The sequence below is a fragment of the Taurulus bubalis genome (genome assembly GCF_910589615.1).
Source record: "Taurulus bubalis genome assembly, chromosome: 19".
Classification (NCBI taxonomy): Eukaryota; Metazoa; Chordata; class Actinopteri; order Perciformes; family Cottidae; genus Taurulus; species Taurulus bubalis.
This window is the reverse complement of record NC_136607.1, coordinates 15,864,620-15,936,708: the sequence shown is the minus strand read 5'-3', so window position 1 is coordinate 15,936,708 and position 72,089 is coordinate 15,864,620. Positions and strand designations below refer to the sequence as shown.

The window sequence follows — 72,089 nt, the reverse complement described above, 5'->3', positions numbered from 1 at the left end:
AATTTAAAATGTTTTAACCTGTGCAACTTCGAGTGCAGAATATATTTCTGCAAACCAGGGATACGTTGAACGTGGACGTTTTTGCATTTGGTTCGAGCAAAAAAAGTCGTACAGCGAGAGGCGTCCATATATATAGAGAGAGAGGTAGAAAGTACCATATGTAGATATATAACGTACCATATATGTATATAGAGGTAGAAAGTACCATATTTAGATGTATAACGTACCATATATATAGAGGTAGAAAGTACCATATGTAGATATATAACGTACCATATATATGTATATAGAGGTAGAAAGTACCATATATATATATATAGAGGTAGAAAGTACCACATTTAGATGTATAACGTACCATATATATATATAGAGGTAGAAAGTACCATATATATAGAGGTAGAAAGTACCATATTTAGATGTATAACGTACCATATATATATAGAGGTAGAAAGTACCATATTTAGATGTATAACGTACCATATATATATAGAGGTAGAAAGTACCATATTTAGATGTATAACGTACCATATATATATAGAGGTAGAAAGTACCATATTTAGATGTATAACGTACCATGTATATATAGAGGTAGAAAGTACCATATTTAAAGGTATAATGTACTATGTATAAAGGGATAAAGAACAATATATAGAGATATAAAGTGCCATATATAGAAGTATAAAATATCATAAATGGAGGTAGTGACCGAATGTAAACACATTGAATTTGTGTTGTTGAAAAATATCAGACAATATTATCAATTAAAAATGAATATGAGCTTTCTAAAAGGAATGCATTCAAAATATTGTGAAGTGCGAAAATAAAGCGCATAGATCTTCAACACCAAATAATCCAGAACAGCGAGTCAATAATGCATTTATTGAACCCTGAGGTTAAATCCCTTTAGCCAGGCAACGTCAGGCTAATCTGCAGACTGCAGGGCCGGGCTTTGCTTTTCTCTGATATTTCAAATCACCACGTCGTCCATATCTGACAGGAAATTGATCCGAACACGAAAAGATTTCCTCCTCGCTGTGTGTCTTAAACTAAAAAAATATATATATATAGAGAGAGAGAGAGAAAGAGAGAGAGAGACAGCGATAAATAGGAACCGATTGAAAGACAACAAGAGAGGAAAGTAAGAGCGGATGTATTTTCAGTTTAACTAGATATGAGAGGTTTTCGTTTCTCTAAAGAAAGATTTGTCAGATTCTTGACTCTGACCTTTTGCTAACAACCTTGTCAGAGCTTTCAGACCTGTGTGTGTGTGTGTGTGTGTGTGTGTGTGTGTGTGTGTGTGTGTGTGTGTGTGTGTGCTTCCCCCGTGGATGATAATGGATAAGTGGTGTGTGTGAAATGTGTAAAGGGCAGGGCAGGCAGTTCTTCTGCAGTAATCCATCTTTACTTCAGGGCTGAGCCACGGAGCAACAGGCACCTCACAGGGGAGAGGAAGAAAATACACTGTAGGCATCATTCTCATTCATATAAAGCTACACAGAGGAAATGCTCAGCCAGCGGAAGCATACGATTTTCGCAGCAAGAAACCAAGTAAATAGAAATGAAGAGCAATATTTGTTCCATATAGTCTGTTTTTCCTCTCGCACCACTGACAACACCACATTTACAACAGAAAAACACCACAGTGGTGTGCGATGTGTTGCCAGTGCACGCATCTAAAAGCCATTCACTGGAGATGTGAAACCGTAACAATTCGTACATGTCCTACAAATGTGTATCCATCCACCCAGGAGTTTGCTTGTGTGAATAAATAAAGGGTAATAATAATAAACGGATAAAGGGCTGGGTGTGAAACAGAGGGAGAGAGAGACACACCAAGAGAAGAGGGAGAGCGACAACCCTCGTTCATGCTTTTTGGCAATAATCACAGAGCCGAACTTGTGCCAACAGTGAGTGCCAGATGGTGCCCATCACCATTGTGCCGTGTCTTTGAAACGGGGAGGAGAGAGGAAGATCAAGAGTGGCATGTGGAACAGGGTATCAGTGCCTAATGTGGATGATGTGTCATATAAATACTAATCACGTTAGAATCACACCCACAGCGAAATTAGATCCCTAAAGCTCTTCCACTAGCACCCACTCTCAATCTTCTCCCTGCTTTGGCACTGAGCTTATGTCATTATCAGAGATGATTGATAGAGGAGATATTAAATGCTAAATGCTAACGCGTTCATTAAAATCTTCTCCTTATGCTTCATATTTCGTTTTGGTTGCCAGGTTGTAAGACAATCCCTCTGCATGCAGATGGGGTGTGCACAAATTAGATTGTGCAACATTTCGGATCTAATCTAGTCGGCAAACATGTCAATAGTCAACACATTGTCACTCCCAACTCGTCAAATACCGACATTTGCTCAGGTTCTCCTCTAGCATCAGTTTTTGACGTGTCAGTTGACACAAAATAAACGTCTGTGTTCAAAGGAAATTGCAATTTTCTCTCATTACATGCATCTTTTTTTTTTTAAATAAAAGCTTTCCGCGGCAGACTGCTCTCTGCCTGCGGCCCCGCTGGAGTTTGAGGTGAAGGGAGTTTCTGGTGATTCTGCATGATTTCGTCAGATTTTGCTGTAATCAGACCCTGTGACACAGATGACAAGCATGAATAAAAATGACTATATAGAAATAGCCAATCTTCTCGCTGATGGTCTTAATAGTGGCATCAGTATTAAATGAAGATGGTTTCATTATCAGTGAAATATTTGTCACAGTTTTAAATACAGCTGCTTTTACAGATATGTTATCTCTGGACACAACGCCTACATGTCTGATCAGGAGCAACAAAACAAATTTAAACTAAACAAACCACTTTCATTTTCAGATAGATATGTCTGTGTAGTTTTGACCATGAAAAACACACGAAAATAAAAAGGAGATACACACTGGTGGTAATCTGCTCCTATGCACATCTTCAAACAATCCTCCCCACAGCTCACCTTAGCCCTAAACCTTCATTCCCCCTTGAGACAGTATCCATCCATCCCACCTCCAAAAGCTACAGAGAAAGCCTCCATATATTAGTGTGCGTGTTTATGAATGGATGCGACAGAGATAAAGATGGATCCGAACTGCTAGTTGTTGTTTTTTTCAGGTGGCAAACTGCCACCCTGCTGTCAGACCCCTCTCTCTCAGATCTCTTCAATAGCCACTCATCCATCAGAGCCTTCCGCTCCAGCAGCTATCACTCAATATCTCAGTGGTGCTGAGGACAAGCAGGTAATGCATGCAACCAGCCATCACCTTTTCCCTTTTAATTCACCTTCGCTGACTTACTGTTCAGTTCATCTCTCATGGTAAACATCCAGGAGAACAAATCACAATTTACACAAACTCTGCAGAATGATGATACCCATCACTGAGCACTGGAAACATATCAACTGTGGGCAGGTGGTGAGGAAAGATCCTGGCTTCAAGTGGGTGGAGGACCAAACAGAGCTAAAAGCAGGATGCATGTTTCAACAACTTTACCGTACTATATATTTTTGGGGTAATACGCTTGTTCACTTTCTAGTGGAGGAAGTTTACATCCAGCAACCAGTTAGCAAGACTGGAAACAGGAGGAAAGGGTTTGCCTGGCTCTGTCAACATGTAAATCAGCCTCCATCATCTCAAATTAACAAATGATAGCTTGTTTGTTTAATTCATACAAAAACCCAAAGTGCAATTATGTAACTGGCTATTCCTGGGCAAATAGAGTCTTGTTGTCACTGTGAGGTTGCTTCATATTTACCTTTTATATGAGAGTGGTATCTCTCCGTCAGAAAGACAATATTTCCCAAAATGTCGATAACATGGCAATGATGTGTTTACAAGTTATTTCCGCTGCCTGCAAGTGGCCAACATCTATTTTTGCAGGTTTTAGAAACCTGTTATTGTTTTAATTTCCTCTCTCAGATTTTTTCATTTTTGTCCGTCAATAAATAGCCATACATGACGTATTTGTGTTGTCACAGGTCTACATCTCAGCTACCACTCTCTCTGACATGTAATGATCAGGTTGCTAAAAGCAGCTACACTGGCAGACGCATAGGTGTTAGCAGCATGCTCACACAGTGAACTCCCAAAGTAAACTGGTAATGAGTGTGAATTCACAGTGAACAGCTTTTCCCCCCCACTGAGCAGATCCTGGATGCTCACGACTGCCAGCCTTGCATTTGGCTGCTGGTTCAGTGCAAACTTGTCTCATTTATACACTTTGTACAGCATCTTCCCACGATGCAATGAGCCATACTGAGTAAACAAAGCACTGAAAGTTGGTCCACAATAGCGGGTCAAGTCTTAAGCTGCTACAGGCTAACTCTGATGGGACTCTAAGCAACCGGTCTACACCTGCTTTTATTTGCTCATCCCTGGCTTATGCTTCCTCCGTAATCAATCTTAACCTCACTTGCTCTTTATTTACGAAGCTATTTGATGCAAAGGACTTTCTCTGATCTTAAATCTCCCAGGTTTCTTCGTCTGGTAGCATTTTATGTTATTTATGCACAGGGAGAGAAATAAAAACAAGGTGAGAGTCTGCACTCTCTCTAAGGGCTGTGCTGTGGATTTTTGAAAAACAAATCTCTGAGGGAAGTGCCAGAGGTCGCTAATAAGGTCACATTAGTAAAATATATGTGGGTAATTGCTATGAAAATGTAAATATTAGGCATTCAATATAACAAAATGGAAAAAGATGCAAGCGAGAGGACATAGATGGAGGGAGAGATGGTAACATTAACATTATACAAGGTTATTTAATATCATCCACAACAGGTTTCTCCTTGTTTATTCTGAATTGCTGCCAAGCACTTCAGCACTTAGTTACGACGCCAAATGTGTTGACCTTGAAAAAGGCCAAATTTGAATCCCAGCACATAGTTTCAATACAATATATTGTTCTGTCTTATGCTGAGAGGTGTTTTCTTGTAATGTGATCCGACTGCTGGTGATGTGCATTTAAGCTTTTAGCATTCTCTGATTAACATAAATTATATCGCATAGTCAAACCCTACGTGGATAGCATAAATCATCTAATGACGTGTCCCTGAGGTATTACTCATGTTTACAGGGTCGCTGTCTTTCTTTTCTTGCTCAGTCACCCAATCTCCTCCAAGCGATACACACTGAAATAATGCATTGCCTCGCTGTTCAGACATCACTTTTGATTGGTTCTTGCCTGAGTCTATCTTGTTAGCGAAGCCTTCTGTATATCTTTAGTTTTTTTTAAAGATGAAGGGAGGCGTGGATATGCAAGATTACTGATTTCAGCTCTGTGGACCGACCCTCTGTCAATCAGTTCAAGCCATCAGACATAAGAGGCCTCAGCTCGCTGTCAATAAAGAGAACCGACAACAACACAACGTGTAGACTAGCTGACTGGGTGTCTGGCTTAAAATGACATCTTAATTATCTCATTAACTTCAGATGGAAGACAATGTCTCATAATTACAACTTAATTATCTGGTGCTCATATTTCGTTTTTTTTAAGCCCGTCATCCTGAGATACTTATGTCATTATGTTATTTCCAGTCAGTCTGACGGTCAGTCTGTGGTCAAGACTGAAATATCTCAATCACTATTGAATAGATTGCCATGGAATTTTGGGGGAAAATGCATGCATGGCCCCAAGAGGATGAATCCTATTGAGTTTAGTGCAACTTTCCCTCTATTGCCACTGTGAGGTTGACATTTGTGGTTGAGTGAAATGTCTCAACTACGATTGGATGGGTTGTCATAACAGATATTAATGACCGCCTCAAGGTTAATCTAGATGGTGGTTAACGTGGTTACCTGCTAAACATCATGTCAGCATTGTCATTGTAAGCTAACACTTCGTAAAGCCTCACAGACATCATGGCTCCAGACTCTTAACATTGTTTTCTTTTGTGACTGTTACGAGTTTCATTGAGGTCGACTTGCTCGACCTAAAATACAATTGCCCTTACTGTTCAATATTTCTAAATGATGCCCACAGAGTTTCTACTTGACACAGACTTTGAATGACTTTGGTACTGATGCTGTGCACCGCCCTGTCACCTCTATACTTTTCCTTTAGTTTAAGGCATTATATACCTTGCCTTTTGCCTCAAGGGCAATAACAAATGAGGCTTGCACTGTAGGCTAAACCTACAGCTTATAATAGGAATCAATTTAGATCACACATATTGAAAATATAAACAGTACATAGACAAACTCATACAAGCTCAAACAACACTGAGGCAGTACATGAATAAGCATTTGAGGAAGAACTTTATTCTGAAGCGTTCAGCGTCATACTGCTGGGGAGTTTAGTGAAACTGATGACCTGAACGAAATAACACGGGAATGAATACATTACCATCTTGTGCAAGAATCAAATTCTAGATTCACGCATTAACACGGTTGTTTACGATCAAAATCATTTGAAATCAGATTGTCAATGCAGGTCTCGAAGAAGGATGTTCAAATGTAGTCTGGCACGTCCTGTGAAAGCCAAGCAGCTGGTGGGACCACTTCAAATAATAGTCAGAGGAGAGTCTAATACATTTGGGTACAGCCTGTCTTCTGAGTAGTAATTGTTTTGTGTGTGTGTGGGGATATTGCAGGGTTATAGTGGATGGAGTAGTGTTTTCGTACGTGTGCACACAAGCAAATCCACCTATTGTATTGTGTGTGTTGACGTGTGCGCTTGTGGGTGTGGTACCTCATAACAGATGAACGTTGCTCTCTACAGAGATTGACTGCTCATGTAATTCTTGCTGAAATGAAATGTTCTCTGGATATTTCTTTAAAGAATATTCAGCCTATAGGAGAGAAAATTGCAACGATATTTGGAGTTGATTGCCTTTCGACTGCTATATTTCTGCTGAAAGTCTCTCCACCACCACTCAGCAAAAGCACAGAGGAGAGGAGGAATGATGATCTCCTGCTGGTGCTGTGGTATGAATGTTTAATAGATGGAAGGATGAAAAAGAGATGAAGCCCTGCTCAACCTCTCTGGCTATATTATCTTTTTTAAACAGTGTTAGAATATTATTTTCAGCTTGTCAAATGTTCAGCCTTTATCTCACCTGACGGCAACTAACATCCTCATTTACAGAAAGTGCAAGTATCCTGCTCTTTCTTCTGGCCATCAGCACACTATACTATGTAATCTGACAGCAATATATACTTTGTAGTGGCAGTAATATAGTTAACAACACTTCAAACGCAACTGCTAGTTTTCTCATATTGTTTTAAATCAGCAGTTTTGAATAACCTTGAATTCCAGGTAAATTATTTGTTCGCTACAAATCTGCTGATTCAATCCCCTGTAGAGACGCACTGGGGTGGTGCTCTTGGGTAAGGTCGCTTTCTCCCAAATTAAAAAAAGAGTCGATTTATACCGTAAATCTCTAAGGAGGGAATAACGTGCACAAAGTAAGGTCACACAGTGGGAAAAGATGGTGTACTGACACATGCTTTACAGCAAGATATATTAACTTGTTCCATCTGATGTGTAGTTGACTTTGGAGTCACTTTGATCCGCCCACTGAAACGCTGAGGTTACAGTTGTTTCAACCACAAAGACTCAGAGGTGTAATACAGTTAGACACATGCAAGGGTACGAGAAAGATCCCACCCAGACACATTTTATAAAGAGAGATGTAAAAAAAAATCTTCCAAAATCATTCAAAACGAGTTTAATTAACGTTTAAAGCATTTTTTAAATTACATCCGCCTCATTTAAATATCTCTGATTATGCAAATATTTGTCAAACCAAGTTATTTGACCACAGTTTTGTTGCGCAATTTCTGCACTCCATTAACAGCAGCTATGTGACAAGCATACTTATTTTACATAACAAACATGTTTTACATCTTTTCTCAAAGATAGTAGTTTTGTTGCGTATGTAAAGCTCCTTGGAAGTAAAACAATTAACAAAGAGTCTGTGTGCATGTAACTCTACGTGTCCTGACAACACAGAGGCTTTTATTTTGAAAAGACACTAAGCCTGTCAGAGTGGGGAGTGCCTTAATGGCCAACAGGGGGCGACTCTTCTGGTTGTAAAAAGAAGTCAGATCATATGAGAAAATTATGTCTACTTATCACTCGATTTATTACCTCAGTAAACATTGTAATCCTTGCGTTTATGGTCTCAATCTCTATAGTTTCAAGTCTTCTTCTAGCCTTCTAGGGTCAAACAACAATCTGTAAAGTGAAAGTCAGTCATCCAAATGAAGTAACATTAAGCGAAACTACATTTTTGATGGGAGGGGACATTTTTTTTCAAGGCTATATGGATATAGATATATGGCTATATTTTATTACAGAGCATGAAGTAAACAAAGCAATCACCTTCGAAACTACTTTGAAAACACACAAGCGTGCTCATTCTCTCCCACACCTCTGTGCCTGGAACTGCATAAAGCACAGCTCTGACACTGCTTCTAAATTATGGCCTGCCTCATCTGTAAAGCACACCTACAGCAATCTGCCCACAGGCAGGACCTGAGGTGGGGCGCAGCCTGTAGCCGCCCCGAGATGCGAGGACAAAAGAGGGAGCGGCGCAAAGGACTGTGTTAAGTTCGCAGCTTCCTGCCTGCCACAGTTTGTGGGCTCAGCGTGCAGATAATTAAGGTTGAGGGTGGACAGCTCCCTGCAGGGCCGCTGTGGCAGAGCTGTGGACCGGGGCTGTTCATTTCCACGAAGAGGGAACACAGCGGAGGCAAGGTGGAAGCCACTGGGGAGCTCTATAGGGAGCTGAGCCGTACGCTGGCACAAATAGGGAGGCTGTGAAGATGGGAGTGGGAGAATGGAGTACTGTATTTACTTCATCCCTTTCAGGGCGGGAGAGCAGCAGGGACTCCATTGCGTACTTTCCTACTGACTAGCGCCTCATTTTACGCAGCTCCCGAGGTTTGTTTCAAGCTGTGAGCCGTCCGTGCTGCCACAAAGAGGTTTAGTTTAAGTGGCTTTTTTTTCTTCTTCTACCTGCTGTAAATAAATATTACAGAGGAAAGAAATCCTCTTCACCGCTCTTTGTACCCACTCCTTTTTCTTTCTTTTTTTTACTGTCCGTACCCGTTGCCTGCACTGTGCTCCTGTCTGGAGTTTGATGTTTCGTTTGTTTATTTTGTTCATTAGAATACCAGTGGGCATCCAGAGTGAAGTGGTTGAGGGACCGAGGGAGTGGGAGCTATAAAGTTAGATGGATATGAATGTGAGAGCCCTCGTTGTTCTTGCCGGAGAACTCTGCAGGCCCTGCTGCTGCTGCTGCCGCTGAGCTCAGTCCTCCTTGCTTCCTCTGCAGCACTTCTCAACTGAGGGAGTCCTCTTTATTCCAGCATCTGTGCTGTGATGAGAAACACCAGCTAACTAGGCCACTGCATAATAAGCAAGAATAGCAGCAAAGAAAAAGTGAATAAAAAAAGGAAAAGAGGAAACAAGAAGCAGTTCACGGGGGGAAAGCTTACCCCCCAACTGCTGACAAATGTATTTCTCCAAGCAAATATTGTCTTTATTCCTTTATTGCAGATGCAGTCATTTATTATTGCTTACATTTATCTATAGCTTCTGCAGAGGTGCATCAGAGTTCACAGCTCATTTCGGCACTAAGGCCCCTGAGCTACACTGTCATGTGACTGACAATGCACCTTGCTGACTTTTCGTTTGGTGCGCGTCTCAACTGCAGTCCTGGGATCACTCCTGGTGCTGCAACATTTCTGTTATACTCAGCGTTTTCGCTCTTGATTCACTTTGTCAACAGCTTCATTATTGTCTTCCAGGACGTGCCAGATGTGGGAGTCTTCACTGCTTCTCTTTCATGCTTTTCACACTAGTTCTTTCCTGCATTTTGCCTTGTGCACACTCTTGTTATTTGCATTATTTCTGCAATGTTTAAAGTGGCTTTAATTGATTTTTTTTTTCTGAATAACAATGTGGCCCAATGGGGCAATATGACATGGGCAGCTCATAGTGATGAGTCTACAGAGAATTATCACTTGAATCTGCAGCTCCCCTCAGCTTTAGGGGGCTCCATAATGAGTTTCAGCTCATGGTTTTTGGCCGCAGCAGGCAGATGTTTTTTAGCAAAAAAAGCTTGAAAAAAGCCACTGCACACCAGCTGCTCAGCACCAAACAGCAGACAGAAACATTTAGCAACTAATAGCTGGTGAACATAGTGGAGCATTTAGCAGCTAAAGAGCCATATATTTCTGTAAGAGACCAAAACCAGAGCTCAAGTCAGTCAATTCAAGTTAAAACACACATCCCTGACACTTTCCTGCTTTGTCTCTCTCTTTCTCTTTCTAGTGTAGAGCATGACTTTCGTCTGCAGGAAGGGCAGGTGGTCCGCACATGGAAGGTAGGCGACCCTCCCGAGGGCTCGCCACAGACCCCGACTCCCCAGCCCTGCACACCCCACCAACAAGACTCCCCTCAGCCGGTGCGACCCCCTGCCACCACCAGGAAGAACAGGAAGAAATGTTTCTGGTTCCTCTGAGTGCAAGCGGATTGGAGAGAAAAGACATTTTGATACCATGATGCACTGCGTACCCTTCTTTAAAAAACTGCAAATGATAAACTATGGAGACATGGAATGAACTGGAGGATGGAAATACATCAAATGGAAACATGAAACTGTGGGAGGAGAAAGGGTTACAAAGGTTATGACTATGTTACTGTTGGAGTTGGTGAGAATGGTTTGACTGGGACATGTTGTTACTGCTCTTGAAATGCCTCTTCAGCACTTACAGGTTTGGTACTGGTGCAGGGAAGTAAAAGTGCTGAAGTCAAATAAAAGCAAAAGTTCAGTCCACAATATGACTCACAGTGAGGAAGCAATTAGGAGACATGAAGAGAATATATAGCAGGCGGAACGGGGCAAGGGGCACCGTACAAGAGGCAATACAGCAGAGAGGATGGAGTATATTTATAAAAGATGAAATAAATAAAGTTTATAGGCAAAAAGAGAAGAAGACAGAGGAAGGATTCATCTTCATTAATGGACTAATGAGGGTCAGAACACCAGCTTTTATATCCAGAGACATTTAAAATGAATTATTATGACCTGTATTTAAAACTTTTAATATATTGTAATTGACGACAAATTACTACACATGTCTAAATGCACATACAGAACACACACAAACACATACATAAATTAAGTGACATATTTACATCAAAGGCATATATAAATTGAGACATTGAGTGAGTTGAGCTACTCTGTTTGGATGCTATATTTCAGATATGGATTACAGCTCTATAAAAGTATTTTACCACAGCTGGTTGTGTGTGTTTTCATTCTGGGTTCAACATGTGTAAGCAGCAACAAAATGACTCATTCTGTCTGTCAGAATATTCCTGTATTTAGCACCTGTCTCTTAAAGCCGAAAAAGCCCAGTCTGCTCTGGTTGGCTTTCACAAAAAGTGGTGCACCTTTGCAAAGGTAGTTCTCAAGCTGCAGGTGGAGATATACTCAGATGGGCCAGTGGTGTATTCTAATAAGCTTGCAATAAGCCAATGCTGAATGGCTTGTTGAATTACATGTTTTCTGATTTAGGATTCCCACAAAAGAAACTTACTGGGTGGTCTTATGCCACAGTTTGTGAGTTAGTAGGCACTCCAGATACCCAAATGTATGTGCACAAGCTCTGAAGTGAGCTTTTAATGCTAATTCCCTTTTAAATGAAACCATCAGACACTTTGTGACCTCTGAAATGTGACAAGATGCTCCAAGTAGAAATGGCCTTCAGTCAAAGAGGTTGGAAACCACAAGTTTAATCTTTAACAATGCATTACATTTTATAAGCACACCATAGGATTTAAATGTACAATTTTAATATGAAAAGTACTTGGTAGCTACAACTGTCAGTTGAATAAAGTGGAGTCAAAAGTAAAGAATAATTCACTTTGAAAGGTAGCGAAAGCGTAAATACTTAAGAACTAGTAAATGTCAGTTACTTTCCACTACTGCCTATTATTATTATTATTAGCCATTTCATGAGTCACTTTTAGGACACAAGGGGAGGTAAATTTCTGCGAAATAGAAAACATTTCCTCGACGCAAAGAGCAGACGCCTCTCAGTCCTCAGATGGCGGCTCAGACAGCCCACTTTCCTGGACACTTCAGGGCAAGTCTCAGGGAATTTAGCCTCAGCTGTTTGATGGCTGTGAGAAGCCCCAAATATTACTACTTAGTGATTCATGACACACATAAGCTGCTTCTATGAGGCTCTGAGGTTGTGTGAGATCCTGACCCAATTTATTCCCAACTTCGGAGAGGGTTAGCTCTCAGTTTGTTTGCCTGCTTGTTTGGCTTTGTGCAAGCAGTGCCAGCTTTCACTTTGCCTCAAACAAAGCGGTTAGAAACCGACTCTGTTTTGTTTCTGCTGGGGAGAGAGACTTATTGGAGGGAATATGCATCCGTGTCAGGCAGGAGTCCACAGTGCTTCATCTACTGGACTTGCAACTGCCACTTTCTCTCTGGGTTGTCAAAACATGAAACATGCATATGCACACATGTGCACACGCGCGCACACACACACACACACACACACACACACACACACACACACACACACACACACACACACACACACACACACACACACACCACCCTAAGCTTGTTAAACTGAGGCCCCCAACTCAGCTCTGTGTCCTGCTGTGCTGCACTGAGTTGCAGAAGTTGAAAAAGATGTTGCTGCACGTACCATCGCTTGAAAATAAAGCATTTAGACACAAACCCTGTCGTGCGCACAGTCTCGCAACCACACATTTCCACTTCACACACACACACACACACACACAGAATCACACAGCTAACATATTGTTCTCAGACCAACACAACGCATTATCTCCCCCGCAGTTGTTCCTCTCTCTCTCTCTCTCTCTCTCTATCTCTCTCTCTCTCTCTCTCTCTCTCTCTCTCTCTCACACAACCAGGCACATGCTCCCTCCTAGTAGCTCTGTGTGTGCCGCGCAATGCTGAGAGGAGTGTAGAGTTGTCAGTCATTAATCTGCTACAGCACAGCCTGTAATCCTGATGACAGAGCAGAGCGGGCTTACAGAGAGCAGAGAGGATCTGAGCCCAGCCTGGAGTGGGGAACAAAGGAGCCAGAGAAGACTGGCTTTGAATCCATAAAGAGAAAGGAAGTGTGTGTGTGTGTGTATGTGTGTGTGTGTGTGTGTGTGTGTGTGTGTGTGTGTGTGTGTGTGTGTGTGTGTGTGTGTGTGTGTGTGTGTGTGTGTGTGTGTGAGGTAGGTAACTATTTTGTCAGCAATGCTGCAGTGCTATTGAAGAATGCTGGCACACACAAAAGGGAGAAAAGCTTTACATGGAAAGCAACCCGGGCGTTGTGCCGGTGTGTCACGCTGACACATGAAGTAAACGGTCTCTGGTCATTATGGAGTGTGCCACACTGACACACGAGGTAAACCGGCTCTGGTCATTATGGAGCACCAGAGAGAGAGAGAGAGAGAGAGAGAGAGAGAGAGAGAGAGAGAGAGTGAACAAGCCTATTCAGAGGTCTCTTCAAAGAAACATCAAGGGTCAAAGTTGGCTCACGCAATTCGGTGCAACATCAGTCGAGGCTCGACTTAAAATGAAGGAGAGAGAAAAATAACCATGTCTTCAGGCATCAACAACCGTGCATAATGGGCATGTGAAAACAACTACAACTGCCTCTACATGCTGAGAGAGGAAGCAGCAAAGCTAATGCTGCATGAGTCATTGAGCTTAGGCTGCTATAGAGATATTATGTTTCACTTTACCACATTACAACTAAAGAGGTCATTTCACAGTCAATCAGACCGAGAAGTCAGAGGTGCTGGAGACGTAACCTGTCCAGCACAAACGTAATATCATTTGAAGGCTAGTGCGATGAATGATGCAACGTAAACTGTGTCTTATTTCTCAATGACTTAATCATGATTCCGATAAACAAGCCCCAAAGATGCAATGATACTTGAAAGAATTTTATTTTTCTTTGAACTGAGATAGGAGCCTCATTAGTGACCAAATAAAAGAAAAATATGGATTGAATGTGGACCAGGGGATCCAAATTAAAAATACACCCACATATACAATGCCTGGGCATATCCTCTGGCTTGGCTCTCTAGATTTCAGAGGAATTACACACACACACACACACACACACACACACACACACACACACACACACACACACACACACACACACACACACACACACACACACACACACACACACACACACAGTGTTCCCGGTCATATCTACACGTGTAGCACTGCAGCACTCTGTGTGTCTGTGTGTGTGTGTCTATGTGTGTGTGTGTTTCACTGGGACATGGTAAATAATGAATTAAAAAGTATCCATTTGAAGACGACCTGCCAAGTTTCTGAGTCAACTGCAATAGCTGCAGATTGCTTTAATAAATTATGAGCTAAATTCTCCCTTGCCACTGCTGTCACTGATGCAAAAATGGGCAATGAAATGTAAATACATGGAGGCTGGGCTGAGAAGGACACAGAAGCACTGCAGACCTGCGTCACCGCGGTTCTCCACACGAGGCGAGTTGTCTATCAAGGCTGACTTGGGAGAAAGAAAAAAAAAACAGTGTGCTGAATTTGTCAATAAGTTGCATAAGTTTTGATTAGTTTTGGACATTTTGCCTTCACGGAAAACTTCAGGGTAGACGCACACACACAGCAAACGAAAGAGTGGGATGATATTTGACAAGGACCCAGACTCTATTCAAACCACAGATGCTGGAGGAGGAACATCAACATGTAGGAGCTGAGCGGCTAGCAACGTTTCGACTGTGTGCTCACTCCTTCACTTTTAATGACTGCTGTTAAATGTCTATGTTATGATTTGTGGGCAGCTGTGTAGTGCACTCATACAAAAGTTCATGTTGAAACTAGGATCCTCCAAGCTGCATGTGGGCGAACGTTTTTAATACTTGGACATTCCAACTTGTATGGCGTTTACCTTTATTCTCCTACTCCGTTTCAAACCTGCCTCCCAACAGAAGTTGGATCAATCAGTCCGTTTGCTTGAAGCAGAAATCAGGCCATGTTCAGACTGAAGAAATGCAGGCCCTTAATTACTTTGATTGTGGCTGGATGTTGACACGGCGGGGGGGCAACACTCTTGCCAATCAAATACGTTGAGTTCATGTCGCAGCTCCTAATGCCGGGCTGTGTTTCAGTCGGACACACATGGTTTAAAACAGCGATCCCCGACATTTTTTTGGGACGGGAGACAATGACACCCGACGTGTGTCTACTCCGCAACTTAAACCCGCTTCACAAAGAGAGGAAGTTGGAAATGGAAGCAGGGTTTTCAAAGCTTTTTTGGCAATCTCAGGATTTTCTGCCTTGATTTGAATCCAGAACACAGTTGAAACGGACCTTTAAATTTCGTATCACGTGGCCTCTTGACATGTGTCAAGGCTCGGATGAATCCGGTCATTTTTCAAAATAAAATGTATTTTCGACCTTGATAATCAATCAAAATGTGTTTTCATTCATTCTTCGGCCCGGTGGTTGGGGACAACACTTGGTGATGAGATGTAGAGTTTCTTTAAGTCAACACACGAGTAACACATCGGACAGTTCATCAACAAAAGAAACACAACTGTTGAATCCAGATGACAGAGTTCACAGCTTCAAAATGTGAACTACTTACCACCATGTCATGCAGAAAAAAACTCATGTTGCAAACAATGACAGTTTATAAAACAGTACCAAAAAAAAAAGAATGTGAACAAAGAATAAAGAGTTCATGCCGGTGCTGCCTGCAGGGCAGTCAATGTGCTCAGGAACACGTTTGACAATTATTTTCAGGGGAATGTGTCACTGTTAGAGAAGAGTTTTCTGAACATCAAAGTCAGTCTCTCCGAAGACGCGTTAGATAACTTCAAAGTCCTGGGACTGCTTTGCCGAGAGGTGTTTTTCTTTTGTTTTGTTCAGCTAGTTTGTTTTCTTCTCCGTTGTGGAGCAGATGATAAAGACTGTGAGTGCACATTGCGTCATGGACCTGCTCTTTGTAATTGACGATTCAAGGTCACGGTGGACATTGGACACGAATTGAAGCACCAAAATATTCTGACAGGTTGGCTACCAAACGAGACGCTTGGAGAGACCATTTCCACGCCGACTTCTTCTTTGTCTTATTTAGAGCTTGTGTTAAGTGATGTGGTAAGTGACAATATAATAGACAGAATTATTATCGACGTTTTGATAATTAAACTTTTCTTTGGTTGCATTTTACATATATCCTTCAATTAGTGTCTGAGAGAAATGCTTCTTTTAGGCTCTTCTTTTTTCTGATCCACAACAGACGAGCTCGCCCAAGGATTGCTGATTTTCTTTCAGATCAATGGTAAATACAGAGATCTTGCTTTTTCAAACATTACCTAAGGAAAACCTCTCTAGAATGTCCTTGATGTAAACAAAATCTATAAGTAATATCACGGTCTGGATAAATCAATTTAAAAACCTTTTTGAACCATTGAAGACTGAAAGCAGGGTTAATTAGTGAAATTTAGAGGTTGAGTATAGATGTACTTAGCTTTGGACAGAACACGGCTGTTTCCCCCTTATTTCCAGTCTTTGTGCTAAGCTAACTGGCTGTATAGCTTTATATTTAACAAACAGCCATGAGAGTAGAGTGAATCATTGTTCTGCATCTTGATACAAAGTCTGGCACAAGACCATTTACTGCCTTTATTTCCCACAGCATCAAATCAGCAACAACAGGCGGATGCCTTCAACTCTTAATTAGGAGGGGATCCTTCAACAACATTAGGAGCTTTGTCTACCTGCCACACACATAGCAGGTCTCCAGTGGCATAATTATATGACTAATGCTGTGGTATTAATTGGAATTACGGCCCCGGAAGAATTTCATTAGTAAAATAAGTTATTCGTACTGATGACTTGACGATCATTTCCACCAGGCTTGGTCAAACAGTTCTTCTTCAATAACAAAGAATGATTCAACTAAAATGAACACACTGACATGTTGCCTCACATATTCTGGTTATACTCAAATTCCTATCAACTCCAAACATTTGCATTTCTTCTTCGTAGTTGTACTGTCTGAAACATGCAATAATAAACTAATTTGGCATTGCATGAGACGATAAGATTTGATTTTTCTGTAGTATTATACAATATAATGAGATTAACTATACTTCTCCAGCTGCGATGACCATATTATTGATTTATTTTAGTTCACTTCCTCATCCAGTTTTATTTTTTGCACCTTTTTTGCACTAGATCTTGAAAATGCATAATTCTCAGAAAAAAAAGCTTGAACCATCAATCAAAGATAATTCACAAAAATACAATGTTTTTATATTGAGTTTAAAGGTATACAACACAATTAGACTATATCAAGTACATTATCAGTGATTATTGGGTTAGTTGCTATAAAGTATTTTACAGTACCTTTTTTGGTATACTTTTATGAAAAGCATGATAACTAATTCAACCATGATATATTATTTGCTAGATGATATACATTTAAAAATAGCATAAATGAAGATTTGCATCGATACGGTCCAACACCTATATACTGTCGTCACTAACTGCAATTTCTCACCCCTCAAGTTTCAAGCCTTTCTTATCTGTGCTGAATTGCAACATTAATATTTAAGAATATCGTGATGGTCTTTTACACACCATGAAAGATTTTTTCTCATCGCTTCAGATTGACCCAGTTAAAGCAGTGGATTTTTAAATGCAGGGATATCACTTCACAATGCACAGACTGCTGTGGTGCCAAGGGTAAAGACATTTGGCCAAAAAAAAAGAGGAATAAAAAAAAAAAAGAAATCCATCGCTCTAAGGGAGATCTTATTTCTAAATATTATTTCCCCCCAAAACAAAACACATCCTCATGGGTATGAATACGGCTTTTCACTGAAAACACATGGGCCATATACAAATCAGTTTAGACAGTGACCACTACATCATTATGTTTGTGGTGCATGTGGTCACACGGAAAAACAAAAGCACTCCACAGAAGCTGCCATGCTGTTTTTATTAAATTCACAAGATGCTACGGGTTTGTTCAGGTGCAAGGAGGTGACTGAGAGAAAAAAAACATGAATGTGCAGGGTATTATAGCTCAAATACTGAGTACCCCGTTCTGTGATACAGAGCAGAGCATATTGATGTAAGACGATGATACAGAGGTCATTAACATCAGTCCATTTTAACTTGTCATGCTAATATCAGTGGTGGAAGACGTCCTCACTTCTCTTTTACAAAAGTCAAAGTTACAATACGTCAAAAATACTCCATTACAAAGTCCTGATTTCCAAATCCAGTAAAGAAGAATTATTACTGATTGTATAAAGTACAAAGTACTCATTAGGTCTAACACAGTCTTGCATGTATCTGAGAATGCATCTGAGAAGTAAGAAGTGTTGTCCTCTATGGTGTACAACATAAGCATAAAATGGAAAATGTTCTTCAAAACTGTACTTAGATGCAGTACTTGAAGTAAGTCAATGTATTTAGTTACTTTCCATTAGTTAAAAATATAGTGATGTTTTTTTCCAAATTTTAGAGGACAAATGATACTTTATCACAATACAATCATGTGATGGTCCTATAGAAGAAGAAAACATTATTTTCATCATTGCTTTTTTTATTAAGCCTATTAGTTTGTTGCTGCTTTGTCAATTTCAATGACGATTAGATTGAGTCCTTTTAAATAATTGATTGCATGTAATATAATGTCATATAATTTGCACTATCTATTAACCAGTTCTTACACATGTTTTCACGTGTTTTTACCAGCTAGCAACCGGGGCCATTATGAGGAAAAAGACGCTAATTTAATTCCAAGTGAAACATGCAGACGAAGCTGCAACACAAGGACACTGTGGGCTGCAGCCACAGATGGGCTCCTCGTAAAGAACACAATGCAGTTGATCCCTGGCTCCCATGTTGAAGCAGTAATTTGATAGTTGCATTATCCTGCTGAAGGAGAGCCTTGACAACTCCAGCCGACACACATCCTTCCGTCACCCGCAGAACATCTGATGAAACGTGTTTCTTTGCGACAGTAGACTTGAGTTTCGGCAATGAGAAACACTTTCCGTAAGAGGTCAGTGTGCGGGGGCGACGCGTGACACACCTGTGGTCTCACCTCAGTCTAATTAGCGGAAGCCTCGTTAACTCCGCCGCAATGATGCGTTTTTGGGCGCTGTGGATGGGAATTCTTCTCCAGTTTTGTCGCGCGACGATTTACACCAACGACTGGGCGATAAGAATAAGAGGGGACCGTGAGTCTGCCAACAGGATAGCAGAGAGATATGGATTTACTAATATGGGTCAGGTAGGTGTCATCCAACGTGACAAGGACACGCGCATTTGCAGCCTTGAACTCAATTGTAGTCTTTGTAGTTTAAAACAATTGTTCAAGCTTGTAATTCAGTCAGTGTTCATGTCGGACTGTTATATGGATGCTCAGAAAGGAGGCCCGTCAGTCGACAAGCTCCAGGCCTCATCTCATTGAATGACGTTGAGCTCAAGCAAAACTTAATGACAAACAAATCTAGACAAAATAATGTCCCACATCTTTAGAAACACTCCTCTCTAACTCAGCACTGTCAATTATATAGATGTAATCAGTAAAATCAATAAGTTACTAGTAATGGCCCATCTAATAACCAGACTGCTACATCTGTAATGTCATAAAACAAACTATTATTGTAAATATCCAACTGAAGTTGTAACATAAATTGTTTAAAATTTGAGATGAAGTGCAATAGAGGAATATAATCAAATGGAAAAATGCTTTTTGTCTACTATTTGTCTATTAGTCGTCTATTCTGCTATTAATAAGGGTATAACGCATATCTCACCTAGACAGGAAACAGTAAAACACAGTTACATAAAAACACAATGCACAATAGAAGCTATATTAAAAGGAGCATCAGGTACTCCACGGAGAAGACTGAATTGAGGTTAAATAAATATATATTGCTCCCTATTCTTGCCTTGAAGAATATTTTGCACAGATGTGAGTGTGCTTTTTTTAAAAATTAAATAAAAAATATATAAAATGCCGTGTGCTGAGGTAGCAAGCTGGCGTCAAAAAATGTCTATCCTTACTAATTAAGATATTTTATGGCAACAGGGACACATTATTTTCTATAGATGTATTGGAATTTTGTAAAGCAATTCACTGCCCGCCATCTGCTTGGCAGAAGCTCGAGTAATGTTTAATTAATTTCTGTACAAGATTTAAGAAAATCATGATCATTTATGACAGTCAAAAGTCATTTTTGGAGCAGCCGTAGATGATTATGTCTCAAAATGATTAAGAAGGTAATAAGCCTAACTGGTAGAGGGGGTGCTAAACTGCCCCTAAGCTACTGCAGAATGAAGTTTAGATATTAGCCTAAGTATGGGCACCAAAAGTTTTTACTTTGGAGGACTCTTGCAGAACTTTTTATATCAGAAGTCAGCGACTGCTCATCTACATTACAAGCCTGCTGGGATGGTCATCGGGGTGTGAGACGGATACCAAGCTGGCAACAAATTAAAAAAAAATCACATTTTGTTCTCTCACCTCTTGCCTTTATTTCATTATTCTAACCCCCCTGACCGTGATATTAATTATCCAAACAGTTAAACCTCAATTGCCATTCCAATCCAGGTCGCAAAGTGTTGCAATAACTCCTTTATTCTAAAGAAATTATTTTTAAAAACAATCAATCAGACCAGAGATGTCCGTACACCCACAGAATGACCAAATAAAAAATAAATCCATAAATAATAAAGCAAATAAATAAAATAGAGTGAGGTATTGAGGCCAGGCCCATAACATTCTACACATGTACTCTCTGGGGAGAGGCGCTGTAATGAAAGTTGCAGGGTCCATGTTTCACTATGGGGGATATGAGAACCTTTGATGCTTACCGTTATATTGCTGAGGTCAGAAGTCAAAAGCTAATTTCACTACGGAACCATTAGGGAATATATTAGGATAATCATTTATTCTCGTCAGTCACAGAAAATAAGCAACCTTACGACACCTTTTTATATTAAAAGAAAAATGACAAGCAGCTCCTTTTCTTATATATTAGAAAAATCTGTTTGCGTCATGGCATTATGCACACACACACACACACACACACACACACACACACACACACACACACACACACACACACACACACACACACACACACACTGAGCAGCAGTGTGGCTGCAGTCTTGTGGCTCAGGTTGCTGTTGCCTGAAAAACTATCAGAGGTGTAAGGTAGCGGCCTTAATGAAACATACCAAAGGCAGTTCAATAATTTAACAGCTGTTTATTACCGTGACAAGGCAGGACGAGCGACACGCCTATACCTGTAAACAAATTAATTTAGAGGATTTGATGTCTGTTTCACTAGATCGGAGACCTGAAGAGTTATTACAGTTTTCGCCACCACGAGACGCCGAAGAGGTCCACCGTGTCCAATAAAGAGGTGGCTGTCGGCGTCGCCAAGGAGATCAAGGTATAGTAATGGGATATGAGGAGACGCTGCTGGATTATTAATCAGCGGCGTGTCCCCTCCCTTGCTCCCTCCAAACACAAAAGCACACACATGTACATGTACTGGCCCCGTCGACACGCTTATCCCCTCACGCAACCTCAAGAGAAACAGCTCAGGGCCACACGTTGCATTTAGAGTGCGGTTTATTCTAAGTTGGATCTTGTTTTTTTTGTAGCTTTTGCCATCGTTTCTACCAGTTATAATAAAAACTGTACACGCTATGATAATTGCTGAGATCTGAAAAAATGATGACCTCTCCAAAAAAGAAGTCAGACGATTTACAAAAGGTAGAAACTTGCAAAGTTTTAAAACACCCAATTCACTTTACGGACTGACTTCCTGGTTAAACTTGGACTATTACTATAAATAAACACATAGTTTTCCTGTTCAATTGACCTTTTGCTAAACCCACTTATTTACTTATTACTTATTTCTAAGCAGCAGAACAGGGTTATGTAAAAACAACAAAACAGTGAGGTCATCAGACTGTTTAAGAAGTGGACTCATTCACCGTGACCCATTGATTTGTGGACTACTGTTTTGAAGCATTTTAACCATTGTGATCTCTTTATTTTGTTGGTAACGACCTGTCAATTACAAAGTAGCCACACCCCAGGGCATACCCTGCTTTATAGTCTATTTTACTCTAAATATAATCACAATTTATTAAATGAACATCATGCTGTATTGAAGAGGAGTTGAAACTAGCAATTGAGACCACATTCTCATGTTTACAATGTTTACTGAGGTAATACATCATGGGAAAAGTAGGGTCATTTTCTCATTGACTTCGATACAATTGGACTTTCTTTTGCAACCAGAGGAGGAGTCTCCCCCTGATGGCCATTAGAAAGAATGCACGTTTAAGACACTTTCACATTGGCTTCACTTTTCAGAGCCGCAAGTTTCCGCCTCCGTCAGATCGAGAGCAAGTCATCCTGAGGGTGTGGACCAGATTTGTGGCAATCCATCTAATAGTTGCTGAGATATTTTGGTCTGAACCAAAGTGATTTGACTGAGGCTGAGCCATGCAGCTATATATAGATATATATATATATATATATATATATATATATATATATATATATATATATATATATATATCTATATATATATGTGTGTATATATCCATGTCTGTACCTGTACCCTGTGTGTTCCTTTTAAGGTGGAATGGCTCCAGCAGCAAGTGGTCCAGAGAAGAGTAAAAAGGAACTCCAGATCCGGTCACATGTCCTCCTCTGACGAGACCAAACACCTTCCCACTGCTCATCCTCACTTTAACCGCACCCAGACGCTGCCCTATAACAATTCAATGTGGAACAGTGTGTGGTACATTGTGAGTCAGATTTCTTTCCCTTTACTAAGCTAAAGTCTAAAACTTAGATGCATTAACCCAGACAGACAGAGCCTAGAATATACCCTGATTTATTCTTTACTCCCAGGGGCGAAATTGAATGTCTCACTATTTGCTCCACAGCACTGCAATGATGAGTCCAAAGGATGCCAGTCTTGTATGAACATTGCGGGGGCCTGGAGGAGAGGGTACACTGGGAAGGGTGTGGTGGTGTCTGTCCTAGATGATGGCATTGAGAAGGAGCATCCGGATCTGAAGCCAAATTATGTAAGTGCCCTGGGATGGGACACTGTTCTCGGGAAGGGAACATTAATCATAAGCTATTTGGCAAAGCTCTTAGTGTAAGAGCGCAGAGCTGAGACAGATTTTGCAGGCAGAGCTTTTGGGCCAAAGGTTCGGAAAGGCCGGCCAACAGTATTGGAATGGACATTAAACGTCTGATCCACTTAACCGTGGAGTAGACTGGTGAATAATGCTCTTTGTGATTTGTCTGATGAAACAGAGACAGATAGCCACTGGCATCTCATAATGTGCTGCTACTTACTATCCATCTGATTCAGGATCCTCTGGCCAGTTATGATGTGAACGGACAAGACGAAGAGGACCCTTCTCCGCATAATTTCAACAATGCTTCCAACTAGTGAGTACTTCTTATTCCTAGATGTCTCTTTGCAACTGTTTTGCAGTTCCCTTTCCTTCGTCACGATTCTCACTTTAATTAATGCACGCTTTTCGTTCCACGTTTCAGTAATTGCATACACATATGGATGTGCAAATCCTCCAGTCTGATTCCTGTCTTCTCACTGGTTTGATGTAACGGAAATAGCCCATCTTCTCCTCATGCATATGCAGCTAACCTCATGTTCTGATGTTCTCCTCCTTTCTCTGAAGCCATGGGACACAGTGTGCAGGGATGGTTGCTGCGGGTGAAAATAACTCCCACTGCACGGTCGGAGTCTCTTTCCAGGCACGGATAGGTGGTGAGTCCAAGTGGTGGCAGGAAACTGGAATTGGGAAGTTTTGTATGTAATAGATTCAAATGTGTTCTCTACCTCTAGGCATCCGTATGCTGGATGGCGACGTGACAGACATTGTGGAGGCCCAATCACTGAGTTTCAGACCACAGCATATTGATATCTACTTGGCTAGCTGGGGGCCAGAAGATGACGGGGCCACTTTGGAGGGACCCGGGCCTCTTACTCGTCTTGCTTTGCAGAATGGCATCAAAACAGTGAGAGACAGAAAGAGTTTGTTTATGAAAAAGGCTCGTTGGGTTTCATGTGTTTGTTTATGTCTGTGTCCCACCTGAGGCAGTGTATTTACTTCAAGGGTGTATTTTTTCTTCTTCTTCCTTTTATCAATGTTTAAATATCATTAATAAATGAATCACCCCTGTCTGTTTCCCCAATTACTCTCAGGGCCGGCACGGGAGGGGCTCTGTTTTCGTCTGGGCGTCGGGGTCCGGAGGGGGAAGACGAGACCACTGCTCCTGTGACGGCTACAGCAGCAGCATCTACACCGTCTCCATCAGCAGCAGCACTCGGCGCGGAAGCCCTCCAGATTACCTGGAGCAGTGCGCCTCCACACTGGCGACAGCGTACACCGGAGGGGAGACGGAGGAAATGGTGAGGCACGTCTGTGTTGTGCTGTTCACTTCTTCTAAATCAATGTGTTTGTGATCCACAGAATAACACATTCTCCTTCTCAGTCGCCGGTTACAAGCACACTCTGCACATTGGTACGGGTAGCGCTATGGTATCTTCATGGCTTGAGACCATCACCCCCAAATCTATTTGATCTACCTCACTAGATTTCACTCAAGGTTTATATGTTTATTTTATGTTTTAAAATGTAACGGCACAATTTTCTAAATGTTCCCTGGTGAGAATCTTTTTTTTTTGGAGGAATTATAAGGTTCAACAACGGCATGTCCTACACATCCTGGAAGTATTTTAGTCTGCACAGCAAACATGGGAACAAGTAATAATGTGAAACTGTCAACAGGCAAGCACACAATGCAAACATATATAAAGAATAATGTTTCCAATAATGCATGAATAATGTATTTACTTGAGTTAAAATTGAGCTTTTCCCTCAAGGGCATTCTTGTTTTCATTATTATTGTTACATTGCACATCAAGGTACATTTCTGACATCACACCTGTAACTTGAATGATGAGGGTCACAGGTGTGATTTTACTGGAAAAGGAGAATGAAAAATAAAAGAATGTTGGGTCCAGTCTGTCCATCCAAGAACAACTGGAGCTGTGTGGCTCACATCAGTTCAACTCCCTTTTCTTTTTCTGCAGAGCAAAACACAGATTATGGAATACATGATGTTATGATATTCATGTTGTTGCTTCCAAGCTCGTGAGGGCATAGCAGCCACCGTCCCAGAGGCTTAGAGTCTAAGGGGGCATTTCTGGAAAAAACTAATCTGAAAATCAACTACATTATTTTTGATACAATATGTGTAACTATGGTTGGACAAACAATCCAGATGCTTAAAGCTGTTGAAAACACAAAATACACATTTTCTGTGGAGCAGTGTTTGGGGGCGAGCAAGCAACAACTTCGGTAGTTGAGTGTGATCGGCTGAGACACCTGTCAATCAAGCAAATAGGCCCCAGATGTTCCCTGTATGAACTTTCTTTCTGGTGGAACAATAATTTGAAGACACAAAAAGTTACATTTGCTTGTTAGACCCTATAATAAGGGGCTATATTCTATAATATAATAATACATTGAAAATTGGCATTTTCCTATTAATTTCACAAGAAGTATTTTACAGCTGCATTGTAAAGCACCTCGGTAGTTTCCGCGTGTCTAATTATACAGTAAGAAGCTTTGTAAACATCAGGAAAGCCAAAGACTCAAGAGGCCTTGCGTAGCATGTCGGCATAGACAATATGGCCAAATAACAGGCTTCTTAAAGTTGGAATAGATATCGTCCTGTGGAATACATAACTACCTACATCTACTTTTTATTTGTTATTGTTGATTGGCAATAATCTTTGTGTTTTGCACGGCAACCCACCAGAGGAGAAAAGAACGTGATTATACAGTGTGTAATTATGTGTATTTTTGGAGCAAGGCATTTGGAAAACATTGACTCCATATATTTACCATACAATTAGAATAATATAATCATAAAATATGAAAATATTTGTTACAGCCCATTGGTAGACAAATATATATCATTAAATGCTATATGTCCTATCACTCAATCCACATATGTAAGTCCACTCCATTAAGGCCAAGTTGTGTGGAATGGAAGGTGAATACTGTTGAACGGAAAGCTAAAAAGATCCGGCGTCTTCGACAGGTAACGTTGGGGCCGCAGCAGAGCTGCAGCCGTGCTAAATCAGAGGCTTCACTCTCCTCCTCCATAGCTGCAGGCGTCATCGCTCTGACTTTGGAAGCCAAGTAAGGAGCTCACACACACACACACACACACACAAAATCCATACATGCAGGCGCCATTAATTGGTTTGATCAGGTGATGAGCTGTATTTTCTCCGTTTGACCTTTTCTCAGCCCGTTACTAACCTGGAGGGATGTGCAGCACATTATTGTCCGGACATCAAAATCTCATCATCTTCTTGCTCCTGACTGGAGCGTTAATGGAGCTGGATTCAAAGGTATTCCCACTGGACGTCTGCAAAAGAAAAAATGTAATTGCAGTATTTGCCAGCAGTTTGGAGAAAATTAATAATTGCATGATCTCTTTTGAATCTTCTCAAAACTAATAATAAAGAAGATGAGCAAAAGATCAGCTTGATAAGCATATTTTGGTAAATGTTCTCTCAGCTCTTTTTTGAGGGGGAAACTATCAGGCAGCGAGCATACAAGCTAATGAGATACTGTGAGCAGAACAGTAATAAACGCCTACAAAGTCCCAGGAGTGTGCGTGAGGTTTTTTATAAGCTGCAGCGCCTTTTATGCCCTAGCTAATGTGTTGTGTGTGTATATATGTGTGTGTGTGTTTGTCAGTGAGCCACCTGTATGGCTTTGGCCTGCTGGATGCTGAGAGCATGGTGAAGGAGGCCGAGCGTTGGAAACCAGTCCCCACACAGCACGAGTGTGTGGAGGAGGCTTCCATCCAGCTGAGCAGGTATCGCACCAACCGCTCTGCACTGCATCTCCGCTTTGAGTCAGGGCTTCCCTTGATTCCTCCCTTTTCATCACACTTCTATACACTATCTATTTCTGTCTCGGTTCACACATGGATTTCTTTCACATTTTATTCTCGAATACTTTGATTTATTTATTTATTTCCGTCTCCTTTCCTTGGAACCGTCTCCCGTGCTTCTCGTGCTTCTGCCTCCTCTCTCATCTCCGCCACTCACCTGCGTGTCTTTTATTCTTTTTCTGTCTCCCGTCTCATTGACAGAACTATTCATCCAGGCTCGCCGCTGACGTCTGTGTTTGCGAGCACAGGCTGCTCCAGCGAGCCGTCGCAGCGCGTCGTTCACGTGGAGCATGTCGTCGCCCGCGTTCTCATCACTCACAGTCGTCGCGGCGACCTTTCCATAACTCTCGCCTCACCTTCGGGCACTGTGTCGCAGTTGCTCGCTAACAGGTAACGAGAGCAATGCTCAATCACAGGACTGAATGTGTGGAACATATCGTCACCCCCACTCCCTAAAGCTTCAGCATGCGGTGTCAACATACGGTAATCTATGAGCAGCATTTTAGTTTCAGCATATAACCGTTTAAAACGCAGCATAACTCGCCACGGTGCTAAATTCTTCAATTTGACGGGAGGAGGGGGATTTCGATTTTGGCAAACACTACTGGAAAATTGCGGGAGTGTTTCAGAGAACTGGTGCCTAAGCAAGTTTCAGGCAAAATGATTTTCTGGATATTTTCAACGATATGCAGTTTCTTACTTTTAGCAAACTGCAGTGTCAAAAATACAGCATATAGCAGAAAGACAGACTCGGGTGTTGATTACTTTGTGATTTAAAGCACATTTGGGGGAAAAGTAAATATGTAAATTGTTCTCAAGTTCTCTTTTTTAAGCTGCACTAATCAATACTTTTATAATATATTCCTACAATGGATGTAGTGGAAGAGGTAGTAGTACCAATATTAGCAATAGTAGTAGTAGTAATGTTAGCAGAAGCCCCACTAGTAGCATTTGTAGTAGAATTAGCAGCAGTTGTAGCAGCAGTGGTAGTACTATTGTGATTATTTAATGTTTTGATTTAGGCCTCTTGACGACTCCCCCGAGGGATTTCAGAACTGGGAATTCATGACAACTCACAGCTGGGGGGAGCAGGCAGCAGGGGAATGGACTTTGAAAATCCAGGATACTTCCTCTCAGAAGAGAGACAACACTGACCTAGGTCTGCTCTTCCTCTTTGTAACATCACAGTATGACGAAGTATACAACGAAGTTCAACACGAACAGCAGCTAAAATACAGTGCAGGGCCTCCCGGGGAGAGGCCTCTTATCTTGCCCTCTTTCTGTTTCTCTGTTGATTCACAGGGACGCTAAAGGAGTGGTCCCTGCTGATTTATGGCACTGTAGGCCGGCCGTATCCCAGACATCATGAGCGGGGAGCCAGATCGGCTGAGATGCAGATGGACAGTGACCTCACTGAAGAATACAGCGGTGAGTCATGATCTGGGCTGGTATTAAGCGACCTCTTTTAGAAGCGTAGGCATCAGACAGCAGCTGAATGTTGTTTTTTTTGTTAGTTCAGGTTAAGTTCAACTTAAAAAAAAAAAAACATGTAAACATGCACCACAGTATATCTAAGAGAATATCTTCTCTGTTGTAGCCATGATGGTGCAGTGACTTTGTGAGTATTTGCCCTTCTAGGACCCTGTGACCCAGAATGCAGTGACGATGGTTGTGAGGGGCGTGGCCCGCAGCAGTGTGTCACGTGTTTGCACTTTTTTCTCAAGTTCAAGAACAGCACAAGGTTGGCATGATTACTCAGTGTAAAGGACAGCTTGTAGATCCAGAGTGCAGTGTACAGTATTTGGTGATACTGCAGAACATATGACTCACACTTATTGCAAATGTAATATAACTATTTTTTATATTTTTTTACATTTTCTTTGGTCCGTGTCCATCCAATAGGATGTGTGTATCCGAGTGTCCAAAGGGATTCTGGGGCGACCGCCGGCGTTGTAAGAGGTGCTATTCGTCCTGCGAGAGCTGCACTGGGAGTCGCAGTGACCAGTGCACTTCCTGTCAGCCTGGCCATTTTCTAACTGAGGGGAGCGATACCTGCACGGCCGCTTGTGGGGATAACTACTACCTCGACCACGGTTGGATTTCTGGCCTTAAACCTGCTTTTGTGAATTTAGTTTCGTTGTTACACTTAACAATACAGAAGGAATATCCTCCGGTGGACCTTTAAGGAACCGTGGCTTACAAAAGAGCTGTTTGGAAACAGCTGCATATGAGCCCGCTAATGAATAGTCAGTTGATGTAACTGCAGTTGAGGGGTGTGAGAGTAAGATTGATTAATCGCTGTGATGTGTATTCCATGTGTATTGTTTGATTTCCCCACAGATGCTAATATGTGCAGAAAGTGCAGTGAAAACTGCTTGAAGTGCACCTCCTACAGCATCTGCATGGAATGCAAACCAGACACGAGGTAAGACAAATTCTCCGATGATGGTTGAATGAACTGCTCTGTAAACATTGCTCCTTCTCTCCCAGCTGCTGAGAATACTGATTCTCCCTGTGCACAAACGCTCTGCAGCATCATAACAATTAGGAAAAGCTACAACGCTTTTGACTTTATATTATGGTAGAATGTGTTTTACTTCCCTATTCGCACTCAGCTCAAAAGGAACGAATATATTTTCAACATCCCATGTCAAGTTCACCATATTGTTGAGTTTGAAGACTCCGGAATACTGTGTTCAATGACTCAGTTCATCAAGTCCTTGTGGTGGCGTGCTGTGGGTTGGAAAACTGAGTCTACAGTCTCGGCAATGAGTCATCTTCACGCTGTCACATGATTGGTTGTGGGTGTCACGGTGCCACATGCTCTCTCCGGCCTCTACAGTCTGCAGGGGAATCGATGCCAGCGGAGCTGCGCGTCGGGATTCTACCACGACAATCAGGAAGGCACATGCAAGCCCTGTCATAAGGCCTGCGCTACCTGTGCAGGTAAGAGCACAGGTCAAGGGTCAGGAACTGTGTGAAAAGCTCTTTAAATGTCTTTAAAATAAATGACTTCTGTGTGTCTTATCCATTGCAAAAACACATCGTTCCTGACGTCAAGGTGCAGGTGTTGCGGCATGCAACGGTTGTGCAGAAGGCTTCTTGATGGAGGAGTGGAAGTGTGTGTCCTCCTGCAGTGCTGGCTTCTACGCCACCGAGCCAAGCCCAGAGATAGCTGATGGGCACAGGATATGTAGGAGGTGAGCTCACTGGTGTGTGTTCAGGTGTGGGTGGTTTGTTTATCTGCTGATGGCAGGCCTTATTCTGCTGGTTGGCTTCTCTGTGCGCGTGTGTGTGTGTGTGTGTGTGTGTGTGTGTGTGTGTGTCTGTGTTTTGCTCATTTTCATGTTGTTTTTAGTTGTGTGCCAGTATGGGTGTAGTTTGTTTTTCTGCGTGTGTGTGTGTGTGTGTGTGTGTTTGCGGTCAGGATCTATGTTTGCGTGCGCATGTGTTCACTCTCGGCGCTCTCCTCCTCAGGTGTGACGCCAGCTGTCTCACCTGTGTGGGGCCGAGCCGGGGGAACTGCAGCAGCTGTTCCAGCGGTCACAGCCTGCAGGAGGGAGCGTGTGTTGTTAACACTGTGTGCACAGACGGTCAGTCAACCATCTTCTTCCTCGTCCACGTGTTGGCTCACTGCTGCCAGATAATTAAAGCAACCTTAACACATTTAGTTCTTATTACTTTAAAAATAATTTCCTTTGAACTGAAAACAGCTGTTAATGATTGATGGGACTATAAAGGCTAATTTATGGATATTTTAGAGCTATATATGTATATATTTACAACACGACATGTGTTATCATTATCTTCATTCTGAGTCAACCACAAGTCATGTTTATTTGTAAAAAAAAAGGGGTCGCGTGTTCTGTAGATGCGGCTTCCATCCTTTGGTCTCTAAGCCTCAGATGATTATTCATTATTAATATTCATTCTGAGCCAGCGTCGGTCTCTTGCTGCTTGTCTATCAGGAGAGTACCAGGACAGTAACGGAAAGTGCCACGCATGTGATGCAACGTGTCTGAAGTGCACAGGACCGCAAAGAGAAGACTGCATCAGCTGCGTTTCTTCACGGTGGGTTGGTGTTGACTTTTTAGATACACGGTCAGAAATTAGCGCAAATGAATTCCTCCCACGGTTCATGTGTGAAAAAAAATGTTGCTTCACCATGATGTGGAGTCCCAAATAAAAATATTTCAAGGATAGATTGTTATTCAAAAAATCCAAGCCAGTAAGATGCTGACTAATTAATTGTGGATGTTATTATGCCAGAGTCATCTCTAATTTTAAACAAAATGTCTAAGAAAATGAAGCGTAGCTGAAGCGATCAGTCACTTAATTGACGAGTCGATTCAAAGAACAATTATCGGCAACTATTAGGATAATTAATGTATCGTTTCAGTAATTTTTTCAAACAAAATTAGTCGGAGACAAATGTCAAACAGGCTCTGGTTCCAGCTTAAGGTGAGAGATGTTCAGTTTTTCTTATCAATCTATAAACTGAATATCTTTAGGTTTTGCTCAAACAAACGAGGCATTTGAAGATGTCATTTGAAGAAAATTGAGATGGGCAGATGTATTTTTTGTCTTTTTTTTATTGACTTTATTGGGTAATTGGGGTAGAAAAAAGTATTGTATATGAATAAGTCATAAAATGTGTCATCTGTGGTCTGTTGCTTTTTAAATAATTTGTCAGAAGGAAAATGTATTGCTCACCAGCACATCAATTGTATATATAATAGATTTTCAAATAATCAGCATCAGTATCCAAACATCCCTCATTGCCTCCCAGTGTATCCAACCATGTCCTCCCTCTCCTCCCTGTGTCAACACGCTCGGCTTCATCTGTGTAACTCTGCCATATGCTACATGCTGAGGTGTGAATGAGTTCATCTCGTTTGCATACACATAATTCATAACTGTTGATTTTTGATCTGTTGCAGCTGAAAAAAAGTTGTTTTGGATGTTATTGTTGGCTGCAGGGCTCTAGATGTCGGCCGCTGCGTGGTGGAGTGTGCAAAGGGCAAGTACCAGTCAGGTGGCCAGTGTCACCTGTGTGACCACACCTGTGCCACCTGTGTGGATGCCAGGCCTGCCAACTGTACCAGCTGTGACACTGGTGAGGACTGAACAAGTAAATCACGCTGTGTGTTAGCGTGTAGCGTGTGTATATGTACTGTGTGTGAGCATAATCATCAGTCTAGAATTCCACATATTGTTCACCTTTTTTTTTACCTCTCTCCAGTCACTGTAATGGTCTCAAAATCACTCAGTAAGATAACATGGGTACATGCACACAAAGCAGATCCTCCTAAACTATGAAAATAGAATTACATGTATACGTGTATTTTTCCCTTTACTAATCACTCAAATTCACTTTCCTAAAAATATATAACAGGGCTATATATATATGTATATATATATATATATATATATATATATATATATATATATATATATACATATATATATATATATATATATATATACATATATATATATATATATATGTATACATATATATATATATATATATATATATATATATATAATTAGAGCGGGGAGAGTAAAGTAGTAAAATAATGAGCTGAAAGATATGAAAATGTTTCATAGAGTTAAGAGGAACTGCATAGTCAGGTGATCATTTAGAGTAGAATTATTGATTAGAGCATATTTAAGACCTACAACTTAAAATACTAACAATCAAAAAACAAAAAATTAAGATTACCCAATAGATTATTTATTTTCTCTGAAGCTAAATGACTAACTCAATGTTTTGTGTATAGAATACGCTGATAGAATAAAGAGATTGATATGCCTCCCAAACTTACCACATCTATGTATTTGATCAAAGACTAGAAAGTTCAGCATCATGATTGGCCATCTGTCCTCCAGATAAGTTTGGACTGGAGCGATACTTGTACACAGGCCTGTGTCTGGACGCCTGTCCTGAGGCCTTCTACCACACCGAGGAGAGGAGCTGCGAGCGCTGCTCGGACCAGTGCCGGCTCTGCACAAGCCCCAGCCGCTGCCTCAAGTGCAACTCCTCCTACTACCTCTCTAGTGGGGTGTGTGCAAAGCTGGAGTGTGGAGAAGGTAAACAAGGTCACAGTGTTATGTATGAGATGGGTTTCTCATACCTGCCATGCTACAGTGTCAAAGATAACCTTGAAAAGCATCGTCTCGCCCCTGTCCCTTCGCTGTCTCACCCTCTTCTTTCTTTTTCTTTTTTTCTCCCTGTATTGTTCTTTCACACTCTTTTCTCAGGGGAGGTCGAGGATCCAGATTACGACGACTGCATGGCCTGTGAGGAGGGCTGCAGGAAGTGCGTCTTGTGTAAGTCACTGCTCAGTCGCCATAATAAAAGTTCTCCCGCAATGAGCGCTGCCTAAAGGAGACCGAGCTTTCCTCCTCGATGTGTTGCCGACCATATTCAAGGGTTCCTCTTGGTAGTTCCTGTTTAAAAGGAGAGCTGAGTATTGTTTTTTGTCTGCTTTCAACAGATAACCCCAGGCATTGCCTTTCCTGCACTGAGGGCTTTTACAAGTAAGGCTGTGTGCCTCACTGTCGCCATGTGTGATCTAGCCTCTCTGCACTCGCTCCGCCCTTCAGTTCACTGATAGAATGAAAAGAGCCCTTTTTTGCTGTGAGAGTAGAGAGCGTGTGTGCGTGTGTGTGTGTGTGTGTGTGTGTGGAAACCACAGATATAGACAAAGCTTTTGTTATCAGTTTTCAGGATGGCTGCTACAAAAACTGCCCGGCTAAGACGTACAGCGTAGCGGAGGAGATGACCTGCGTTCCATGTGATGACAACTGCGTGAGCTGTGATGAACATGAGTGCTACTGGTGTGAGACCGACCTCTTCTTATCAGGTAGAATTGCCCCACTTGGTCAAGACGAGGAGGCATGGAGCTGTATTTTCAGTGGTGGAGGAAGGATTGTGGAGTGGAGTGCAAATGTTTAATATTTTCTACTAAAAGGTAGTGTCGTATAAAGCGACAGAAAATGGAGATGCTCAAGTAGAGCACATCAAATTTGTACCGAAGTTTAGTACTTGGTTACATTCCACCACTGGGAAGTTTTAAAGAATACAACATATTAAAAGTGAGCAATGTGCACAACATACTGTTATATTATTATGTTTACTACAGTATATTCATTTGGGGACTTTAAAATATTAACTGGGGAGACTGACCTACTACATTTTATTTGGTTTCTGTATCATAACAAAACAAGCTATACAGTTTAGATCATAGATCCAAGAGGTAACAGACAAAGGCAGAACTCAGAGAAAAAATAGCAATTGCAAATCTGTCTGCCACTTCAGCACCACGGACAGCGCCATAGATTTATCAATACACCGTACAGTTGGGCTTCAGATATGCCGGGGCCGTGGCCGGGGTCATGGATTCTAGCTTCACAAACCTCAGCCAGATAAAGTCAATGAGTCAGGCAGACTAACATGTTCACCTAAACAACCAGCTACTAACTAGGGGATGGAGAGGGGCAGGTTAACGAGGGGCAAGTATTTTGGTCATTTTGCTAACAATGCAATTGCTCATTGACTATATTATTGTTTTGTTAGAACCGATGCAGCATTTCGATGTCACAGCAGGTCGAGCTAATTGTATCTACTCTCTTTACTACTTCATGCTCATTTAATGTCTGTCAATGCATTGGATTTTACAAGATTACTCGTTTTCAAATATGAATCTTCTAAAGTCTGTAGTAACTTTAAACAGGACCAGATTAACTACCAGAAAATAGCTGTAGTTCCCAAATCTATCAACCCAAGTTGCTTTTGATTACACACTTGTTTTTTAAGAGATTACACACTTGTTTTTTTTAAGAGCATATTAATATTAAAATAAATAGTCCTTGATGTGTAAAATTGGTGGATTTCCCTCTTTAAAGTACAAGTAACTAAAATAGTGAATTTTCCCAGCCAAGTGATTTACATACAATATTGGGGGGGGGAAACCAACAGTGACAATGTCTACTTTTTTCCCCAGAAGGGAGATGTGTTTCGACGTGTCCTGGCGGTTTCTATGGCGACGAAGACAGCAATGACTGTGAGGAGTGTCACTCAGACTGCGTGACATGTGGCGGCCCGGAGCACGATGACTGTCTGTCGTGTGAGGAAGGGGAGATGCTGGAAAACGGAGAGTGTGTATCTGACCATGAGGTCTGTTCCATTAAGACCTTTCGCAGCGGTAAGACTAATACTTATGTATTCCACTAATCCAACTGTCTGCTTATAATGAATCAGGGATTTGGGCACTTTCACAGGGGCAGAAAAGAAATCTTGGAGGGTAATTGGTCTGCGTGCCACCGTCCCTGAACCCCGTGCCAACTTAAGTACTGCAAACAGGCAGAACTACTGAACGTCAGCCAGATACAAACTTTGAAATAATTTATTTTATATGCTGAACATTTAGTTCCCCCCAATAATTACTTGGACAGACCTTTAAACAACATAATGGTAATTAGTGCGAGACAAGACATCTTAATTATAGGAACCAAAGTAACTGAGAAAAGTACAAAGGTGGCAAATGAACACACAGAGCTGAAGTTATTCTTAAACTTTTAATCTTAGCAACTACAAAACCTTGGATTAAAGCCATACCTCCACACACAATGTGCACAGTGTATCAGAATAGTTTCAGGCTTTTCTGTATTTGTGCGTTGATTTAGATTATGAAGAGTGGGTTTAAGTTAAATGCTGTTGCAGGAAGGCATTTTGGGAAACATGCACTTATGTCTGGACACTAAATATAAAGCTAGCCAGCAGGTATTAGCGTAGCACAATCAAATAAAGCAGGTGGAAAACCGCTAGCCTGACTGTTCAACGTTAAACGTTTGACTCATGGAAGTCATTGCACCATCCAGAAAACAGTTACAGCATACAACTTGTCATCTTTACAAGACTGTAATACTTGTATTTTTTGTAGGTGTAGAAAGCTGCTTTATAAATAGTGTCACACAAATGGGACATAAAATTGCAAAGAAGATATAATGTGTTAACACGTACAATTTAGAGGAGTTGATTGGCGGATTCCTAAAAAACTTTTAACAGCCAGGCTAGCGGTTCCCCTCCTGCTTCCAATGTTTATGCTAAGCTAGCTAATCACCTGCTGGATCTAGCTTCATATTTAGCTTCCAGACATGAGAGCGGTATCAATCTTCTCATCTACCTCTGAGACAAGTAGGCAGAAAACTGTATGTCCCAAAATGTCAACCAATATTTCCCGCATTATAGTGCAAGTCGCTAAGAAGATCGTGTCCCACTATCTGACTGTTGGGGCTGCATCTGTTAGCTAGGACGGTGCTTCGTACTATAACTATTGTTTCCCCTTCAGATGATGGAGAGTGTGAGAACTGCCACCCGTCGTGCGAGTCCTGCTCTGGAGAAGAGAAGACCCAGTGTACAAAATGTGTAAAAGGTCTGTTGGTCACTTCCCTCGATTAGATATGCTTTCAGCAGTTTTCTATTTCCGTGGTTCCACCACAACATATGAATCTACTTTGCAGTATTGATGTGTACTCTTTCTTCCTCCTCCAGGGGGGTTTCTGACCGCACAGCAAACATGTGTGCCAAAGTGTCCGGGGGGCTTCTTTGCCAGTCGGCTGAGCGGCGTGTGTGAGGCCTGCCCTCAAGGCTGTTTGCAGTGTGTGGACGCTCAGCACTGCACGCGCTGTCAGAGCACTCGTAAAGCCCCCTTATTCCTGCAGGCTGGACACTGTGTCCAACATTGTGTCAGGTCAGGGGTCAATCCTATCAATATGCATTTGATATACATGCGTTCGCATGCTTTTTACATACTGGTACATGATTGTGTTCCAGCTTTATCTGGAAATTGACTCCTAAGGAAATACTGTAGGGATTTAACCGTGGGGGTAAAATCACAGGTCACATCGGGTCAGATGTTTGAGGCACGGTATTCGAAGAGCCAAAAATATAGTGGCAGGAGATGTATTTGCTGGCCATGATTCAGACATTCCCCACTTGATGTTTATGTGCCATTAAATTGTGACATCCTTGAGTTTGAAGGAATATCTTGTCCTTGCTGAAGAGGTCCTTGAAGCATCCATTAGCACTGAGATGACTATTTGAACTTTTTGGCCATGAGGGCTTTATTTTCATTTGACTACTAGCAGCTACCAGGCACATTTTTGTGTTAGCTATGCTTAAGTACGACATGATTGTCTGGATACATTATTAGTTGTCATCTGTAGAATAAAGCAAAGACCAGAGCAAACTCCTCTTGTTTACCCAAGCAGCAGGGCATTTATGATGGCATATTCCATAGAAAAAAAATTAAATAAATGTAGTCAGGCTTGACACTTATTACAAGGAAAACATTTTTTTTATTAAGATACTTAATACAACCACAGTGTATACTTAACTGGTTTTAAGTAGGAACATTAAGTGAATGCATATGTTTAGTGATGCATCTATTTTTTTGTCCATTATGCAGCCTGGTTCAGGGATGCAAATCCAAAGTACGCATGCTTAATCCCGGTGTACCGTCTCGTGTCTGTGCGTCTACTGATGTCGGTCTGGCTCCTCACAGGGGTTATCCTGCAGGCCAGGCGTGTCGGAGCTGTGCGCCTGGCTGTGCCTCCTGTGGGAAGAACGCCACCCACTGTCTCAGCTGCGAAGAACCTCTCCTCTTACACGAGCACCAGTGTGTGGAGGAGTGTCCTCCGGCGCACACTCTGCACGACAGGGAGTGCCAACGCTGCCCCTCAGTCTGCCAGGAGTGCAACCCTCTCGGGCAGTGCACAGGTACTGAAGGACGATCAAACCAGGACACATTCAGATATACATGCTCATTCAGTTAAATCCAGAATGATTTTACTTCTCTGGATAATGTTATCAGTACCAGCAAGTTGGTGTTTGTTATTTTTAGCAACACTAGTGACATGACTCTCGATGTGGTAATGTTGCTCAGTCAGCCGGTCCACCACCTTGATTGAAAATGTCTGGAAACCATGAAAGCATGCACAACATTTCAGGGCAATCCATTCGACAGTTGTTGAGTTATTTCAATGCAACCTAATGACTTTGGTGATTCCATGACTTTCCCTCTAGCACCCCCATATATACTATATAGTGAAATAACTCATGGATGGATTGACATGAAAGTTGGCAGACAGTTATGGAAAAAACTGGTGATCCTTTGACTTTTCCTGGAGCATCATTAACTACTTTGGATTGTGACTGAACACCAAAGCAGGGACAATCCCAACAGGCTCAGCTGCATGTTGTGTTTAGTGCTAATTGGCAAATGTAAGCATGCTTACAAGATAAACTAAGCATTAGCATTGCTAATCTTTCTAAAACGCCTTGTTACTCGTAGTCTTGTTCTCCGCTAAACGACACTGTCAGACATTTTATTCAATCTACTGTTTACAATTGAGTGTGCTTGTCAAAGTGACAACATTTGACTCAACGTTCTCAAGTCAATTCTTCATTCACGTCGTCTCACTTTTTGAGAGTGACTGAAATCCATGCCTGACAGAGAGGACTCTTCTTCCTCTTGTTTGCCTCTTAAGGACTTGAGGGAGCTCAGTATAGTTTCACTGACTTGCACTAAATTGTTGTTCCATGCGGCGCTAAAAGCTGTTCTTTGTGCAGGCTGTGAGGAGTATCACTTTCTCCACGAGGGACTGTGTGTGCTCGACTGTCCCGGGAGCTTCTTTGAGGACAAAGAGCAGAGGGAGTGTCTGTTTTGCCACCCGGACTGCGCTTTGTGCGACGGCCCGAACAGCAACGACTGTGACGCCTGCATGGACCCCGAGGCCACGCTGCACATGGGGGCATGTCGGGCAGCCTGCCCCTCCCATACGTACAGAGACGCCGTGACGGGACAATGTGAAGGTACAGCAGAAAACGCAGCACAAATTGATCTGGCTGTTTTACAGTTAAGGCTGATTTTAGGTGTTATACCTTCAGAACTCCTATGACAAAGTCAGAGATGCTCTTTTTCTCCTAAAAGTTTATTTTCCAAACATTTACTGTCCTGTCGAGCGTCCTTCATGCATTTTCTCAATTATACTCTCTACTATGCCGGAGTGTGTTTCCTGACTTTAGCTCAGACTAAAATAGCAACGCTTTTTCAGACGGTTAACAGGCAGCTGTCAAACTTTGAAAACTGAACAGCGATGCCAAAGACGGTCCCTAGAGAAAGACACACTCTGGTTTTGTTCTTCAAAAACACAGAGGATGGTGTGCTTCTCCGAGGAAAATGTTGTAGGCGATGCCCACTTGTGTTGCTTTATACAGTAGCTGCCAGCAGTGAGACATTGGAAAGGAAGTGCTGCTGCACTGCACATCATACATAGGGTGATTTTTTTATTTATTTTGTATATATATATATATATATATATATATATATATATATATATGTTTATTTTCATCTGAAGTATAAACAGGCTGCAGAACATGTTTTCACAAATCACACTTCAAGAACCCAATAGGTGGAAATCCAAACAGATACTTTCACTCCAGAAAAAAGGAATAATTCAAATTACCATGTTAGATCAGATTGATTGGGAAAAAATATATGAATTATCCTTCATGTCCCTTACTGTGTGATATAATCCTTTGACTCTATTTTTACCTGTATTTCCAGACTGTGATGCGTCTTGCTTTACTTGCTCCAACGCTCGCTCTTGCACCAGCTGCAGAGAGGGTCAGAGGCTAGAGGGCCACGGCCGTTGTGCACCATCCAGCAACTGCTCACCTCATCAGTACGCAGACCAGGACGGGAAATGCCATCCGTGTCACAAATATTGCCACCGGTGTTCCGGTCCCGGCAACACTCACTGTCTGAGCTGCAACCAGAGACATCTCCTGCTCAGTGAGTCGACCTTGGTCTTTGTTTTGCGGATTCTCTGAAGCTTTTGTTTGTTTGGCCTTCTGGTTATTTGTGTGTTTGTTGGTCCAGATGGCACCTGTGTGGACGAATGCCCGACAGGCTACTATGAAGACTTGGGGCAGCAATGTGAACCGTGCCATCCTTCCTGTCAGTCCTGCGTTGGAAAGCACAGCCACGAGTGTCTCGCCTGTAAAATCCACTTATTTCGGGAGGGCAAGGAGTGTGTGGAGACCTGCCAGCACAGGTAGTTTAACCCGCTCACCGTCCAGCTGCGCCGCTCATCCATCACATTAAGTGCGGTCACACAGTGTTGTCGTTAATAAAAGATCGGCCTAGTCACTTAATGTCATTGCGGACACTAAACCACTGCTCGTCTTCAGTTAGCTGGACAAGGCTGCAGTTTGGGGAAAGAAGTTAATTTAGCTTGAGATTTAAATAGCCCTTCATGTGGCCTGTAAAATGCTAATTAGACTTTATTTTATTTGGGGTGCGGCGATTGAGAGAGTTAAATTAATGTGCCGTTAAATTGAGGTGCAGTTATATAGTCCAGAGGAAACACAAAAGAGATACAAAGGCTATTTATTCCTGTGCCACCCAACATACTTTCAGAGCTTCTTAGGAGCAGAACAGAAAATGTGGCGTTGAATATATGCAGGACCTGAGTCTCACTCTCCTCTCAGTGGTTTAAAGTGTTTTGTTATGGCTGCATCTCCTCTCCTCATGATGGAATGGCTTCTATCTCATCATCGATGTCTGGGGACTCACGGTTGTGTAAAGCTGCATGTGAATGGGTACCTGTGGAAAGGACAAACAAAACTCCAATCTCATCCCCTTTAATTGAATCTCCTCTATCATAACTTTCTCACCATCTACCAGTCACTATGGAAACACAGGCTCAAGGATGTGTGAGAAGTGTGACCCGAGTTGCAGCGAGTGTATCGGGGCCGAGGAGGACAGCTGCCTGAGCTGCGCTCTGGGTCTTATCTACTTGCGGAGAGAAGGCCGTTGCCTCCCCTCGTGCCCGCGGGGATACTACCACGACACTGCACACAGGACCTGCGATGCCTGCCACGCCAGCTGCAGAGCGTGCTCAGGTAGGAGCGTCCGCTCAGCAGGAATGTGATGTCAAGCAGAAAAAATATATATCAATTCTCTTTTTTTTTTTTGAAGGGACTGCAGATGTGGAAGTGGTAGATTGCTGTGTTTCTCCAATATTAATGTTATATACAGTGCATGTACTGCACATGCTACATTCATCTGAAAAGAATATTTTTAACACTATTTGTCTAAAATTAAAAAACAAGATCAACATATTTCATGAAAATATCAAAATCACCATTCATGAATTTAGTTCACTTGTTAATATTTCCAGCATCAGGACGGTGTTTGTTTGATTGTAATAAAGGGACATGTCACGGAGTGCAGTGGTGGGGTTCAGTCGATCTCTATGGTACAGAGGAATACACGTCAGCTGATACCTGATTGCAGGATTTGTTGATAAGGTAAATACAGAATATTCCCAGATTTACTCTTTAAGTTGTGGTGTATCTGCAGGAAGGGATTCCCAGTCCTGTGACTCATGCTACCCTGGATACCTGCTCTCAGATGGCATGTGTGAATCCATGTGTGACATAGGCCTGTATCCTGTCATGAAGGTATCTTTTAGATTTTGTATTTCATAAATATTACATTTGTGTATATATATTTAAAAAAAATCCCTACTCTGTGCTTGCCTCACCCAAATAATGACTTCTAATGTTTTGACCCTGGGTATTATACAAATGTAATTCAGACACTTATTAATGCACCAGGAGAACAGCTCATGCTGGCATGTAGAAGCATATTAATGTATTTAAGCTGAGAGGCAATGCATAGTCACTAAGTCATTTCTTTTAGAATTGTGTTTAAGAGGCAAAGAATCAGGAGTTGTGATTTAAAATGCATGCTGTCGCTGTGAGTCTGGGTATGTTGTGTTTTTAACAGCAGTCCTTTCTTTTGCCCCTCATCAGAATTCAGGCCACGCTTGTGAGGACTGTGACAGATCCTGTATGGAGTGTCGCGGGCCTGGTCCAGCCAACTGCACCATGTGTCCTACTCAGGCCATCTTAGAGGCTGGAGGACGCTGTCTGCTTTGTTGCCGCCATGAGGAGGAGGAAGATGAAGAGGAGGAGGAGGAGAAGGAGGAGGAGGCCACAACGGAGCAGCAGGACTGTTGTAACTGCACCGAGACTCGAGGTAAGCTGTAGGTCGGTCTTGCTTGTTAAAAGGAAATGGAGGAGGATGGAGAGGGACATGGCTGGGTTTGAAGTGTCCGATTTTTTTCTCCTGGAACTAATACACTTTGTCAACTTCAGATCATTTTATCATCTTTTATGATTTTACAGGGGAATGATCTGTAGATTAAACTTCTGTCTGTCTGTTATAACCCTTGAAAACAAATCAACATTTTAATTAATTAGTATCTTCATAAGCAAAAAATGCCCATACAAAATTCCAAGAGCTCAAGGTGATATATTGAAGGTGCTTGTTGAGTCTGAATTTACCTGACACTTTGTTACATTATGTATTCGCATTTTTACCAGGAACAGTGTGTTCAAATCTAACTGTCAATGTCAACTGTCTGTGATAATTTATACATCACTTTATTCAAACCAAAATAAACGCAGAAGAGATTTTTTCCTGGATCCCGTGTGTAGATCTTCCTCTGAGCTGACACAAAGAAAGCATTAAGATTGGTCAGTCTTTATGTCGGCTGGGAGGTGGAGCCCGAGGGGACAAAAGTCTGCACTTTTCACTTGCTGCTCTTTATGCTCATCACTGAGTGCATGGAATAACTGAAGTTGACTCAGATGAGCACATCAATATTTGTATCGGCTCCTTTCTTCACCCATCTGGATTTAAGCAGCTTGTCAGTAAGAAAGACAGATTTACCCGTCTGTGTTTTTTTTTTTTTTAGGAGAGTGCGTCCTGAGCACCAAATTAGCGTTCAGAAATGAAGAGGAAGAGGAGGCCAGGAGTAATCCGGCAATCTTCATCATCGCCGGCATACTGTTGGTGCTGGGACTGGTGGCCGTCGTCTTCATCATCAGGCACTCGCGCTCCAAGAGAGCGCCCCCAGACATCACTCCCCGCGGGTACGAGAAGCTGGGCTCCGGCGGCAGACACGGCGGCGGCTACAGCTCGGCTTCTTCGGCGTCTTACAGCGGCCGCAACAGCTCTTCCGGAGGCCGCTTCCAGGAGGCTCAGTTGGTCGACATGACTGAACGCCGCTCGGGGAGTAAGGGTAACGAGGATGACGAGGACGACGAGGACGACGAGGACATTGTTTACATGGGGCAGGACGGCACCGTGTACAGGAAGTTCCGGTATGGACAGCTGGGAGAGGACAACGATGACGAGTTGGAGTACGATGACGAGAGCTACACGTTCCGGTGAAGTATGCGAATTTCTCCTCTGGATTCCTCCTCTTTCTTTTCATCTGCGCTGTTTATCTCCTCCTGCCCTGAGGGACAGACCCGTTTATCCTTCTCTGAATAGGAGTTGAACCAAATGAGACACAAGAAGCTATTTATAATAAGCTGCATTTTACAACTGCTATTCATTCACAAAATGTGCTGCAGGAAAAAAATCTGCTATTCAGCATTCTTATGGACTTTTTAAATAATTAAGCTTGATTTTTCTGCACTTTGTTTGGAGTATGATACATATGGCATATATAAAAAATGTTATCATGGACGTTTACTAGTTTTGAGAGTTTAATTAATCATATTATTCATCTTTTTAGTTGTTGTGGTGTTGAATTTTCATTTTAAATTTGACTAATAATGGTATTTCTTTAGCTTTTCTATATTCCCATATGTTTGCATTTCAATTGGAAAATATGTTCTGTTCAAATAAAGTCTTGAAAAAAAGATGTAGTACAGACTAAGCCATACCTTTTATTCAACAAATCACAATGGAAACTGATGACGTCGTTTAGATTTCAGTCCATTTATTTGAATTACTAAACAGTGATCCATAATTTCTTTGCACATCCTCAATATACCACTGAAGACTCATGGGTAAGAGGACAATCCGTTATCTATGAGGGGACATGCACAAACACACACATGCGTGTGGACACACAAGATATTGTGCTTTACAGAAATCCCATCTTTAATTTACTGAGGTTTTATTCTTAATGATCCAAGAGCAGCTGAAGAGATGATTCCCAGTCTATGTATCTGAGAAAGTAATTAAAAATACACACACGCTTGCAGAGCTAATAGGACATGCTCTGACACCGCGCTGATAACTTGGTTTCTTATTTAACTTATTCCTCTTAAGTATCAGATAGACTCTATGACGTTCAAATAGTTTTTGTTATAGATTTGTTTCCCCCAGTTTTAAAACAAGAATTAAGGAGTGGATTGCTTAAATGCAGTAGTTGGTCATCTATGGCACAAGGTTTTTTTGTTTTAATGGCACAAGGTTTTTTTTGTGTACACGATGTGCTTTTATTGTAGATTGCTGACACACAAGTCGCCCGTTTATCTGAAATACTGAGTGTGTGACCAGCAACGGGTGATATTATTGCTTCACTGCTTCTCATGCACACAACTACAACACTATAGACTCTACAAATGGAATTGTGCAGTGTACGTCTGGTGTGTAATTGCATTTCCTACTCCCTACCGTGAACAACGATGCTACTCTGTAGGTGCTGCCAAGCATCACGCTTGACTATATAGTTCTCTGGATTGCCAGCGTTAAGGTACAGTAGATGCTACAGCAGCCGTAAAGAATGAGTTTTAACAGGAACTATTGCAAGTTTTGTTTTCATATTAAACTCCAGTGTCTAATTCACACACACGCACACTGACAGACACACAGACACTAGCTTTACAAGCCTTTGTTTTCCAGCTTCACCCGTACAATACAACAGTGACTTCAGAACATCGAGGTAACCTATCCATTTACTATGCTTGTGTTTAAGAGCGGCTGGCACCGGCAGCATCTGGTCTGTTGGGAAGACGAGAGAGCAAAACGGAGACATTAAAGATGGGTGTGTTTATGTGTTGGTGACAGAAGAAACATGGCCTTGTGTCAGCAGTGTGTGTGTGTGTGTGAACTTAAACATCTCAGAGAACTTACTCTGTTCTGCTCGCTGCTGTTGGATCCAGTCCAAGCAAAAAGCTATTCCTTCTTGAATGAAAGAAGAAAATAAAGTGGTTGTTAGAGCAGAATTTATTGTTGGGAATTTTAAGATGTGCAATTTATGATACAATGCACAATTAATCAGACGGCGAACCGTGTGTGAATTCTACAGTGCCGTTCCAACATTTATCAGTGTAATAGATCACTCTGCAATAAGGACTGGCTCATTTATTTGTCTGTAATGATAAATGAGACGTAAGCGATGCATTTAGCATCTTTAGCAACTTTTTTCCCCCTGTGTCCTTCCTGTAATTGCAACCATAGCCAAATCCAATTGGTCCTCATCCAGCAGAAGAGTCCCTGTGATCTAAAAGTGAGCCATCTGATAAATGAGTGCTCCAGCCATGGATAAAGCCGAGGCTGGGGGCCACCGCCTTCACAGAGGGAAATAATGAGAGTAAATGCTTACTTTGAGTTCTCTGCTGCTTCCTTCAGTTCCTTGTCAAGTCTAGAGGTGAGAGTTCAAATGACAAGATGAATGTGAAGTAATGTAATAAGACAACTGAGGCTTTGAGTTAGTTGAGGGGGGTTGGAGGGACTCACCTAATGATGCACTCTGGGATCTGGATACAGTCCATGGGGATGGATTCGTGCAGTTCATCCAAACTGTTCACATACTTAATCTTACTGCTGAACTTGGTGCTGTGACAAGAGCAAAACACACACGTTAAAAAAAGGGCAATGACGGGCACATAAATGGCACAGTGAAAGTAACCAGCTTGGCATCAGAGGAAGTGAAACTTAAGTAGTTTAACTGTCATTTGGTGAATAGTCTTCTAGTGCACACCGATGGCAGGAGTTACCATGCGAGATGCCGCCTGCCCATCCGGACTATCTAACCATTCATATGCCTCACATATGGTGTATTGCCCATCCTCTGATTTAAGGAGCCACAGTCTCCAGAAACAAACTAAACAATAACTACTTTCTTTTTTTTTTTTAAACCTAAGAATTTACTTGGAGCGCAAAATAACTTTTAAGTATTGTTTCTCTGGTGTCTTCAAGTCCTTTGCCTTTGGAGGGCAATATTATTGTCTGTACAAATTGTCATGGCAATCCATCTAATGTGAAACAGATGTTTCAGCTGCTGGCCGACCAATAAACATCACTAAAACCTAGAATATCACTGCAATCCCTAGAAAAGAAGATGGGATCATGTTTACCTGATGAAGGGCTTGGTAACGGCGAGAATAGTCCTGATAAACCACGATGGATGGAGAATAATGAAGGATTTCAAATTCTTCCTGAGCCTGAAGACAACACCATATCACATGTTAGATGAGTTTATGTTTATGTTACATTTTCACTTTCATTCATCATTTGCAAGTTATGTCTCACAAGATCACGATATTATCATGTAACAGACCTTCTGTCAATCATCTGATAGCATTTCTTCAGCCAACCAAGGCCAGGCATTCTTCTGTGGGGCGTGGCTCCATTCAGGTACACGATCATGTAGTCCTCGGCCACCATCAGCTCCAGAGTACTGATCACATAGCTCAAGACAAACAAACACACAAAGACTTAAACTCACTGGCTTTGACTTCTACCTTCAGAATAATTAGAAATACAGCAGAGGCTGATGGTAATGCCATTAGGTATTTGGTGATAAATGATGACATTTGGACAAAAGTTATACCAATCCATCAGTAAGGGAAGATGAATGTCTGGAAATAATTTCACGGCAATCCATCCAATAGTTGTCGAGATATTTCCCTCAAACCCACAAATATCGACTTCTTGTGCGACAAAGAAGCACGAGGATAACTCAAGTCAGTTGGATTAATCTTCCGGGGAACCATGAATGTCTCTACAAATTAATCTAATAACTGTTGTGATATTTCAGTCTGAACCAAAGTGGTGGATCGACTGGCAGACCTATGTTGCCATCCATAGAAACGTTGCCTAAAAACTGATGGATTACCACGAGCATGGCTAAAATTATAAAAACAAGTGTGGAAATACAACTAACTAGAATAACCACCTGGCACAACATGTCATCACATACAAAGTGATGACATTTTGAACAGATTTGTGCCAAATTTCCCTCTAGGTGTTCCTGAGATATCAAGTCCACAAGGATGGATGGACAACCCCGGCACGCAGGCATAACAATGTGACAAATACGTCGAAACCATGAGCTAGTGTGTAGATGAACTAGGACAATAATATTGTAGTTCTTAAAATAATTCATCAAAACAGAATATTTCATTGCGACTATAATATTGCAGTACATCATACCCTTTGCAAAAACTCTCCCATTTCTGCCACTGTCATAAAATGACCAGAGAACCAAAAGAAAAACAAAGTCATTGTTGTTCACATCATGTATGTTAGAATGGTGAAACGCAAGAGCAAGAAACGTAAAATCTGGTTTTGTGACTCTGAATCCCAACAATATGAGGAAATGTGTCCGGAGAACTAGCATTTCAAGAAATGTCTCTACTCTGATGTAAGCTATGAGAAATTGGTACAAATGTTGCTTCATGGATGAGCTGATTTACTTTGAATTTCTCCTCCTTTTAAATTCTCTTGCATCCATCTCAGCAACTCAATCAGACTTCTACCTTTATAATAATCCAATACTGTGAATCAAACACAGATTTATTTATTTTTGATCTCTTTCTCATTTCCCCCACCTTCTCTCATTCCTCTCGGTCAGCAGGGAACTTTGTCATATCCTTTGAAAATAGTTGACACTATTCTCAGCCAACATAGTCCGCTTTAGTGTCCTCAATAACTCTTTCTTCAATGTCATTCTCCAGCTTACAAATCAACACTGCTGATCCACTCTGTTTCGTGACTATTGTGATCATCTTCCACTGACATCAAGCTGCATACCATTCACCTCCCAGCTATAGTGAACTCCTCCTCGCGAGGATTCAGACCTCAAGCCATCTGGCATCAGAAAGTGCAGACGCTATGGTTTACCTCCTTTCATTTCTATCCAAAACTCTCAGATATGCCAGCTTACTCAATATCTTTCACAGAACAGCCTGTGGGATCCCAATCACCCTGTCCAAGCATGAAATGCATCAGTGCCAGCGCCACAGTGAAGACATCAACATGGGAGGTCTCCGCACACATGCTGGACGATCACTTTATTTCCATCTCTTTATTGGAGTAGTTTTCCCTGGGCAGAGGTGCCATGGCAGATTTAAAGTATTAAAAAACATCATCAACATGCAGAATACTATTTATAGAGATCAAAATGCATCTTTTGAGGGTGGTCCCTGGTGCCGTTTGCTTTGAATACATTCAAAAAGGGTGTCACCGGGTCTTAAAATGAAACAGAACCCGAGATGCGTCATTACAATAGTCTTCAGCGATGCTAGCAGCTCTGTGAGACGTTGTTGCTTCCGAGCTACATGTATGCTAGCATGCAAACAGGCTCGCAATGTCGATGCTAACAACCTGCCAGCATGTCAATGTTAACTTGTTAGCGTGCAACAACAAAAAAAGCTAAATTAACACTGGGAGCAAATATGACTTTTCCACTAGCACCACCATGAGGTCTGGGGACCATGAATGACTGTACACGTACGTGTGTGTGTGTGTGTGTGTGTGTGTGTGTGTGTGTGTGTGTGTGTGTGTGTGTGTGTGTGTGTGTGTGTGTGTGTGTGTGTGTGTGACTCACAGGAAGAGGTTCTCCATGATTTCATGGTAGTCCTCTCTGTCACTGTCTGGCAGGAAACAGGCAGCAAACACGATGATGGCATTCACTCCGTTGCTATAGTAGCCTTGATTAAAAAAAAAAAAAGTAACAAGGGTTAACCTGATTTTGTCCCTTTGTTGGTGCGAGCTTAGCCTTAATTAGCATAGTTTTCATAACTTGATTGCTTCCATATTTTCCTCTTTTTTGTTCAGTTTATCTGCCAATCTGCGTCTCTTTTGTCTGACTGTCTCTCCGTCTCGTTTCCTCTCAGACTGATGATATTTCCTTTCATTCGAAAACCCATTCATCACCAGATTTGGTGTCACTCAGACTAAGAGTCTTTTATGTAAATGACAGAGCATGTGATATTTTCAGTGACAGCCGTCTCTGTTTCCATGGGATGGTTTCACTTAAGCACACAGCACAGTGGGAAGAAGATGTGCCCCCTGCCCACAGCAGCCCGGATGGTGAAATATTAAAAGAAAAAGCCACTAAAAGTGTTTTAGCAAAGGGCTGGTGACCATTAGAAAAAGCCACAATGCTCCCTGGCCCTCTTGGTGTTTTGTTGAACTGAAAAGTCAGTTAATTAATTAGTGGCAGAAAAATAAGAGGGTACTATTTTAATAATCGATTACATTTTTTATTTGACGCAAGAATGCCAAGAAAGTTTTGGTTATAGGGTCTCAAATGCGAGGCTTTGCAGCCTTTATTTTATTTTCTGACATTTTCTGAAATGATTGATTAGATTAACTGAAAATGAAAATAATCATTATTTGCAGCCCTGGTGTTTTTAAATCAGGTTGTGCAGAGCGCCATCAACACATTCCCACACACAAACCCGTCATGTTCATGCTGATGCAACTGCACCCATTTCTCCAATTATTTTGTTTTTTATTTGATTGGGCACTATTCACCCTCGAGAGTTGTGAGGCCAACTTTAATCAAACGGTGTGTATTGTTGTCAAGTTGGCAATTTTCAACTTGAATCCTATTGTTCCAATGTGCAGAGGACACGTGAAAACCTCCCCAGTGTTTTGTTTGTGGAGAGTTCCCTTTCTGCTGGCCACTAGATGATGTAATGCTCATCAGCCGGCCTTAACTGCCGCCTGTTCTTCCTCAACTTGTGGTTGGCCCGCCTCCAAGGCAAGACGGAGCGTTTTTCAAAAGGAGACATCTTTCTGCCGTCTCGTTCGCCGAGACGTGACGGGCGCCAGCTCCGAAACAATAGCTGATTGTGATACAGCAGACCGCAGATTACGACTTTTATAATATGCTGTTTTTTCTGGAGTCAGATTTTCAGACCTGCAGTCTGTGCTCAATCATTAAGTATTCCCATATTAATTCTGCTGAATAAATGCTGTCAGTTCCAGATATTTTTTAATCAAATTGGTTGTTTACTTCTGTTTCTTTGTGCCAACGCAACACTTGCAATTACTACTCAATGTTGTAGGGAGAGTATTGAAGGACTATCTTAAAACCTATTAATGCACCAACCTTAACTTTATACTGAAATAATGTTATATAAAAAATAAAAAAAACTTATATTTTCAACCTCTATAATGGGTGCGAACTCAATACAATGTTTATATTATAATTCCACCTTTACTACAGCGAGTTGCATTAGCTTGGACTGGTTAATTCTAGCATCTGGAGAATTATCTGTAAATAAAAACTCATTACATCATATTTTAAAGCCCCAAAATGCAACGGTGGAGGTGATTAGTGTCTGCAGATCTTCTGCTCAGGATGCGAACAAACTCAGCAACCGATTTAAAAATATTGCTTCTGTACAGACAATGTGTCAGATGATGCTAAAAGGCTCTTTAAGTCACCTCCATGGGAGATGACTCTCATGTAGGGCTCGATGACCTTCATGTTGATGCGGTGCTCCTGCTCCCCAATGACAACCGTCCTCCATAGTTTGCCATCCTGGCGCTCCTCCTCAGCGCTGTATGTCGGGATTGGATTGTAAGACTCACTTTTCCCGCTCCTATTGGCGTGGGGGTCTGATGAAAGAAAAGACCAATGCTGCGTTAAAGGCACACGTGCTACTAACATCATTGGGGGAGGCTATGCTGAGTTCAAGTGTCCCAGTAAGGTTTAGGACCCTAAGACTGAAGCAGCTAAATGGAATTCAGCCATCAAAAAAGGGTACCGGTAAAAAGATTTAGAGGTGACATATTATGAACAACTCCCTTTTTCAGTGCCTGTGCAGTGGAGTGCCTGCTGACCCACAAACTGTGAAATGAGACAACCCAGACAGGTTTTTTTCTCTGGGCGGCTGAGGTCAGAAAACGTGTGATTCAATAAGCCAGTCAGATCTGGCTCCTCTTCCGGTGTCACATGCAGGACTCCTATCGGAGTGTCTGCTTGAAAAACGAACTTTGCAAAGACACGTCACGTTTTTTCTCGCATGCCAATCAGAGCAGCCTTGGCTTTTTTTGGGGTGGGGCTTAAACTGACAGGCGCTAAAACAGAGAATATCAGACAGAGGGTGAACACAGATACATTCAGAGGGACAGAATAAAGAGTTTTAAAAGAGCAGAAGTCCAAAAATAAAAATATGAACCTAAAGATTAGCACGATATGCCCTCTTTAAATTTATAGTCAACCTTTTAGGAATTAGACCAACATAATAAGTTAAAATGGCTGTATCAAACTGACATTGTTTTTTTCCTGAATGACCCACCTTCCCAGTCCATCTCATGGTCCGTGTAGTCGAGGTAATCCCCCTCATCAGGAGTGTCCAGGTCATCGACATTAATGTCAAGATCATCTGGCGTCTCCCCCAAGTCATCCTCGCTCTGGTCCAGTGACAGGCTGATTCGAGGGGCGGAGAGCTTTTTTCTTTGGCTCAGACCTCCTTGCAGGGGAAGAGAGGTAGGCGGGACTACAAAGAAACAATACATAAAACAGTCACTTGGATCTTTTAGATATCAAAAACTGTTTATTTATTTTTTCAAACTGTTGGTTTGCTTTAACTCATGAGCATTGACTCATCCTCACCTGGTCTGCCTTCGCCCCCCTCAGAGTTCATTTTACTCTCTGATGCCAGGTCCATCCCCACGAGGACCTGTGAGAAGATAATTACAGTTATTAAATATGATGCAACAAAAACCTGGAGAGTATCCCGACTATGGTGAAATGCAGCACCTGTGATTCCTCTAATCTCAATCTTCATCTGATTTTTGAATGAGGAAGTGAGGTTGAGGAAGTGACGTTGTTGAATTTGTGTCAAACATTAAAGCATAATTTAAGTAAGTACATTTGCTCAAGTACTGCACTTGAGGGTTTTTATTTCACAAAATGTATGTGATTGAAGATTGTACATATAAAACATATGATACATTTATAAATTATGATGTATTGTTGCAGATTAAACTTCACGGCAGCATATCAAATATTTTAAATGATTTATCTTGATCAACAGTAAAATGCTACTTTCACATTAATAAAGCAGTAATATTAATAATAGTAATAATAATAGCATAACATTTACAGGGGACATTTTCTGCATTATGACTACTTTTACATTTTGATATTTGATAACTGCATTTTGCTGATAATATTGCATACCTTTTACTTAAGTGGCATTTGTAATGCATGACTTTACTTGTAATGGAGCATTTTTATTTTGTAGTCTTGCTACTTTCACTTAAGTAAAAGAAAACCTCCACCACCAAAAACTACTTTCCTAAATGTTGTTTGGACCACAAAGTGGAGCTAGTTTATTCGTTTATTGCACACAACACGTCAAATTGGGTTTGAGGTCATTTAGAAACCCTTTCACCATCATATAGTTTGTCCACCAGAGAGCACTGACACGTTTATAATGTGCCGCTGAGTATGAATATAATTCTTAAAAAAAAAAATCCTAGAGATCCATATGGACATCAACATTAATCTTGTGTGTTCATGTTGAAAGATGACATCTTAATCAGACATCACAATCAGTAATGGCCTCAAAACCTCCAGCATCTGTCGGGCTATACTACAAGAAACCCCCCACACACCAACATGTGCGAACACATGGTGTGTAGGGAATTTTTTATACTTAATAATGTATGTATACCACTGATATATTTCCACAGCAAAGAGAACAGAGGGAGCGAGACAAGAGTGGCAAGGTGGTGATGGGAGGGATGAAGGAAATGAGAAAGATTCTGAGGTTAAAGGTCATCCTCCCCAGGGAATAATCCTTCTATTCAAACTGGAGGAGGGGGAGGGTACTGAGGGGTGGGAGAACAGGGGGGGCAAGCTTGTTACATCATGACATGCTCATTCCCCCTCCTCGCTGTCTTCTCCTACCGCTGATTCAAATCGAATGACTATGCGCACGCATGAGCACAGATTGGGCAGAGATGCAAATTCACAGTCAGTCACGTGTGCTCATTCGCATGGAAAAAAAGAAGCATCCTTGTTCCTCTTACGGACACACTGCCCGGAACGAGGAAGAGGGGATTGTATAAACAGCTGCAACAGAAAGAATTCTCACGGCTGAGTCTCGTGCAGATTACATAATGCTGACGGATCACAGAAACATGTACAGTATGTGTGCACACAAACACACCCACAGAGAAAAACAAACATACAACAACACTCTATCCGACACTGCAGAATAACTAAATCAGCCTCAGCCGTTATGTGCATCCTCCATGGAGGATGCTGAGCTGCTTCAGATCCACTTCAACAGCACAGCATCACAGTGCTGATGACAGCAGCCCCTCCCTCACTCTCGCTTCCTGTCTGCTGGCTGTGAGGGAAAAAAAAATTACAAGAACATATCCCTTGATCTTCTTTTTGTCTCCGTGGAATAAAAGCCATTTACTCACCGCTGCTGGGAATCTCTGTCCTTCTGCGTCTCAGAGCATGGATGTACTTCCAAGTTCCCTGCCTATTTCCTTTTCTCCCAGCCTCTCGATGGAGATGCTCAGCTTACAAACAGCTCACAGCTTCCACCATTTTGTGGTCACATGATCCGGGCCATTACCAAATAAGGGCGATCACCTGCTATAACAGCTCTCTGCACAGCGGCTTCCTCAGACAGTGTAACTGAGTGGAGATATAGGAGGAGTTGTGTTTGTGTGTCATTTGTGTGTCATTGCTGGAGGGAATAAACTCTGCGTGAATGCTTAGACGATTTAAGAGCCTGACGTTGCATCTACAAGATTATATTAGCCCTTGGGGTGAAAATATAAGCAATAATCAACCGTCAGCTTCTTGTGCTGATAATATTCACACGCTTTATCACAGGCTGGTGAGAATGTAGCGACTTAACCAAAAGCAAATATTTGATGCTTCCCATTCCCCTGTTTATAAGCTTCAAGCGTGTCCTTTATATTCTGCATTAGCACGGAACTGTTCAACCCTTAAACAAGCGAACTACTGTGTGATAAAATCAATAGTGCCTAGACGGTCTCTACTTCTGTGTGGAAACAGGCTTTGTTCTCTGCACAGGTCTAACTAACCTCGCTGACTTACCACTGCTCGGTCCCGACAGGAAGACAAGGACGACGGAGACCAACCTGTCAGACCTTTGCACATTGGTTACCATTGTTTAGGTCAAAGGTTGCTGTGAGTGTGACCACGCCTGGAGCACGTCCAAGAACAGCTTTTGGTTAATCAGTGCAGCGCTGCCGCTGTCAGACATTATGAATATGAATCAGAAATGTCTGTGCGGAAACCTCTGTTTTTTTTCCTCATGTACATGTTTTAATGTCAATAAAAAGTGACACGATAGATAATGAACAGTGCCGCATACAGTTCATCTAAATACACAAATTACATGTGGTAAAACAATCAAAAATATGGTTATATGGTTGTTGTCACTGTAAAACATCAGCATAAATATAAAGTAAGGCACTCTAGTTCCCTGCAGGCTATTCTTTCACTTCCTCCTCCGGGAGCCGTAAGGCGAGCAGGGTTGCATTCTTAGTCGACAAGACTTGGTCTAACCAGTTTGATACTTTGACTGATGACTATCAAACAGCATGGGCATGAAAGGAACTCTCCTGTAATAGTTCAGGACAACAATTAACTCACTTTGCAGTTGTCCTTTTCTGTTCTGTAGCAATAAAAAACATTTTTTAAATGTCCATCAAAGTGTGACAACATTTGGCTGTATAACCTGGCTAATCGCTCCTGAAGGGGAAGCCGTCGCTTTTATTCCAGGTTGAACCTTTCGAGGTTCTCTCTGAAGAGCGTGTCTTTGACGGCTCTGAAGACCACCCGGATGCTGTCTGTGTCCGTGGCACAGGTGTAGTGTTTGTAAAGGGACTTGGGATGCCCGCTGTGCTTCTCCACGTACATTTGCAAGATGAATGTTTGGGCAGATTTGTAATCACACTTAGGCCCTGTGGAGGCAAATGTGGTCATAATTACATAATTGTTCACTCATTTGATTCTCCCAACAAAGAAAATCTTCCCATTGTAGATGTGCCATGAAATGTTTGGCAGTTCATCAAAATGTCTTAAAATCGTTAACCATTATTATTATTATGATTAATCAACTGTAATAAATTGTTGAAGGTAAAAAACACACTATGTGTGTCATCAAAAGAAAATACTTAGAAGTACCTCAAATGTATTATCAAGTAAAGTATAATACTTGAGTAAATGTACTTGTACATTGCAAAAAAAAAAACTAAAAGGTAAAAATCCCCGGTATAGAAAGTGACGTTTCCAAATTGCTTATTTTAACTGACCAACAGTCCAAAACACAAGGAAAATCAATTTTCTGTCAACTTATCAATTAATCATTTCAGCCACACTCAGAATACTCAAAGATAAAATGTTCAATTACCGGTAAAAGCCGGGAAGTAGGTTGCCAAATGAGACTGTGTGATCTTCTCCTCGAGCAAGTCAGTTTTGTTCAGGAAGAGGATGGTGGAGGACTCTTGGAACCACGGGTATGAGAGGATGGTCTTGAACAAGGCGAGGCTCTCTCTCAGTCGATTCTGGAGGAGGTGAGAAAAGACAAATGTATGGAAATAATAGTTGTTTCTACAGCTGGAAGGTGAATAGAGGAAAAGTTACTGAGAAATGTAATGAAAAAAGCCATATAGGAAATATGAAGCAGACTGAAAGGTTCCGCCCTTACATCAGTCTCGTTCTCGTAAAGGACTTGATCGTACTCGCTGAGGGCCGCCAGAAATATGATGGAAGTGACATTCTCAAAGCAGTGGATCCATTTCTTCCTCTCTGAACGCTGGCCGCCCACATCCACCATCCTAGAGACACATGGCCATGGATTGAAGTAAATTATAAAATGTTCTAGATTGTGAAAGGACTCATTCGATAATTTGAGAAATATAGTTAGTTGTGTGCTTGCTCTGAGTTAGATGAGAAGACGCGACATGTGAAGCTCGAGCTTAGCATAAATACTGGAAACGGAGGGAAAGCGTGGTTCTGTCCAAAGGTTTTAAGAAAAGTCCGCCTCCCAAAGCACACAAATTAACACAATATATCTGATATTTTCAATTCAGGCAAAAACAGAAACGAAAAAACAACAAATTGTGGCTTTACTTGGTCCAAGGTAACTCCAAGATAAAACACACATTGATGGGTTTACATTTTTGTTTGTACATGAATACAAATATATAGCTAAATAGTGAGCTTTTAGCTTTTTTCTCAACTTTCAATAGAGCCATGCTAGCCACTTCCCACTGCCTCGAATAGTCATGCGAAGCTAAAGCTAACCACCAGCTGTTTCCAGCTTCATATTATTAAGCATACAAACATGAGAGTGGTTTCAATCTTCTTATATTAAATGTCTCACCATTTCTTTAACAGATGCACTCTGAATTTGTTATCGCACCAAATAGTTTTTTATCAAATCAGTTAAGTTTCACAAACATCAACAGAATCGTATTAAAGGAAGGTCACTGACAGGTTTTCTGACTAAAACACATGGCGAATAATTGTTATTAGGTTTTAGCAACCAATTATTTATTAAACTACGGTGTGTTTTATTTTTTGTGGCTCAGTACTCTACCTGAAGATGACTTTTGAAAGGTCAAAGGGGTACTCTATGATGCCTGTGGTGGGGACCCTGACCCTCAAGATGTCTTGCAGGGTGGGGATGTATAACTGGGCTGTGACTCTTTTCAAGTCGTCAAGGTAACTGAAAAGTTAACAACGAATCCACAGTTAATATTCTGACAGGATAAAAGAGACCGTTATACAGAAACATGCACTTCTAACATGCATATTAATAACTACGTTTCACCAGTATGAATCCACATTCTTTAATGTAAAGTTGCAAACCTTAGGTTTATATAAAAGTCTTACTATTTGGCAGAGTCGGACAACTGGAATTCCCTCCTGCGGTCGTAGCACCTTTGAACACCGTGGTCACTCCACACTCGCTGAATGCTGTACCCCTGCCAGGCCTCCAGATTGAACACCTGGTCGGCCTCCACTTGGCTCAGCTTCTGTGCGTGGCTCTGACACACACACACACACACACACACACACACACACACACACACACACACACACACACACACACACACAGACAACCATAGGGGATTTTTCTCAACACACATTTTCAATCTTTGACCGACCTATTAATAGAAGTCAGGAGGATGAGGACGGCAACAGAACTCAATCAGGAACCAGGTGGATGTTGTGGAAATAAACAGAACCTCTGATGTGGAAAAGTGGTTTGCACTCTATGGATGGTAATGTCAATTTTTTTGGTCCAGACATCCCCAACTAAAAACTATAATGATTTTGGCGATCCCCCGACTTTCCCTCCAGCGCCAACATGAGGTTCACATTTATAGTCTTGAGTGAAATGTCTTAATATCCGTCTTGCAGCATCATCTGGCTAAAATTGTGTCCAATATGTCCAATAACATGGTTCATGACCTGGGAAACTAATTCCCTTCAGTCTGAGCTGTACGTTATGCCTAGTGCTAATTACCAAATGTAATCATGATAACGTCCCAAACTAAGATGGTGAACATAACCTATTAGCACGCTGACGTTAGCATGTAGCTCAAAGTAGGGCCTCACAGAGCTGCCAGCATGGCTGTGGACTTGTGTTGCACTTGAGCTTTATTGAATGCGACATAATACATTCCGTCATCTTTTCATAAAAAACCTGCACAGTTTCTCACAATGTTCTCGTTGTCGATGTAGTCGATCTTGAGAGTCTTCATGGCGTGGATCAGCGCCTGGATGGCGGTGACGATGTTCTGAAACACGAGCCGAGTGAAACCTTTCCTGTCAGCATCACTGTATCCGTTGCCGTGGATGATCCTCATCTGTTTGATGAAAGTGCTCTTCCCACTTTCACCAGTCCCTATAGGCAAATGAGATGAATGAAACCGAAGGATGAAAAATGGAATAAGATCAAAGCAATGCCAGAAATAGGACAAGCACAAAAAAAAAACATCTGAACATCAATCAGTCGCAGCTAAACAGGATTTCGGCAACAAAACAAAAACAAAAGTCTGCATTCGTAACAATGCAAGAACATTTTCAAATGTTGAAGTTTCACAGATTTGGTGTTTATTTCCCAAGCTATAGACGCGAGTGTGTGTACGTGAGTGGGCGCATACGTACTTCAGGTAAGCAAGCTGTCAACCTTGTCAACATTTGCTTCTATTAAACGCCTCATTATGAATGTTATTGCTCAGATATAACAGCATGCACAGGTGCTGGTGAGCACGCTCTTTTACTTGTTTTTATTTATATTTTTTATATATATATATATATATATATATATATATATATATATATATATATATATATATATAAAATACGAAATACAAATGAATAAAAAAGGTACACTGAAGGTTTGTGTTTGATCCACAGTAGTCAGCGCACAGCCGTGTGCCTCTAAGTGAAACACTTTCCTGCCGTCTGGCTGTTAATTTCTCTCGATAAGAGTGCCGGTTAAGCACCTAAAATGCCAAAAATGTTAACCATTGGACTGACCTTTAAAGGAGAATATTCCAATCTCCAAACTCAAGTTGAAGTTTAAAGCAGTGCTGACCTTTAAAACAAAGTCCTTCAGGCATTGTTTCCAGCATACCCAACAGTCAAGCTTTTATAAGTAGGCTGTTTTAAAGTCTGGGGAAAAATAGGCCTCATGTGAAGCTGCGATTTATTTCATTCGACTGGTGTTTACCCGTCATCACGGTCATCTAAATAAAGCTTTGCACGATATGAAACATGCATTATCTTTTTATGTTCTGCACACTGCCCTGTTAACCAACCTGGTAAATGTATTTAGCATATACTATTAAGAAAAAAAGCAGCAAGACAATCAGAAGCATATTACAATTAAACATTATAATCGGAGACTCTGTCTTGTGAGGCCAAGCATCCTGATCTATAGCAGCAGCACAAAGCAGGGTATAGTTCACCAACTATGTGAAGAATGCAAAAGGTAACCTGTAACTCAAAAAGATACAGTGTAATCGGAAACACATACCAAAGCCTTGCTATCTATCGATCCAGATACCTTTGTAAGTGCAGTGTTTGTCGGTCAATCGACCACTTTGGTCCAGAATGGAACAGATCGAACTACATTTCAAACATCCATTTTCTAACTCTCTCACAACTCGTGCAGTCGTATGCTCACCACTTCCCAAATACGAGGAATTTCAACTAAATCCTCTGTCCCTGCTGACTCATGCTTGTGCGCTGTGAGTGTTATGAAAGGTATAGTGGAGTGTTTCGATCAGTAAGACGTGTCTAGTAATACTTGTTTTTTGGAAGTAATGAGCATACGACTGGATAATCAAGATTTGGATTATGCTGCAAGAGTTGTGTGAGAGTTTGTCAATAGATGTGTTGATATGGTTTTGTTGTTGTTAACTCAGGCCTCCATTTATCAAGGATGTACTGCATTCCACAAAGTTTTCAGATTCTTCGTTCACTGAGCAGGCATCCGAGCCTAACAAGGTTTTCTTCAATAATTCGTGGTCATACGAGGCGATCAACTGACATGCAAATGCTCATTTTAAGGGCAATGGATTAATTTGAAGCGGATTCTTTTTTACCAGCAGTTTGGTTTATAACAATATAACTGGTGGGAATCGATGCGTTTGATCTCACTTTTTTTTCTTCAATTGTTGTTTTCACAAACTCCCGGCACTCGGTGTTTCAAGCCTGTGTCTGTCCAAAGAAGCGGCCTCTCAAGCCAAGCGCAACTAAAACAATACAACTCTTCTATCCAGCCACTGCACTTCATATTAATTTCTGAATTACTTTTTTTTTACGTCACCTCTAGACCGATGCCAGCAGTGTCACACGCGGTGAAGTTTGTCTTGTCTTGGGTTTTTGTCTCGTAACTTTCTGTTTTATTTTGAAGCCTAACTCTCCTCTCGTTTCAGGTCACTTGCCCTTCCTCATGTGTCACTGGTTCCACCTGTTCCCCGTTACCCTCATGTGCTTATAGTCTGTGTCTTCCCTCTGTCCTGTGCCAAAGTGTTTCGTCTCATGTCTGATCACCTAAGCCAGCTCCAAAGCCTTGTTCATAGCTACCGAGTCTTTTCCTAAGTGTTATACTACCTCGAAAGAGCGATTTTTGTTGTAACTTTCCTAGTCCATCTTTTTGTTTCTTAGTACTTTGTTTAGCCTCCACCTCTTAGGGGGGGTTTTGTTTTCATTAATAAAGTCTGCTCACTGACACCTCAGCTTTTGAGTCCTGATTGGAATCCCAGCCTGACAAGCAGGACAGAGAGGACTGTATGCTGTAGATGTTTGGACATCTGTGCTAATATCTAAAACGTTGGAAAACTGACAAAGATGGTGAACATGGGAAATATTATACCAGTCAAACATCCGTATGTTAGCATGCTGATATTAAAATGTTGCACTCAGTAGGCTACACAATTTGGTCAAAATTAGTTTATGGCATTGCTACAGTATTGTTATTATTAATCAAACTAATATTAGCTCATATCCATACATGTAAAATGCAACTCCTGAATATCAAATGTAACTTCTAAACTAACAATATAAGTCATGCAGGCTCCATCACACTACAACTACTATATTTCTAACTTCAAATCACAGTGACTACTGGACAATCCTCATCACGGCCCATTCTTTTGTTACAGGAACATTTCTGTTGAGCTGAATGAGTCAGTAAATGGTCCAACCAGACACAGAGACTGGGCTTCATAATTACAGTAATTATATTCACCTGAGCAGTAATGTAGTAGAAAAGCAACCAATAATGGTTTTGAAACATTTAAATGGTAATATTCCTATTTGATGGAATACATGACATGTTCATTTGTGAGTCAGAAGGTGAGCATGTATACATTTCCTAATCACAGTGTAAATGTGTGGAAGTTCATTCATAAAGTAACCTGGCACTCACCTAAAAGCAGCAACTTCAACTCCCGGTGAGAGTCTCGTTTATCACGACGGAGCTGCCTCTCTATTTCTTTGTGTACCTGGAGTCTCTCCCTGCTCTCGGCTGGCAGGCAGCACTCATCCATTCTTGTCCAAGTCGACGGGCCGCTTTTGCTTATTAAACTGTGTCGCAGCTGGCAGGGATGGAACTAACACACTGAATGGAGAGCCGACTTTTCACGGACCTGTCCCGGAACAGGTGGCTCGGCGAGTCCTGCAGGATCCAGTTCAGGTGCATTCCACATTCCTGGGGAGGCGGGCGGATGGGCGGCCTGGCTAAGAGAGAAAGGCAGTGTGAGTTTAGGGAGACACACACAGAATGAGAGTGTGTGTGTGTGTGTGTGTGTGTGTGTGTGTGTGTGTGTGTGTGTGTGTGTGTGTGTGTGTGTGTGTGTGTGCTTACAGATCCATGCGACAAGAGGCTGCTGAACCTGAAACTCTGGGCAGGAGGGAGGAGGGGGGCATAATGAAGGGACAGCCAGGTGCATTGTACTAACAACATATCTGTTTCAATGTGTTTAATCTGCACACAAAAAAAAGACACTCAATACATTCAAATGAGATTGAAATGGTAATCCTGCAATTTACTGCTGCACTTCCATAAAGTAATTTTTCAAAGAAAAGGTCAAAATCAAGGCTTTTAATTCCTGGTATGGGTAATTAAAAAAACACTTGATCCTATACATTTCCCATCATGCAACTTAATAGCTTAGTAGCGTCTTTCATTTACACATCCTTTCCTGGTAATTGCCGATTTGTTTCAAGTGTCTACTCTACCCTTCTTGTATAGCTGAGTGCAGCATTGTCGGGGGGCGTGTCTTTAGAGAGCTGCCGGTCAGGACACGTGTTCACTCGGAGCAGGCTAACCCTTTGGCCCCCAAAAGGCTGCTGGCTTCATTGTCAAGATATATAGCTATATATACACACATACATATATTATATACATATGTGCATATATATATATATATAGTGGTGAGCCTTCTCTGCTGGCCTAAACAGAGTCAAAAGTGTATAGCTATTTTATAATTCTAAAATATTTCACAAATACACGATTTGTTTTCTAATTATTTTTCCCTATTAGCTTATGTTCTCATTGCACAGCTCCTGTCTTCCTCTGTTCCTGTCCTCTGCAACGTTGCTTCTAGTGCAGCTTTTTTAAGGAGAGCTTTTATCCAATCAGATTTCACCTCTATGTCTCTATGGAAGAACTCTCGCCTTCTAGCTGGCCTTTGCAGATTAAAGTATATGGGGACGTTATCGTTGAGTGTTATAGTCTTCAACCAATCAGATCTTTAGTTTGACATGCTGGGTGTATTCTTTTATTCTTTGATGTGCCAGGGCCAGCGAGGTGGCCTGGAAGTACATCAGCATTAACATGCGCTGTGATTGGTCAGTGGGCCTGCGTGACTTCTGTCAACAGAAAGCTAGTTAGCAGAACTCAGTAGTACCAAGAAGAGTTCAGGCTGAAACATAAGAGAAGTTATGCCATTTTTTTTTATATACATATTATATATATATATATATATATATATATATATATATATATATATATATTTATATATATACATATTATATACAGTATATATACATATATATATACAGTATATATATATATATATATATATATATATATATATATATATATATATATATATATATATATATATACACGGCACGTCAACCCCCAGCAATAGACCGGCCAAATGTGAAGTACATTCAATGAATGGTTCTCTAGATATGAGAAGGACACAAGGACAAACACACACAGGCAGAATGGAGGTCTTGCTCCTTTGTAGGCTTTTACGTGTCTATTTTCTTATAATCTGTCAATGACTGCAGGCTATTTGAATAAACAAATAGCCTACAGCTATGTTGATTTGATATTAGAATGTTTGAAGTTGTTTATCTTTTGGCATTCCTTCATTACACTGAATAAATCATGTCATTATTAATAATGCACAGTTTCTAGTGCCATGTGCTTCTGCTTTATTACTTTCTGTGTCAGTCCTCTACCAAAAACAACAGTTCTTTGCCACACTACGTATCCCTGTGCACAACACTAAAACTAAGACCCCGAACAGAAGTGATGCTGCAGCCTCCGGCCAGATGGCCGTATTGCAGAGGAGGCTTTCAGGACCAACACTGCATCAGATGAGTCGACGGAGCGGCCAACAAGACAAACACTTGAACGCTAAACCAACTGGAGCTGGTTTGTAAACAAAGACAAAGGATGGAAAACTGAGCAGCAAATGTATGTTTATTTATCCAATCACATTAAGGACACTAAGACTGCATTAACACATCGCAGTGACAGTGAAATCTAACCATAAATTAAACCGTTTAAATTAGACTGTAATTATTTCTGACGAGAAGAAAAGGGTTGTGTAAACATTCGTGCCGTGGATGTGCTCTCATTATCTTTTTAGTCATGCATTTGAGACCCTTGAACAGTGTAAGAAAAAAAATGAAAAGATCAAGACAGAACTAGTTTAATGCCTCAGAGGCTATTTAGCATAACTAAATAACTAAAGTTCTCTCTAAAGTTCTCTCCCCGACTGACCTTGATGCGAGCAAAGCACTGTACCGTGTGATATTTACAATATGCGTTAAATAATGGCGAAAGCTCTACAGACATTATAGCAAATGGTTTAAGCAAGAACACTACTCAACTAGTCCCTGAACTGCATGCACTTTTGATTCTACAGCTTTGACAAAATACAGACTTGTATGTGTTCAAATACATGGAGTATATATTAATGCTGTGCTCACAAAAAGTGGTTTAGGACTGCATAATGCCATCACAGACAAATGCATAAGTGTACAAAGTATTGTGAAACTAAAAATGATGCTGTGGAAATGATAATACCAAATGAAATGTAATAAACACACAAACAGAATTTCTGCACAAATAGCTATGTAATCAAGTTAATGTGATTTTAGTGTTGATTATTACTCGTTTTCCATTAAGCCAAGACACAACAAACAGTTTTTGACATTAAAAAAAGTTTTCAAAAAAAAGAAAAAAGGTTTGACAACTTGGGTTAGTGATGCGAGTGCTGCATTGCAGATATTCTACATTCACTTCCACAGATTCCCTGAAGGAGATACCTAGTACATTACAAGCCCTTGGAGGCTTTTGAGGCCACTGAAATACTTTTTTCCCTCTTAATTCATCCATGTGCATTTATACTGTTACTGCTCAAAAAATAGTTAAGAGCTCAATACATTTCAGAGTGCATGCTGTAATAGACTCCTCACTTAGGCAGCACTTTAATTGTCAGGACACGCTTCATTATAGCTGGAGACATCCATTTTCAAAGAGCCTCACAGGGAAATTTGAAACATATCAGTAGTACAGTCATTTGGCGACAAGCTCTGCAGCTTCTCCATTTCCTGTTGTGGATTATAGTGTTCAGCAGCAGTGTGAGGCAAACTGAATCACCGCAGAGCTCTCCGGACTACCAGCTGCACAAAGCCGATTGAATTACAGCAGCAACACCGCCGTCTTAAACCAAGTTGTAGACCTCCAGGTTGATTTGCAAGATGTGGTCCTTCACCGCTCTGAAGACAAATCGAATGTTGTCTGTGTCTGTGGCACAGGTGAAGTGGGAGTAAATGATTTTTTTCACGTTTGGATTGAGACTGACAAACATATCCAGGATGAAGTCTTTTCCCGCTTTGACGTCCTGCTGGGGACCTGGTGGAAACAGTACATGAAAGTCACTGTCGTATTTTCAGTTTTTATTGGCTCAAGAAGAAAATACAGGCCAGTGCTGTTATATAAAATGGTTGCAGAACCTCGCCCAATGGAAAGTTGAATTTCAAAGCAATTAGACACACCCTTGATCAATATAATACATGATGCTATAGCTGCACTATATTATGATGGCTAATGCTCACCAGCTAACAGCAGATGTGAGCTGACTTTATAGATATGCGTATATTGCTCTACAACAGACAATAAAGAGTCGGCTAATTTTTGTTGATGAGGAACAATGTTCTCTTCATTTTGAATTACTGGTATGTTTTAAAGGTCTCGCGTGTCTTGAAGCATCTATTGGTGAGGTCGCAGATTGCAACCAACTGAAACTTCTGTGTGCAAAGTGTGTCGGTGGACTAGGGAAACGTGAATGGCCCTTTCTAGAAGCAATGTTTGGTTTGTCCGTTCTGGGCTACTGTAGAAACTACTGTGTGTGGAAAACCCGCTCCGTAGTTATAAACGGCTCCTCCTACGGTAAACACAATGAGGTGAATATACACTAATATATGAATATGCTTAATAATATAATATGCTTAATAATATAATATTCAATTTCTGCTAATAGATGCCCCCTAAAGTCTGTACCTTTAAGGTTGTGATGTTGCTCAAGGACTACAGGGCAAGATTTTGCACACACAAACACCTTGTTTTTTGCTGAATGCGGCTCAGAGCCAATCACAGGCAGAGTAGGAGGCAGGTCTCACACACACACACACACGACAGATTTGTGCATTTTATTGCTTCTAAATTCAACTTGTCATCTGTACAAGGAAGACTGTCTTATTTCTTCTTTTAGGACACATTCCTGGAGAAAACCTTTTCCTCTTACCATCATACTCAGGGAAGTAGTCGACCAAATGTGACTGCATGATTTTCTCCTCCAGTAAGTCTATCTTGTTGAGGAACAACATGACCGAGGATGACTCGAACCACTTGTAGTTTATGATTGTACGAAACAAGGCCATGCTTTCCTCCATGCGATTCTTTGAAAAAAAAAAAAACATGACACAAACATCTCAGCATGAGCAGAAATCGGGGAACAGTAGAATAGTTTAATATTAGACAGCAGTGTGATTGTCTGTGCGAGCGAATTCTATTGGCTGTTATCGCATATAGTGAACAAGCCTCTCTTTGCTGAACAGAGCGACTAAAGAGCTCCCCCTGCAGATGAACTATACGCACTGCCACCAAGGACGGTCAAGAAGTTCCTCATTGTAGGGAGAGAGGGGGGTAGAGAGAGAGAGAAGAGGCAGAGAGAGAGAGAGAGAGAAAGAGGGAGGGAGATAGATAAATAAGGAAGGAGGGAGGGAGGGAGAGAGAGAGGAAGGGAAGGAGGGAGGGAGAGAGACAGCGAGAGAGAGACAGAGAGAGTGAAAGAGAGAGGGGAGGGAGAGAAGGAGGGAGCAAGGGATAGATAAATAAAGGAGGGAGAGAGAGAGGGAGAGAGAGAGGGGGAAAAGATAGAGGGAGATAGAGACAGCAAGAGAGAGACAGACAGAGAGAGAGTGAAAGAGAGAGGGAGGGAGGGGGAGAGGGGCTTGGAGAGAGAGAGAGACACACACAGATAGACAGAGACAGACAGAGAGAGTGAAAGAGAGAGAGAAAGAGAGAGGGGGAGGGGGTTGGAGAGAGAGAGAGACAGACACAGATAGACAGAGAGAGAGAAAACAGACTAGTGCTGGACTGTAGAAATCTAGGTCATCATCTTCACCTCACAGGTTCGGCCTTAAACAAAAGAAACAATGTCCCTTTTGTGTCCCTCTCAGTGATTTTCTTGATTATCCCAAAGTGAGCCCCTTACTTTCCCATGTGCAGACTAACAAAATACATAGGAAGAGATCATCTTGTAGTTGTGACAGATTATTTCGTAGTTATCTCACCTCATTGACGGACTCAACAAGGACCTGATCATACTCGCTGAGCGCCACCAGGAACATGATGGAAGTGACTTCCTCAAAACAGTGGATCCACTTCCTCCTCTCTGACCGCTGGCCACCCACATCCACCATCCTGCAGACACAGGTTCCACCGTCATTAAAGACAGATCTTTTTTTCTCCGAAACCATCAGTGTACAAGGTTTCAACAGTTAACTGTGCAACTTTGTTTCACTTGCATCCGAGCGTTAGTGTCGTTGCTTTTATGGCCTTGAGGTTACATTTGGAAATAGAGACTTTCATCTCCCATTGCTGGTTTTGAAAGGAGACATTTCAATGTTTTAACAATTTAAAGATGCTAAAATCAAAATGTCAGAGCAATAGTATGGCAACAAATGACCATTTACGATGAAAAGATGAGAGTGGAGTAATGTCTAACTGAGCAGAGATGTTGTTGTTAGCGAATGTGAGATTTCTATGCCGTGCCCAACTGGCTAGCTAATCGGCATCTGTGTAAAACCGTTAGCTCCGTCAGCACTGCAGCAGCTGTTTGCACTCTTTGAGCCGTTAGCTGTTAGCGGCTGAGCGCTGTGTGAAGGCGATCCCTCAATAATAAATATGCTCGGACTTTGGAATTTAGCACCAATAAATGAATACAGAAACAAAACCAACTTCCAGAACCAGCCTGATTTCACATAGCTAATGAAACCTGAGACCGTACAAGTGAGCAAAACAAAACCATGAACCTCTGACAATGAATTATTAAAAGGAAGTCCAGCTGTGCTCAAACAAGACTATTAAAGAATAACAAGACGTAATGGCTTCCTTGTGTATCTGCTTCCATAACAATGCTCTTTAGTCTTGTCAGAGGACACAGGAAGAAACAAAACAGTCCTGCAGGCAGCTCTGTGAGGCTCCGTGAGGACTCGACCGACAACAGAAGGTATAACAACAACATAGAACGCTCACCTGAAGACCACGTCCTCAAGGTCAAAGGGGTACTCTATGATACCTGTTGTGGGCACCCTGACCCTCAGGACATCCTGCTGGGTCGGCAGATAAGTAGTATCAGCAATACGGTCCAAGTCATTCAGATAGCTATGAACACAGGAGGACACCACAGAGTTTAAGGTAATGAAAGTTGGATAGAGTGACTGAGAAAAGGGACAGGACAGAGGAGACATTTATTGTAAAAAATATTCACTTCATGGATTGTTTCTGTTGCAAAGACTTCACTATGAGTCAGAATTAAAACGTGTCTTTCCTTTTTTTTTACGACCTTTTGTCAACCACCTTAAATGAACTAACCACTGAGGTTTCTGAGTCCAATAAACAGACAACTAGCAGATGAAACAATGGAAACTATTTGGTGTTCTGGGAAGTTATTAGCTCCTGTTTACACTCACTATTTGGCCGAGTCTGAGAGCTGGTATTCCCTCTTGCGATGGTAACATTCCTGAATGCCTGGGTCACTCCAAAGGCACTTGATGGCATCCACGTAAGGGTTTGTTAATGTTGTGACCCTCTCCACATCAACCCCACGGACAATAATGGCGTTTTCCTGCACAGCGATACAAAGACACACTGGAATTGGTAACCTGACACCCCAAGGAAAAAATATACAGTGGGATTTATGATGTGAACGTGGGGTCATGTTTATGTACTTGTGAATTGTTGTTGAAGCGCTATGAAAGATGCAGTTCAGCAGAAATGCCGTGAGAGAGAGGGGAGCATGATGTTGTCGCTGGTTTATCTAACAAACCAGATGTGGTGTTTTATTGGTCGTGGGGAGGAAAGAAGACTTTCATCTACACATCTTTACACGCAGTGCCACATCTTTTTCATTGCTTCAAACATCCTGTTTCTTAATTAAAAATCTGTTTTGTATGACTACTCTGAAGACTGAAGGTCTGATCAGAGACATACATAATACCTAATTTAGCAACTCTGTGACTAGAAACTAGAAAAACTCAACGGTAAATGTGGCATTTTGATATTTCTGAGCCTTGCCAACAGTGAAGATAATGTGTCTACATGTGATCAACGGCAGAGGGTACCTGTAATAAGAGATGCTGCTTTCCCATCATAGTTCATTTAATTTCTACAGTTTTGGACTATTGAATGGTCAAAACAAGGAATCACCTTGGAATCTAGGAAATTGTGATGAGTAGTTTTTTTTTCTTTATATTTCATAGACCAAGTGATTATTTCAGAAAATAACTGGCACATTGCTCAATCATAAAAGTCAACTTTCACTACATACTTCAAACTCCGATAATAGAATATCCATGGAAGAAATTGTACGATTAGGACCCAACTTCTCTCGTCCCCAGCATGAACCACTCACTGGCGGCTCCATTCATTTAAACTGCCTTTGCTATAATCCACAACCACAATAATGTACTGCACACAACTGTGTATTTCAGCATAACAGTAATATATGCATTCATAGACACAAAGAGCTCAACATCGTACAAAGGCTACATTGTGTTCTTCTCCTCTCTATTTTACCCTTGCTGCCCATGTTTATTTATGATTAATAACAAATGTTTCCCTGACTGCAAATCACTCGTGGACCCGCAGTGCAATCGTTCAGCCAGAAAACACTTCTGCACAAGCTGCTTGCAGTACTTTTATGGTCGTTTATGGGTGAACAATTACTCTGTTGACTCTTCGTATCTATTCTCTGGGACTTTTGGACGAGTAACTCTGGGAGGAGTAACCTTGCATCGATAAACAGCGTGTTTGTGCAAGGTGCTTTAAGACACACTGTAATCGTCATGTTGTTGTTGGGCAGCTGCGTTTGTTATTGCGATGGTGAGATTGTGACTCTGTCACAGGACAAAGCTCTATGAGCTGCCATACTGTGGTAAATCCCCGAGTTATGAAATCTATCTTTACCCACTGTTAATGGGTTTCCCCAGTTTATTACACCAATGTTAACGCCAATAAAATCAACACAATCTGGAGAGCCGTTAGCGGTCATATCTCCATATAATATGTAAGAAGTAAAAGATAATGCCCCTGTTTTTCTGTTTTTTGGCTGGAAACAGAGATGGAAAGTGTGTTCAGAACAACCAGTGAAGTATTTTTAGTGAATATTTGTATTTATTTTTTACATTTCTGGGGGAAGCCATACCCTCAAATGCCTTTCCATTTCCGTGCATCTTTTAAAATTGATTTCATGGCTCCTGCTTCAGCACTTTCATGCTCCAACTCTTCTCTTTGGAGAAATGATGGGCCACATTTAAAAGGGATCCTTAGAAGCTGATATGCCAGACTTTATTTCTTTTTTATGTATCTCTCCATATTCTGACCCAAGATACATTTTTAAAGATCTTGGCAATTTACTTCTAGTAGGGCTGGGCGATAATGCAATACAATATTGCCATTAACAAGCTGAACTCTTTACTGGCAACCTTCCAGATACAAGCTTCTCGAACCTTTGAGCTCCACTACCCAGAATACAATAGTGCATGCAGCTCAAGACAGAGTTATTAGCATAATAATGATGGAGAATAATGTGTAATACTTCACTTGGAACCCAAATGTTGGTTTAAATGGGGTGCATCGTCCAGGCCTACTTCCAACAAATATTCAACGCATCCGATTAACGGTTTGCTAAGCCACGCCCCCTTAGTTAATGTTGCTAAGCCTGTCAAGCTTTCAATTCTCATAGAGCACATACCGCAAATGATCAAAAAGCGGTTCAGGCCTTTAATTGCCTCAACTGCAGAGGGTACCAGGCCTCTGAAGCCGGCAGTTATTAGAGAAGGATCTGCTCCATTTAGCATCCCGTTAAATATTTGTTACTGTATTATGCTGTCAACACAATCTCAACACTTCCTGTGTCTGTTTCAAATTAAAAGCCCTCTGTTGTTTCAGTGGACAGTTTAATTAGTGAACGGTCACTTCTACTTGACCTCTCTGACCTACAGGCATAATGCACTTCAGTACTGCATGTTCAGTGACAAACATTATCATCCTGTGAGCTTGCACAGAAGAACATCACCCTCACTCAGTGTCAGAGGAAAAGGACAAAAAGTGTAACCCACATGCTGACTCAGACTTGGCTAATGCTGCCAAAAGTCCACAGCGGCCACATGACTCCTCTCCCTCGTACAACCGTCACAGTACACAGAAAGTGGACTCCTCGTATCCTTACCTGGAACTTAACTGATTTAGCATATTTGGGTGCTCCAGCTAAATACTGAGTCACTTCCTTGTTTTTGGCTCACGAGTCCCTAACTTGTCCCTAACTTGTCTTTACATGCCTGCAGTGTGACATCACGTGCACTCTCCAAAAGACACCCTCCTATGTAAGTAGTCGAAACTCTCTGGCGGCTGGATTGCCAAACTAAACACTGTTGCAATTTACCAGAAGCACTTCACCTTAATACACAGCTCAGGCTCCGTCAGCGTCTGAGACTGTAAACAATGCACACTCGTCTTTTGGACAGTGGGTGGTAAAACCTCTCTCTCAATCTCAATGTCTGTGTGAAGAAGCGAGGAAAGGACAAAGAAACAACGGTGTGGTCTACCTTGTTGAGGTCATACTTGTAGGGGATCTTTAACGTGTTCATGGCTTGGATCATGGCCTGCATGGCCGTGAAGATGTTCTGGTAGACCAGCCTCGTGAAGCCTCTCTTGTCCTCGTCAGAGTATCCACGGCCATGGATGATCCTCATCTGCTTGATGAAAGTGCTCTTCCCGCTTTCACCAGTTCCTATACGCCAACAGATGCATAACACATCGTTTTATACATGTTTTAAATGATCTATCAATGTGTCAGTCCATCTCTCAACACTTTGGTTTATGACAAAATACCTGCAAAACTAAATATATTCCATCAACCTCTGCAGTACTTTATGCTTAGTCTGAGTATAAACAGCAAACTGGGACAGTAAACATTGTAAACATGATACCTGGTAGGAACCAGCATTTTAGCATCGTCACTGTGAGCATGATAGCATGCTGATGGTAGCATTGAGCTCAAAGCACCACTGAGCCAAAGTGCAGCCTCACAGAGCCTCGAGCATGGCTGCAGACTCTGGAGGTCTATGGCAGAGAAATAATCTATATATAATACCACCAGAATGTGATGTGTGTTAAGTACTCTCACATCTTTCTTTAATGCGGTCTTGGACTTACTGTAAATGCATAACCATAGTCTGTGTTTTATGTTATTCTTGGGCCCTGTGGGTCTTTATATTTATTCCTTGCGTCAAGTTTTTTATGAACAGTAATTTGTCATCTCAACCGTGTCTGCCTGTAAAGTAAAAAAAAAAAGATGAAC

The 72,089-nt window shown here is 41.5% G+C and overlaps 4 protein-coding genes across 4 annotated transcripts in view; 1 reads left to right on the top strand and 3 right to left on the bottom strand.

Moving 5' to 3' along the window:
- Positions 1–19,140: 19,140 nt before the first annotated feature.
- pcsk5a (proprotein convertase subtilisin/kexin type 5a) lies at positions 19,141–43,364 on the top strand (the record flags this gene model as incomplete). The annotated part of the gene is made up of 37 exons (XM_079234994.1): positions 19,141–19,290; positions 21,359–21,463; positions 22,668–22,838; positions 22,980–23,123; positions 23,417–23,496; positions 23,748–23,836; positions 23,915–24,087; positions 24,275–24,481; positions 26,182–26,282; positions 26,394–26,497; positions 26,850–26,970; positions 27,250–27,438; positions 28,071–28,207; positions 28,351–28,476; positions 28,687–28,789; positions 28,951–29,141; positions 29,389–29,473; positions 29,891–29,994; positions 30,110–30,248; positions 30,526–30,641; positions 31,017–31,119; positions 32,028–32,164; positions 32,941–33,141; positions 33,313–33,381; positions 33,549–33,591; positions 33,775–33,917; positions 35,058–35,258; positions 36,405–36,488; positions 36,608–36,806; positions 37,620–37,834; positions 38,687–38,929; positions 39,684–39,911; positions 39,999–40,173; positions 40,806–41,023; positions 41,484–41,584; positions 41,939–42,164; positions 42,886–43,364. 37 exons carry the CDS (start codon positions 19,141–19,143, stop codon positions 43,362–43,364), a joined length of 5,700 nt encoding a protein of 1,899 aa, XP_079091120.1.
- Positions 43,365–43,951: 587 nt separating this feature from the next.
- prune2 (prune homolog 2 with BCH domain) lies at positions 43,952–51,910 on the bottom strand. The gene is made up of 10 exons (XM_079234846.1): positions 51,787–51,910; positions 51,470–51,670; positions 50,613–50,786; positions 48,763–48,865; positions 46,492–46,623; positions 46,289–46,375; positions 45,669–45,767; positions 45,535–45,573; positions 45,063–45,113; positions 43,952–44,930 (listed from the first exon to the last, which is right to left on the bottom strand). The coding sequence occupies exons 1-10, from the start codon at positions 51,839–51,841 to the stop codon at positions 44,900–44,902; spliced, it is 972 nt and encodes a 323-aa protein (XP_079090972.1). The 5' UTR covers positions 51,842–51,910; the 3' UTR covers positions 43,952–44,899.
- Positions 51,911–54,479: 2,569 nt separating this feature from the next.
- Positions 54,480–61,254, bottom strand: LOC306751450 (guanine nucleotide-binding protein subunit alpha-14-like). Its single transcript, XM_079235017.1, has 7 exons — positions 61,124–61,254; positions 57,903–58,087; positions 57,070–57,224; positions 56,774–56,902; positions 55,880–56,009; positions 55,583–55,736; positions 54,480–55,133 (listed from the first exon to the last, which is right to left on the bottom strand). Exons 1-7 carry the CDS (start codon positions 61,242–61,244, stop codon positions 54,943–54,945), a joined length of 1,065 nt encoding a protein of 354 aa, XP_079091143.1. The 5' UTR covers positions 61,245–61,254; the 3' UTR covers positions 54,480–54,942.
- A 2,152-nt stretch (positions 61,255–63,406) lies between these two features.
- Positions 63,407–72,089, bottom strand: part of LOC306751452 (guanine nucleotide-binding protein G(q) subunit alpha-like) — a 10,844-nt gene continuing 2,161 nt past the window's right edge. The window contains exons 3-8 of the mRNA XM_079235020.1: positions 71,335–71,519; positions 68,200–68,354; positions 67,763–67,891; positions 66,799–66,928; positions 65,748–65,901; positions 63,407–64,855 (exon numbers count right to left, since the gene is read on the bottom strand). Coding sequence (XP_079091146.1) covers positions 64,665–64,855; positions 65,748–65,901; positions 66,799–66,928; positions 67,763–67,891; positions 68,200–68,354; positions 71,335–71,519 — 944 coding nt within the window. The 3' untranslated portion in view covers positions 63,407–64,664. The remainder of the gene's footprint in view (positions 64,856–65,747; positions 65,902–66,798; positions 66,929–67,762; positions 67,892–68,199; positions 68,355–71,334; positions 71,520–72,089) is intronic.

Bases quoted from the DNA above. Each gene is read 5' to 3' on its own strand.
- prune2 (XM_079234846.1), bottom strand. From the start codon at position 51,841: ATGGACCTGGCATCAGAGAGTAAAATGAACTCTGAGGGGGGCGAAGGC. The intron at 50,787-51,469 runs GTGGGTCATTCA...TTCTTTCATCAG, and splicing joins CCATGAGATGGACTGGGAAG to ACCCCCACGCCAATAGGAGC. The intron at 45,114-45,534 runs GTAAGCATTTAC...CTTTCATTCAAG, and splicing joins GAAGCAGCAGAGAACTCAAA to AAGGAATAGCTTTTTGCTTG.
- LOC306751450 (XM_079235017.1), bottom strand. From the start codon at position 61,244: ATGGATGAGTGCTGCCTGCCAGCCGAGAGCAGGGAGAGACTCCAGGTA. The intron at 58,088-61,123 runs GTGAGTGCCAGG...ATTTGCCTATAG, and splicing joins GTTGAAGTTGCTGCTTTTAG to GGACTGGTGAAAGTGGGAAG. The intron at 56,010-56,773 runs GTAGAGTACTGA...ATGTGTCTCTAG, and splicing joins CTTTCAAAAGTCATCTTCAG to GATGGTGGATGTGGGCGGCC.